This window comes from Stegostoma tigrinum, chromosome 13 (assembly GCF_030684315.1).
Source record: "Stegostoma tigrinum isolate sSteTig4 chromosome 13, sSteTig4.hap1, whole genome shotgun sequence".
Classification (NCBI taxonomy): domain Eukaryota; kingdom Metazoa; phylum Chordata; class Chondrichthyes; order Orectolobiformes; family Stegostomatidae; genus Stegostoma; species Stegostoma tigrinum.
The window spans coordinates 7,927,406-7,999,494 of NC_081366.1; the positions used below are offsets into that span (position 1 = coordinate 7,927,406).

The 72,089-nt window shown below is 44.6% G+C and overlaps 1 protein-coding gene across 3 annotated transcripts; it reads right to left on the bottom strand.

Annotated features, from left to right (window-relative positions):
* Window positions 1-16,967: 16,967 nt before the first annotated feature.
* On the bottom strand, window positions 16,968-48,657 carry LOC125458079 (protocadherin-10-like). 3 transcript variants are annotated; one of them, XM_048542951.2, is made up of 4 exons: window positions 45,808-48,657; window positions 42,622-42,680; window positions 42,303-42,388; window positions 16,968-17,621 (listed from the first exon to the last, which is right to left on the bottom strand). In XM_048542951.2, exons 1-4 carry the CDS (start codon window positions 48,229-48,231, stop codon window positions 17,362-17,364), a joined length of 2,829 nt encoding a protein of 942 aa, XP_048398908.2. In that variant the 5' UTR covers window positions 48,232-48,657; the 3' UTR covers window positions 16,968-17,361. The 3 variants fall into 3 exon arrangements, with proteins under 3 accessions (XP_048398908.2, XP_048398909.2, XP_048398910.2); XM_048542952.2 differs by lacking the exon at window positions 42,303-42,388 and having other exon boundaries at window positions 17,460-17,621; XM_048542953.2 differs by lacking the exons at window positions 42,303-42,388; window positions 42,622-42,680 and having other exon boundaries at window positions 17,482-17,621.
* Window positions 48,658-72,089: the final 23,432 nt, after the last annotated feature.

A 72,089-nucleotide genomic window follows, 5' to 3' on the forward strand; every position in this document is an offset into this window, starting at 1 on the left:
GCTTATCTATGTCTCTCTGCAACCTACAGCATCCTTCGTCACTATTCACAACTCCACCAACCTTAGTGTCATCTGCAAATTTACTAACCCATCCTTCTACGCCCTCATTCAGGTCATTTATAAAAATTATAAACAGCAGTGGACCCAACACCGACCCTTGCGGTACGCCACTAGTAACTGGTCTCCAGGATGAACATTTCCCATCAACTACCACCCTCTGTCTTCTTTCAGCAAGCCAATTTCCGATCCAAACTGCTATATCTCCCACAATCCCATTCCTCCGCATTTTGTTCAATAGCCTACTGTGGGGAACCTTATCGAACGCCTTGCTGAAATCCATATACACCACATCAACCGGTTTACTCTCATCTACCTGTTTGGTCACCTTCTCAAAGAACTCAATAGGGTTTGTGAGGCACGACCTTCCCTTCACAAAACCGTGCTGACTATCCCTAATCAATTTATTCTTTTCTAGATGATTATAAATCCTATCCCTGATAACCTTTTCCAACACTTTACCAACAACTGAGGCAAGGCTCACTGGTCTATAATTAGCAGTATTGTCTCTACTCCCCTTCTTGAACAGGGGAACCACATTTGCTATCCTTCAGTCGCCTGGCACTATTCCTATAGACAATGACAAGTTAAAGATCAATGCCAAAGGCTCGGCAATCTCCTCCCTGGCTTCCCAGAGGATCCTAGGATAAATCCCATCCGGCCCAAGGGACTTATCTATCTTCACCCTCTGTAGGATTTCTAATACCTCTTCCTTGTGAACCTCAATCCCACCTAGTCTAGTAGCCTGTATCTCAGTATTCTCCTTGACAACATTGTCATTTTCGAGAGAGAATACAGTTCAAAAATATTCATTTAGTGCTTCCCCTATCTCCTCTGACTCCACACACAACTTCCCACTACTATCCTTGATTGGCCCTAATCTTACTTTCGTCATTCTTTTTTTCCTTAAATACCTGTAGAAAGCCTTAGGGTTTACCCTGATCCTATCCGCCAACAACTTCTCATGTCTCCTCCTGGCTCTTCTGAGCTCTCTCTTTAGGTCTTTCCTGGCTACCTCGTAGCCCTCAAGCGCCCGAACTGAGCCTTCACATTTCGTCCTAATATAAGCCTTCTTCTTCCTCTTGATCAGAGATTCCACCTCCTTCGTAACCACGGCTCCTGCGCTCTACAGCTTCCTCCCTGCCTGACCGGTACATACTTATCGAGGGCACACAGGAGCTTTTCCTTGAATAAGCTCCACATTTCTAATGTGCCCATCCCCTGCAGTTTCTTTCCCCCTCCTAAGCTCCCTAAATCTTGCCTAATCTCATCGTAATTGCCTTTCCCCGAGATATAACTCTTGCCCAGTGGTATACAGCTATCCCAGATTGAGGTTTTGGATGTGAGTTTGCTCGCTGAGCTGGAAGGTTAGTTTTCAGACTTTTTGTCACCATTCTAGGTAACATCATCAGTGAGCCTCCGATGAAGCGCTGGTGTTACGTCCCACTTTCTATTTATCTGGTTAGGTTTCCTTGGGTTGGTGATGTCATTTCTTGCGTTGGTGATGTCATTTCCTGTTCTTTTTCTCAGAGGATGGTAGATTGGCTCCAAATCAATGTGTTTGTTGATGGAGTTCCGGTTGGAATGCCATGCTTCTAGGAATTCTCGTGAATGTCTCTGTTTGGCTTGTCCTGGAATGGATGTGTTGTCCCAATCAAAGTGGTGTCCTTCCTCATCTGTATGTAAGGATACGAGTGATAGTGGGTCATGTCATTTTGTGGCTAGTTGATGTTCATGTATCCTGGTGGCTAGCTTTCTGCCTGTTTGTCCAATGTAGTGTTTGTCACAGTTCTTGCAAGGTATTTTGTAGATGACGTTCATTTTGCTTGTTGTCTGTATAGGGTCTTTTAAGTTCATTAGCTGCTGTTTCAGTGTGTTGGTGGGTTTGTGGGCTACCCTGATGCCAAGAGGTCCGAGTAGTCTGGCAGTCATTTCGGAAATGTCTTTGATGTAGGGGAGCGTGGTTATGGTTTCTGGGCACGTTTTGTCTGTTTGTTTGAGTTTGTGGCTGAGAAATCGGCGGACTGTGTTCATTGGGTACCTGTTCTTTTTGAATACGCTGTATAGGTGATTTTTTTCTGCTCTTCATAGTTCCTCTGTGCTGCAGTGTGTGGTGGCTCATTGAAATAATGTTCTAATGCAGCTTCGTTTGTGGGTCCGCAATGTGGATGACACCTTTGTGATCACTAAACAAAACAAATTAGAGGAAACCTTCAAGACCATCAATAATACCCTTACTGGCATAACATTCACAAAAGAGGAGGAAGTCAACAACAAACTGCCATTCCTAGATGTCACAGTAGAGCGAACAGCCAATGGGGAACTTCAAACCAGCGTCTACAGGAAAACAACACATACGGACCAAATACTGAACTACAGGAACAACCATCCCAACACCCACAAACAAAGCTGCATTAGAACATTATTCCAACGAGCCACCACACACTGCAGCACAGAGGAACTACGCAGAGCAGAAGAAAATCACCTATACAGCGTATTCAAAAAGAATGGGTACCCTATGAACACAGTCCACCGATTCCTCAGCAACAAACCCAAACAAACAGACAAAACGGGCCCAGAAACCACAACCACGCTCCCCTACATCAAAGACATTTCCGAAATGACTGCCAGACTACTCGGACCTCTTGGCATCAGGGTAGCCCACAAACCCACCAACACACTAAAACAGCAGCTAATGAACTTAAAAGACCCTATACAGGCAACAAGCAAAATGAACGTCATCTACAAAATACCTTGCAAGAACTGTGACAAACACTACATTGGACAAACAGGCAAAAAGCTAGCTACCAGGATACTTGAACATCAACTAGCCACAAAACGAAATGACCCACTATCACTCGTATCCTTACATACAGATAAGGAAGGACACCACTTTGATTGGGACAACACATCCATCCTAGGACAAGCCAAACAGAGAAATGCACGAGAATTCCTAGAAGCATGGCATTCCAACCGGAATTCCATCAACAAACACATAGATTTGGAGTCAATCTGCCATCCTCTGAGAAAAAGAACAGGAAATGACATCACCAACACAAGAAATGACATCACCAACCCAAGGAAACCTAACCAGATAAATAGAAAGTGGGACATAACACCAGCGCTTCATCGGAGGCTCACTGATGATGTTACCTAGAATGGTGACAAAAAGTCTGAAAACTAACCTTCCAGCTCAGCGAGCAAACTGACATCCACACCTATCCCTTTCCATCACTAAAGTAAACATAACAGAATTGTGATCGCTATCACCAATAAACCTAATCCAACTAATGCAATTCAAGTCAGATAAAGGGGAACACCACCACCTGCAGGTTCGACTCAAAGCCACTCACAATCCTGAATTGGAAATACATTGTTGTTCAGTGTCAGTGCGTCAAAATGCTGGAATCCCCTCCATTATGGCATTGTGGGTCTACCTGTAGCTCATGGACTGCAGTGGTTCAAGAAGGAAGCTCACCACCACCTCCTCAAGGGGCAACTAGGGATAGGCAATAAATGCTGGCCCAGCTCATGATGCCCATGTCCCATGCGTGAATGAGAAAAAGATAAAATTTTGTTATCTCCCCTATTCCATGATGAGGGAAATACTGAAATAAACAGCAATTTGCATATGCAAGTGTTTTACACCAAATATCAATAGTCAATACATTAGAATCACTGTCATCAGCTGACCCATGATTTGATGCCTATCCCAGGGTGACAGGCTTTTGAACTGGGTTTAACATTTGCGACATCATTTGTGAAGAAGGATCTGGAGAAGGGTCCCACCCCAAAACATCAGCTTCCCTGCCCCTCTGTTGCGGCCCGGCCTGCTATGTTCCTCCAGCTCACACTGTGTTACCTTGACTACACTCGATGCTTTCACATCAATTACTTCCTGTGGTAATGAATACCATAGGCTCACTCATCTTTGGGTGAAGAAATGTTTCATCTCCGTCCTAAATGGTCTACCGTAAACCCTCACACTGTGTGCCTGGTTCTGAACACACCCACCATCGGGAACATCTTCCCTGCATCTACCCTGTCTAGTCCTGTTAGAATTTTATCAGCCTCTATGAGATCCTCACTCATTCATCTGAACTCCAGTGAAAAAAAATCCTAGCCAGTCAATCTCCAATTCCTTTTTCAAACATACTCTTCAATCCACTTCCCATGCCTTTTTCCACTGCATGCTCCAACTCACAACAATTGGCTGCACAGTTTGTTTTCAATGACTACCCTCCTGGTTTTTGCTGATCTTTTTAAATGTGTCTCCTCAGTGTAACAATCCATTTGCCACTGGAAGCAGTCTCTACTTAATAACAGTCTAAAAATGCTTCATGATTTTGAACCGTCCTGTCCAATCCGCTCCTCATCTTAAACAAAAGCAGACATTCCTGGAGAAACTCAGAAGGTCTGAAGCATCTGTGGCGAGAGAAACATAGTTAACATTTTGAGTCCAGTGACCCGACTTCAGAACTCCTGTTCTTCGCCTTTTCTGCTCCCAGGAGTAAACCCACAGTCTTTCCAATCAGTCCTCAAATCTGAGCTTCCTCATCTTGACGCTATTCCAAAATATCTCTTTCACACTATCACTCAGGCCTTGATTTCATTCTGAAAGTATTGTGCCCAGAACTGAACACAAAATGACAGCTGAGATCAAACCAGTGTTTAATTTGATTTGTGATCAGAGATAATGGGGACTGCAGATGCTGGAGAATCCAAGATAACAAAGTGTGGAGCTGGGTGAACACAGCAGGCCAAGCAGCATCTTAGGAGCACAAAAGCTGACGTTTCAGGCCTAGACCCTTCATCCTTGGACTTAGTGTGACTTCCAGGCTTATTTTCTCAATGAAGATCAATAAGCTGGATGGCTGATTTGTGATGCAAAGTGATACGCACAGTATGGGTTCAATTCCCACACCAGCCAAAGTCATCATGAAGTTAAGATAACAAAGTGTGAAGCTGGATGAACACAGCAGGCCAAGCAGCATCTCAGGAGCACAAAAGCTGACATTTCGGGCCTAGACCCTTCATCAGTGCCTCTGATGAAGGGTCTAGGTCCGAAACGTCAGCTTTTGTGCTCCTGAGATGCTGCTTGGCCTGCTGTGTTCATCCAGCTCCACACTTTGTTATTTTGGATTCTCCAGCATCCGCAGTTCCCATTATCTCTCTTCATGAAGTTACCTTTCTTCTCAACCTCTTCCCTTGCCTGAGGCACCTTGTTCCTCAGGTTGAACCACCAGCAGTCATCTCCCTCTACTGAGAGAGCAACCTTATGGTCTGATAGTACTATGCTGACTGTATCTTTACATTTGTACTCAATGCCTCTTATAATAAAGGTGCATAGAAATTAGAATAACTGCTTTCAGTAAATTAGTAAATAGTTTTATTCACAAATCATGGTCGAGATTTGGAACTCCCTTATTCTAGATTATTTGTTATTATGAAGCTGGGAGTGATAACCTTCTGTTACTCAAAGGTATTAGGGCAGAATGGGAAAAATTCAGGTGTATGTCATTATTCAATTATCAATTCTGATTTCATTTACTGACAATCCAGTTGAAGAAGCCTACTCCTGTTCAGATATTGTTACTATCTTATAACAGTGAGTTCTATACTGTCCAGGCTGGAAGATCTTCTAAAGAAGATCTGTGTTATCTTAGACTCCAGCATTGGCAATTCCTACTATCTTTGGGTATATCTGAAGTTGCCCAAGCAATCAGTTCTGAGGGGGATTTCATCAGTAATGAAAAAAAGTGTCAAAAACTGTGATTTCTAAATATCTAGGCTCATATCGCAAACAGGACAACCTAACAAAATATCATAATCGGAAATGCTGGCTTTGCCCAGAGCCAGCAGGAACCAGGGCTGTAATTTGATCACTTCTCAGCCAATTGGATGCTGTGATGGGGAAACTGGGTCATTTTCAGATGGATGAGAGGAGATGTGGAGTTGAATGGCGTGCCTTGCCAGTCAATAATTTGTGATTACAAAGCAGATACGACACTTGTTTATATATTCCTGTTACTGTTTCAAGTGAGGGAGGCATGTACAGTTTGAATGAAAGCCTTTCAGCCTGTCTCCTCTGCATTGTCTTTGTTTAATGAAAGAGAACGTGCAACATGACTGTAGAAGGAAAGGTCCAAATAGCATGGGAGAATATCAGGTCAAAGGTTGATATCAGGGAGATGTTGCTTTAGGAATTGTGGCATTCAGGTGCCATGGGAGTGGTCCTGAGTCATGAAGGCTACCTGAGTACGAAGAGGTGTTAAGATGCTAAGAGATGGGGGTGGGTTGGGCTATGTTTGGGAGGTGTACTGATTGTATTTTCCACAGAAAGAGCTGTCATGGTCTTGATGGGCCAAATAATTTCTATTCTTGCTGTAAATGAGTCTATACCATTGACCAAGAGCATATTTCTGTGAAGTTTCTAAGCAACCTCTCAACTAAATTATAAGAAAAACTATGGGAGCTGGTGAGTCCTGGTCTGCAGTGCTATGTACAGTTTGAAAAGATATACATGCCTGGGGAGTAGGGAAGGGGAAAGGTAGGACAAACATTCATTCATTCATTTGCTTCCTAGGATGAAGTGGGTGTCATAAGAGGAGAGTTTGAGATGGATGGAATGACAATTTCCACACTTCAGAAGGATGAGTGGGGATCTCAGTTAAAGATTCTGAGAGGGCTTCACAGAAAGCAATAAAGAAGATCTCTCAGAGATAGTAAGAACAGCCGATGCTGGAGTCAGAGATAAAGCAGTGTGGAGCTGGAGGAACACAGCAGGCCAGGCAGCATCAGAGGTGCAGGAAAGCTGACATTTCAGATCTGGGCCCTTCTTCAGAAATGCAAAAGATATACCCATTTCACTGGGGACCTGGGCTTTACATATGGCAGCAAGGCTTTGTGCTTTACACTGAGGGTACAGAAAGATAAGGATTTGTGGAGGACTCTCTTAGATACTCAATCTCACATGCCAAGGGTGAAGATATTTTCTAAGCAACCTGTTCAGAGATATTATGACACAACTCTGGAACAGATGGGACTTGAACCTGGGATTACCGACCCAGAGGTAAAAGGTGAAATCATCTTAGTCCCACTCTTCCATTCGGTAGAGATGAACGGTAAACTTAAGATGAAGGTCACCACACCTCAAACGAGAAGTGCGATTGAGAATGTGGAGCCTTCGTGTGGCCTCAGCCAGTCATGCCTACCAGAGGTAGGAACACCATTACTGGGCCACAAGATCCTATGTCAAAATAATGAGTTCGGGGGGACATCGGGGATAGCTGTGGGGTGAAATTAACCATCAATTCAAAATGCGGGGCCGGGTAGGGAAATTAATATTCAGCTAAAATTTACAGGAAATTTGATTGATTAAGTCATGCAGCGCAATATGTGCATGAAAGAACTGTAAAATATTGCTAGCGTTTACCAGGGCCAGCAATAAAAGGTTCAGTTCAATTTCTGTACATGTGCACTGAGAAAGCTGAGAGAGACAGCACCAAAGAATTTGTATTCGCCAACGATGCTGCTTTCAAATGGGATGTCATTAAGTCAAGGAGTGTGTTGCTTGGTGCAGTCGTTGCGTCTGATTGGGATCAGAGAATGTGAGACTTTACATGTGCAGGGAATTTCATAACCAGAGCATTGCCGTCGGTGATGTTTATAATTAACAAAAACTCTTGCTAGCAGCAAAATGTATGAATAAAACAGGTGCCGGATTACACAAGAGATAATGGGAACTGCAGATGCTGGAGAATCCGAGATAACAAAGTGTGAAGCTGGATGAACACAGCAGGCCAAGCAGCATCTCAGGAGCACAAAAGCTGACGTTTCGGGCCTAGACTCTTCATCCGAAAAGGGGGATAGGGAGAGGGTTCTGAAATAAATAAGGAGAAAGGGGGAGGCGGATCAAAGGTGGATAGAGGAGAAGATAGGTGGAAAGGAGACAGACAAGTGAAAGGGGCAGGGATGGAGCCTGTAGAGACATGTGTAAGTAGGGAGGAAGGGAGAGGGTCAGTCCAGGGAGGATGGACAGGTCAAAGAGGTGGGATGAGGTTAGTAGTCGGGAATGGAGGTGTGGCTTGAGGTGGGAGGAGGGGATAGGTGAGAGGAAGAACAGGTTAGGGAGGTGGGGACGAGCTGGGCTGGTTTTGGGATGCAGTGGGGGCAGGGGAGATTTTGAAGCTGGTGGAATCCACATTGATACCATTGGGCTGCAGGGTTCCCAAGCAGAATATGAGTTGCTGTTCCTGCAACCTTCGGGTGTATCATTGTGACACTGCAGGAGGTCCAGGATGGACATGTCGTCTGAGGAATGGGAGGGGGAGTTGAAATGGTTTGCCACTGGGAGGTGCAGTTGTTTATTGCGAACCGAGCGGAGGTGTTCTGCAAAGCGGTCCCCAAGACTCCGCTTAGTTTCCCCAATGTAGAGGAAGCCACAACAGGTACAGCGGATGCAATACACCACATTGGCAGATGTGCAGGTGAATATCTGCTTGACATGGAAGGTCATTTTGGGGCCTGGGATGGGGGTGAGAGAGGAGGTGTGGGGGCAAGTGAAGCACTTCCTGCAGTTGCAAGGGAAGGTGCCGGGTGTGGTGGGGATGGAGGAGAGTGTGGATCAGACAAGGGAGTCCTGGAGAGAGTGGTCTCTCCGGAAGACAGACATGGGTGGGGAGGGAAAAATGTCTTTGGTGGTAGTGTCGGATTGTAGATGGCGGAAGTGTCGAAGGATGATGCGTTGTATATGAAGGTTGGTGGGGTGGTACGTGAGGACGAGGGGGATTCTTTTTTGGCGGTTATTGCGGGGACGGGGTATGAGGGATGAGTTAGGGAAATACGGGAGACACGGTTGAGGGTATTCTCGACCACTGCAGTGGGGGACATTGCGGTCCTTGTAGAACGAGGACTTCTGGGATGTGTGGGAGTGGAATGCCTATTCCTGGGAGCAGGTGTGGCGGATGCAAAGGAATTGGGAATAAGGGATGGTATTTTTGCAGGAAGGTGGGTGAGAGGAGGTGTCTTCCAGGTAGCTATGGGAGTTGGTGGGCTGGAAATGGATATCGGTTGCTAAGTGGTTGGCTGAGATAGAGACCAAGTCCAGGAAGGTGAGGGATGTGTTGGAGATGGCCCAGGTGAACTTGAGGTTGGGGTGGAAGGTGTTGGTGAAGTGGATGAACTGTTCGAGCTCCTCTTGGGAGCATGAGGTGGCGCCGATACAGTCATCAGCAGGCATAGCTTGGGCCCATGCGGGTACCCATAGCCACCAACCTCATTGTTCTCCAACCCCACACCGGTCGCTTCTATCTCCTTCCCAAAATCCACAAACCCGCCTCCTCTGGTCGACCTATTGTCTCGGCCAGCTCCTGCCCCACCGAACCCATCTCCACCTATCTTGACTCCATTTTCTCTCCCTTGGTCCAGGAACTCCCTACCTACATCTGTGACACCACCCACGCCCTCCACCTCCTCAAGAACTTCCAATTCCCCAGTCCCCAACACCTCATTTTCAGCATGGACGTCCAGTCCCTATACATCTGCATTCCCCATGCAGATGGCCTAAAGGCCCTCTGCTTCTTCCTGTCCCGCAGGCCCGACCAGTCCCCCTCCACTGACACCCTCATCCAGTTAGCCGAACTCGTCCTCACCCTCAACGACTTCACTTTCGATTCCTCCCACTTCCTACAGACAAAGGGGGTGGCCATGGGCACCCACATGGGACCATGCTATGCCTGCCTCTTTGTAGGTTACGTGGAACAGTCCCTCTTCTGCACCTAGACAGGCCCCAAACCCCACCTCTTCCTCCATTACATTGATGACTGTATTGGCGCTGCCTCTTGTTCCCCAGAGGAGCTCGAACAGTTCATCCACTTCACCAACACCTTCCACTCCAACCTTCAGTTCACCTGGGCCATCTCCAGCACATGCCTCACTTTCCTGGACCTCTCAGCCTCCATCCCAGGTAACCAGCTAGAAACTGATGTCCATTTCAAGCCCACCAACTCCCACCACTACCTGGAGTACACCTCCTCCCACCCACCTTCCTGCAAAAATACCATCCCCTATTCCCAATTCCTCCGCCTCCGCCACATCTGCTCCCAGGATGAGGCATTCCACTCCCACACATCGCAGATGTCCTCATTCTTCAAGGACCACAACTTCCACCCCGCAGTGGTCAAGGAAGCCCTCGACCGTGTCTCCCGCATTTCCCGCAACTCATCCCTTATACCCCAACCCCGCCAAAAGAGAATCCCCCTCGTCCTCACGTACCACCCCACCAACCTTCATATACAACGCATCATCCTCCGACACTTCCGCCATCTACAATCCGACCCTACCACCAAAGACATTTTTCCCTCCCCACCCTTGTCTGTCTTCTGGAAAGACCACTCTCTCCAGGACTCCCTTGTCTGATCCACACTCCCCTCCAACCCCACCACACCCAGCACTTTCCTCTCCAACCACAGGAAGTGCTACACTTGCCCCCACACCTCCTCCCTCACCTCCATCCCAGGCCCCAAGATGACTTTCCACATCAAGCAGATGTTCACCTGCACATCCACCAATGTGGTATATTGCATCCGCTGTACCTGTTGTGGCTTCCTCTACATTGGGGAAACCAAATGGAGGCTTGGGGACCGCTTTGCAGATCACCTATGCTCGGTTCGCAATAAACAACTGCACCTCCCAGTGGCAAACCATTTCAACTCGCGCCCGCCCCCCATTCCTTAGACGACATGTCCATCCTGGGCCTCCTGCAGTGCCACAATGATGGCACCCAAAGTTTGCAGGAACGGCAACTCATATTCCGCTTGGGAACCCTGCAGCCCAATGGTATCAACGTGGATTTCACAAGCTTCAAAATCTCCCTCCCCCCACCGCATCCCAAAACCAGCCCAGCTCGTCCCCGCCTCCCTAACCTGTTCTTCCTCTCACCTATCCCCTCCTCCCACCTCAAGCCGCACCTCCATTCCCTACCTACTAACCTCATCCGCCCCCTTGACCTGTCCGTCCTCCCTGGACTGGCCTATCCTCTCCCTACCTCCCCATCTATACCCATCACTACAGGCTCCATCCCCGCCCCTTTAACTTGTCTGTCTCCTCTCCACCCTATCTTCTCCTCTATCCACCTTCGATCCGCCTCCCCCTCTCTCCCTATTTATTCCAGTTCCCTCTCCCCACCCTCCTTTTCTAATGAAGGGTCTAGGTCTGAAACGTCAGCTTTTGTGCTCCTGAGATGCTGCTTGGCCTGCTGTGTTCATCCAGCTTCACACTTTGTTCTCTCGGATTCTCCAGCATCTGCAGTCCCCATTATCTCTGATACAGCATTACAATGGGCCTCTGAATTACTAAATCCATGACATTCCCTTCATGCCACACTCTGGTTTACTTCCCTTTCCTTTTTTCTCACGCAGTGTCCATTTATTCATTACTGTGAAACATTTCAGTCTGCATTCCTCTATATAATGTCTTCTAGATATGCCAACTTATTGCTACAGTTTCCATGGTGACCCTTACATTTACTCTTCTTCCTTTACTGATGAAGCAATCTTCTGCCTGAAACTCTAAGTTCATCATTGCCCCAAATGTTTCCAACCCCTCCCCGGAAGTGCTGACTGTAGTTTGCAAACAACTCTGTATACAATTTGGCATCTTTTATCAGTGCCCGCTCTTCATTTCATGATCCTGGATAGGAATTGCATGCAGACTCCAACAGAAGCGCCTCAGCCAAACTTAATCCGATGTCTGCCGGGGGCCCCTGATGCCTGGTGATATTATGTTTCCTATCTAGGCCCAGGTTGTAATTGTAAATACGGCGACCAAATGGACCTCATAGAATATGAGTTGCCTGCTTGGGGCTGTCAATCTGCTCCAATCAGGGAGCCTTGGCTGACAGATATAAACAGGAGTGTCAGAGGTTCTGTTCGCTCTCGGGGCTGGCTCTGATGAAGCCACATCAGTCTTAAGCACCAAGCACATGTAAACAACGGGTGAGTTGATGATGGGATACCGGCCTCTGTGCAGTTATTTCAGTCCAGAGGCAAGAAACCGAATTAGAGCAGCTCAAAAACAGCTGATGTAAACAATTGGGAGTAGCCTAGGATAAAGAGAGAGTGGGTAAGGGGGTGATGGCATAAAGTTATTGTGGCTAAGCCATTAATCCAGGTAATGGCCTGAGAATGCAGGTTAAAATACTGCTGTGGCAGACGGTGGAATTAAGAATCGAGCAATGACACTGAAGACATTGCCAATTGTCTGGAAAATCTTTCTGCTTCAGGGAATGAAATAGATATCCTGGCCTACATGTGACTACAGACCCACAACAATGCGTTTGACTCTTAATTGCCCTTTGTGTAATTAGGAATGGGCAATAAATGGTTGCCTAGCCTACAAAACCCAAATCGTTTTGAATGATTAAAAACTATGCATTCAGCAGATTTGAGAGGTACATGTACTAAGAGCTGGTTGGTGTCACACCTGATACATAGGAAGATGGTTGTGGTTGTGGGAGGTCAATCATTTTAGCTCCAGGACATCTCTGCAGGAGATCTTCAGCATAAGTGTCTTTGGCCCAATCATTTTCAGTTGCTCTATCATTGACGTTCCGTCCATCATAAGGTCAGAGGTGGGGATGTTCGCCAATGATTACACAATGTTCAGCACTATTCATGACTCCTCAGATACTGAAGCAGTCCACATTCAAATGCAACAAGATCGGGACAATATCCAGGCTTGGTCTGACAAGTGGCAAGTGACTTTCGCGCCACACAAATGCCAGGCTATGACCATCATGAAGCGACACCCCAACCACTGCCCTTTTGTATTCAACGGTGTTACCCATCACTGAGCCCCCGCTATCAACATCCTGGGTATTACCATTGACAAGAAGCTCAGCTGGACTCCCCACATCAACAGAGTGGCTACAACAGCAGGTCAGAAGCTGGGAGTACTGTGGGAAGTAACTCACCTCCTAACTCCCCATAGCCTGTCCACTATCTATAAGGCACCAGTCAGGAGTGTGATGGAATACTCCCCACTCTCCTGGATGAGTGCAGCTCCAACAAAACTCAAGAGGTTTGACACCATTCAGAACAAAGCAGCCGGCTAATGATCTGGATGAAGGGACTGGGGGCATTCTGGCGAAGTTTGCTGATGATACGAAGATAGGTGGACAGGCAGGTAGTACCAGGAGGTGGGGAAGCTGCAGAAAGATTTAGACAGTTTAGGAGAGTGGTCCAGGAAATGGCTGATGAAATTCAATGTGAGTAAATGTGAGGTTTTGCACTTTGGAAAAAAGAATACAGGCATGGACTATTTTCTAAACTGTGAGAAAATTCGCAAATCAGAAGTGCAAAGGGATCTGGGATTGTTGGTCCAGGATTCTCTAAAGGTTAACTTGCAGGTAGAGTCCGTGATTAAGGAAGCGAATGTAATGTTGTCGTTTATCTCAAGAGGTTTGGAATACAAAAGCAGCAATGTACTTCTGAGGCTTTATAAAGCTCTAGTTAGGCCCCATTTAGAATACTGTGTCCAATTTTGGGCCCCACGCCTCAGGAAGGACATACTAGCCCTGGACCATGTCCAGCGGAGATTCACACAGATGATCACTGGAATGGTAGATTTAGCGTATGATGAACGGCTAAGGATCCTGGGATTGTACTCATTAGAGTTTAGAAGGTTGAGGGGAGATCTAATAGAAACTTACAAGATAATGTATGGTTTAGAAGGGGTGGACGCTAGGAAGTTGTTTCCGTTAGGCGGGGAGACTAGGACCCATGGACACAGCCTTAAAATTAGAGGGGGTAAATTTAAAACGGAAATGAGACGATATTTCTTCAGCCAGAGAGCAGTGGGCTTGTGGAATTCATTGCCGCAGAGTGCAGTGGAGGCCGGGACATTGGATGCCTTCAAGGCAGAGATCGACAAATTCTTGATCTCAGAAGGAATCAAGGGCTACGGGGAGAGTGCAGGGAAGTGGAGTTGAAATGCCCATCAGCCATGATTTAAATGGCGGAGTGGACTTGATGGGCCGAATGGCCTTACTTCTACTCCTATGTCTTATGGTCTTATGGATTTATGGCTTGATTGTCACCACATCCACAAGCATCCCCTCCCTCCACCACTGACGCTCAATAGCAGCAGTGTGTAATATGCACGGCAGAAATTCACCAAAGATCCTCAGACAGCACCTTCCAAACCCACAAGCTCTTCCATCTAGAAGGACAAGGGCAGCAGATACATAGGAACACCACCACCTTCAAGTTCCCCTCCAAGTTACCATCCTGACTTGGGAATATATTGCAGTTCCTTCTCTGTCACTGGGTAAAAATCCTGGAATTCCTTTCCAAATGTCATTGTAGGCCAACCCACAGCAGATGGGTTGGAGCTATTCAGGAAGGCAGCTTACCACCAACTTCTCAAGGGCAATTAGGGACAGGCAATAAATGCTGACCCAGCCAGTGACACCCACATCCCACAAATGAATAAAAAATGAATTTAAAATGTTTGAAAAAGCCACAACTCTTCTCTGAGAGAGGGAAAATAGAGCAGAGATTTAATAAAGATTTTTCACTTTATGAAAGGGTTTGCAAACCAGAATAAATATCAGATAGTCATTAATTAGTGTAACAGGAAGTTCAAGAGAAACATCTTCAGTCAGTGAGTGGTAAGAATGTGTTACATACTCCCACACCAGTAGCTGGGGTGAATAGTATAGGTGCATCTAAGAGGAAGCTGAGAAAGTGTGTGAAAAAGAAGGAAGAGGAGGAAATGGTGATGGGATGGGACGCAGAAGTTTCTTTTTCTATTCATCCACGAGATGAGGACATCGCTGGCCAGGTAGCATTTATTGCCCATTCCTAATTGCCCCAGAGGGCAGTTAAGAGTCAACCACATTGCTGTGGGCCTGGAGTCACAAGTAGGCCAGGCCAGGGAAGGAGGGCAGTTTCCTTCTCTAAAGGACATTAGTGAAACAGATGGGATTTCCCAACAATCAACTTGTGGTCACCATTAGACTCTTTAATTTAAGATGTTTGTTTAAGTTAAATTCCACATCTGCTGTGGCAGGATCTGAATCTGGTCATTACCTGGGCTAACAGTCCAGTGATAATACCACTAGGCACTGCCTTTCAAAGTGGCCTTGGAAAGATTAACATTGGTAAGGACATTGCACTGACCAGCCTGTTGCGGGGCACTTATTGAACGAACTGCAAGAGTTGATGACGGGAATTTTAACTCTCAGATACGAGTGGTGTCGAATAAGGTCAGATGTTGCAGTGTTTTACATTTTGTAACCAACTTCAAACCCACCCCAATCCCTGGCTCACACTCTCGGTCTAATGAAGGAGTACAAGATTCATACAGAAATCCAGGAGGTGTGTTTGTATTTTAAATATTTTCAAAAGGTTCACCTTCCTCAGAGCTGTAACTCTGGCTGAACTTGGAAACCCGAACCCCACGAGGCAGGCAGCTGGACAGCACAGTGTGATCTCAGCTTCAAGGAGAAATCTTTACAACACCCTATCCTCCCAAGAACACCTCACTGTCACAGACCCCCATCTGATGGGTAGGAGGAGGGTGGAGATAAGGCTTCAGAACCTTGATAGGGGCAGGAATCAACAAAACGTGGCAAATGTGTACCATCTCCCCACTCCTGTAATTTGTTCAGGGACAACAGAGGCTGGATGCACTGCCTGGCGGGGTTCTGTGTAAACATCCAATGTAATTCTCTGCACTATTGCTCAGCTTCACACTGGCCAATACCATTCTCCATTGAAAATTATTTCACACCGTGCGGTACGAACCCAGTCTAAATAAGACAGTGTCTATTAAGAAGATCTCTCCAAGATCAAAGGAAAAGATGAGCTGACACTTCCTGCTATAGCATTGCTGTACAAGCAGATTTCTAAAAGGCTTAACAATTACATATTGTTAATATTTATCTATTTTAATCAAAAAAAGCCAGCCCGGCGCATTCTTCCACAGTTGAGGTCAAAAAAGCCCACAGTAAGGGTACAAACCCATGGCATTGCTTATTTTTAAATCAACTTTAGGCACACATCTGGCTCAGGGGGACTTGAATCCTTCTTGCCCAAAATTTCTGGAAGATGAGTGTAGCTATTTTAATGAAACAGTTCAAACATTCTACACTGTATGTGTACAACAAGTGGGATTTGAACCTAGACCTGCTGGCCCAGAGGTAGGGGCACATCCACTGTACAACTTTCTTCAATGTCCTTCACTCAAACCCCACACCCTAAGCCCTGTCTCACGTGGGATGCTTCCAGCTCAGCCAATCACTTTCTCTGACTTCTGGTCCCCATTAGCAGCTTTTCTATCTTCTCAGTTGACTAATATCCATCCCTTTGTCTGGCCAACTGCTGTTTTCCCTCTTCCTTGGCTCCATTTCCATTTAAATTGCCCATAGCATCTCGTGATGTGCAGGTCGATGGATCAGCTGTGAGAAATGCAGGTTACAGGGATGGGGTAGGCCTAGCTGGGATATTCTATGAAGGTTTGGTGTGGACACAATGGGCCAAATGGCCTTATTCCACAATATAGGGATTCTATGAATCTATTGCTTACTCCTTTACCCACCAACACCCACACCCCCATGTCTTCAGATTATATACCATCTTTTCTGAGCAACTATCAGCTCTGATGCAGGGTCACTGGAATTGAGATGTTAACTCTGTTTTTCTCTCCACGGGTGCTGCCAGACCTGCTGAGTTTCTCCAGCAATTTCTGTTTGTCTTTCATTCAGCATTTGATGAAGGTACAGTCCCTCAGTCCGAACTGTCTTCCTTAAAAAAAAGAACTGGCAACAGTGGTGTGTGTGGAAGATTATTCATTTTCACACAACATTCAGAAGCTATGAGAAATTATCCTTGCGACAAAACACAATGGAAGATAAAACATCACAATCTGATTTAATCTGAAACATGCTTCAAACATATTCTTCAAATGACAGGTCATTGAATTGTACAGCAGAGAAGGGAGCATTTTAAAGCTCAGCACACCTTGCTGTCCCCTCTCCACTGTTCCTTCCCGATAGTCTTGGTGATTGTTCCTCGCTAATTAGTGGTTGAACTTCTTTTCAAATATTATGGCTGAATCCGTATCCACCACCATTCCAAATCACAACTTGCTGCGTTCAGAAAGAGGTACCTGCACTCCCTCATTGCTTTTTCTGTTGCCAATTATTGGTGAATTATCTCTTGTTAAAATGAGTAAAATGACTTGTTGGTTTTGGAACTGAAAGCTTGGAACCACCTGGAAGATGCCACTAAGTTGAGATCTTTAAGTCAAAGTTCTATCCGGCTCAACACCACATGGTGAAATCAGTTTTGATTTTTTTCCAAAGGTTGAGAAAGTGTTGTTCTTGTCCACGTCGCCAGCTGTGAAGGACTGGAGTTGACTCAGCTTCAGTGGGGCACTACCAGGTATGTAGATATTCAGCTTGTATCCAGTGGGCTGGTCAGGGTAAGGGTACTGAGGTCCATACCTTGGTATCCATCCGTGATCATCAACTCCTGGAGCTAGCCAACTGGCTTCTGCATCTAAGAGAGAAAATATATCAATTAAAAGAGTCCCACAAAGTACAGTCAACGTATGTGTGAATATTGGAAAAGGCCTGATTCGCTTCACCTCGGCATATCCCCGAGTGCTTTACAGCCAATGGAAGATTGATGATGTGCGGTCATTGGCGTAATGTGAGACAACCAAGTTCACAGACAGAATGAGGCACTCATCAGATAATCCATTGTAGTGGTGTCGGCTGAGGAATTCCCATTGGCCAAGACATCAGGGAATACATCGCCCATTCTTCTTCAAAACAGTACCTCGAGATCCTCTTCCCATCAAGTGGGTAGACAGGACCCTGGCCTAACATCTCAACAGAAACCTGATATCTCCAATGGCACAGCACTACCACCGACACTGGGCTGAAAGCAGATAGATTTTGCAGGGAATTACCCACGGGTAAAAACAATTAAAGACGTGAGCATATGAAAGCTTTAATATTTTTAATTAAACCAAACAAATTATGGAGTGTCATAATACAAGTTACAACATTTAAGAAATATTTATTTGGTCAGTTGATGATCCAGCTCATGTGCTGGGAAATGGGATTACAATAGATGGGTCTTCATGCACATCACAGACACAAGGGTCGTAGGGCCTTCTTCCTGCTCAAATAAACTATGACTAAATTATTGAATATGATCAAGGGACCACAGAAGGAGGCCAGAATGCCCATGCCAGCACCTTAAAAGAGTTACAGGGCAAACCAGAGCAGACTGTTTCCAATTGTTGATTGGTCTAAAATGACTATAGAGGCAAGATTCATTATAAGTGCTTCAGACAATGACCATCTCCAATTAGAGACAATCTAACAGTCTCCTCTAAATATTCAGTGGTGTTACCATAACTGAGCCCCTGCTATTGATATCTTGGGGGCTACCATTGACCAGAAGCTCAACTGGACAATCCAAATAAACACAGTAGCTACCAGTGTATGTCAGAGGCTAGGAATACTGCAGTGAGTAACTCAACTCCTAACTCCCCAAAACCTGTTCACAAGGGGCGGCACGGTGGCTCAGTGGTTAACACTGTTGCCTCACAGCACCAGGGACCTGGGTTTGATTCCACCCTCAGGTGACTGTCTGTGTGGAGTTTGCACATTCTCCCTGTGTCTATGTGGGTTTCCTCCAGGTGCTCTAGTTTCCTCCCACAGTCCAAAGATGTGCAGGTTATGATGGATTGGCCATGTTAAATTGTCCACAGTGTTCAGGGATGCGTAGGTTAGGGGAATGGGTCTGGGTGGGATGTTCCAGGAGTCAGTGTGGACTTGTTGGGCTGAAGGGCCTGTTTCCACACTGTAGGGATTCTATGATTCTGTGATAAACTCCAAGACACAAGTCAGGAACATGATGAAATACTCCCCACTTGCCTGGATGGGTGTAGCTCCAACAACACTGAAGAAGATTGATACCACCGAGGGCAAAGCAGCCTGCTTAATTGATACCACATCCATTTCCTCCACCACCGATGCTTAGTGGCAGCAGTGCAGGATGCACTATGAACAAGATGGAGTGTAGAATTTCACCAAATATCCCTAGATAGCACTTTCCAAACCCACAGCCACTTACATCTGGAAGGTCAAGGGCAGCAGATATGTAGAAACATGCAAGTTAACCTCCAAACCACTCACCATCCTGATCTGAAAATGTATTGCCATTCCTTATCTGTCGCTGGGTCAAAATCCTAGAAAGCGCTCCCTGACGGCCTTGCAGGTCAACCTACAGCACATGGGCTGCAGCAGTTCAAGAAGGCTGCTCACCACCACCTCCTCAAGGGCAAATTAGGATAGGTAACAAATGCTGGCACAGCTAGCAATAACATGTCACTCAAGTAAGTAATGATAAAAGGCAGGAAAAGCTTCTTCTCACTGAGATAACGAGGTGTGGAGCTGGATGAACGCAGCAGGCCAAGCAGCATCAGAGAAGCCGGGGAGCTGACGTTTCAGGTCTGGACCCTTCTTCAAAAATGCTTCAGAATTTCTGAAGAAGTGTCCAGACCTGAAATGTCGAGCTTTCCTGCTCCTCTGATGCTGCTTGGCCTGCTGTGTTCATCCAGCTCCACACCTCGTTATCTCAGATTCTCCAGCATCGTCAGTTCCTACTACCCCTTCTTCTCATTAAGTTGTGCGGTCACGTCCAGATTTTGTGCTTGATAAGAAACTGTGCCAAAAGATGAAATTAGCTAAAGGAAAAGAATTTGAAAAGATATGGCAACAGGGATGAGAACTATTCGCTTGTTTAATGGATAAACAGCGATGCCAATTGGTTGCATCACAAAGCCTCTTACTGTGAAACCTGTTCAATTTTCCACATTAAGACAACAAAGTGTGAAGCTGGATGAACACAGCAGGCCAAGCAGCATCTCAGGAGCACAAAAGCTGACGTTTCCGGCCTAGACCCTTCATCAGAGCTGCTTGGCCTGCTGTGTTCATCCAGCCCCACACTTTTGTTATCTTGGATTCTCCAGCATCTGCAGTCCCCATTATCTCTGATACAATTTTCCACATTACACGTTTTATATGTAGTACTCAATGGAGTCCACGGTGCGGCACTGGTGAGCAGGTCAGGACATGTAACATCAAGTACTGGCCTCTTGGTGGTGCTGTTGGATCATTTGAGCGACTCAAAAAAATCTGATATTTCTCTGGCACCAGCTATTTGTCTGCAAAGTTTTCACCTGCCACCGGGGCAAGGTTTGTACTATTTTCCAGGGACACTTTACTGGGTGAGTCAAGTTAAGAGAAGTCTAATCTGAATGTAGAAAAGTAGAAATGCAGAAAATGGGCAAAACTTCACCGAAAAGAATGATTCAAAATGCATCTAAAAATGTTGGACGAGAGATATTTCAGTCCTTTTCAGATCAAATGTTCCAGCAACCATCGCAGTGATGAAGCTGAGTCCAGCGTCCTCCACGAAAGATTCAGGCGGTTGGCTTTGTGAGTATTATGTCTCATTTTTGTGGGAAATGCAGAGAAAAGAACCAACCCCTGTTACATCACCTTCTTCGACCTTACAAAAGCCTTTGACACCATCAATCAGAAAGCATTATGAAGGGTCCTTCTCCACTTTGGCTGCACGACAAAGTTTGACACTTTTCTTCACCTACTCCATGGCAATGACAAATGGCTCCACCATTCCCCATTCAGGCTGGGGGAATGTATCCCCCATAATGTATCAGCCATAACTCAGCGTTATGTCATCGCCACAGCACAGTTCTCAATCTGCCTCACTGCAATGCTTCACCCCACCATTGACAAGCTTCCCATTGGAGTGGAGCAAACTTACAGAACCAGCAGGAAATTATTTAACCTCCACCATTTTCAAACCACGACCAAAGTCGCCCCAACCTGTTTCATCGAGCTGCAGTATGCAGGAGATGCTTCTGTGTGAGCAATCTCAGAGGATGGACCCCAGACTATCATCAGCACCGTTACAGGAGTAAATGAGAGCAAGAGACTCACGCTTAACATCCACAGGATGATGGTCCTGGCCCGGCATTGTGGAGTGTACTCCCAGTCATCAAGATCCACAAGAAGAACATTGGCCACTTCCAATACCTTGTGGGTTTCCTGTAGACCAAAGCAGATGTTGATGAAGAGATCCAGCACCACCTCTGCTTGCTAGCCTTTGGCCACCTGAGGACAAGGGTGTTCAAGGAGTGGGCATGTTTGGGGTAGGTAATGGCCTAGTGGTATTATTGCTAGCCTATTACTCCAGGAAGCTCAGCTAAAATTCTGAGAGCGCAGGTTTGAATCCAGCCATGGCGAAGGGTGGAATTTGAGTTCAATTTTTTTTTTAAATCTGCAATTCAAAATTTACTGATGACCATGAAATCATTGTCAATTGTCAGGAAAAACCCATCTGGTTCACTAATGTCCTGGAGGGAAGGAAATCTGCCATCCTCACCTGGTCTGGCCTACATGTGACTGCAGATGCAAAGCAATGAGGTTGAATCTTCACTGCCCTGTAGGCAATTAGGGAAGGGCAATAAATATTGACCTAGCCAGCAATGCCCTTGACACTTGAATGTATTTTTAAAAAATCCCACGCCAAGATCTTCGTTAACAGAGCTGTGGTGGTTTCGTACCCTCCTGTATGGTTCTGAGACATGGACTGTCTGCAACAGAAACCTCAAGGTACTGGAGCAGTACTGTTAGTGCTGCCTGCACAAAATGCTGTGAATCCGCTGTGAAGAAAGACACACTGACACCACTTTCCTCAACCAGGCCAACACTGAGGCACTGACCATCCTTGATTGGCTGTGTGGAGCTGGGCATGTCGTCCATGTGGCCGACACAAAACTCCCAGGCAGGTGTTGTACTCCCAGCTCCAAAACAGCAGGGGAGCCCCAGGTGGACGGAGGAAGTGCTTCACTGATACCCTCAGGGCCTCACTGGCAAAGCGCAGCATTCTCACTGACACCTGGGCACCACTGGCCCAAGACTGTCCAAAGTGGAGGAGGAGCATCGAGGAAGGCGTCGAGCGCCACGAGACTTTTCATCTGGAAGAAGCAGAAGCCAGGAGAAAACAGCGAAAAGAACGCCTTGCTGTACCAATACCTCACCCACCCCTTCCCAGGACCACTGTCAGCCCCAAGTGTAACAGAGCCTGTGGTAGCCAAATTGGTCTGTACCACCACATACAGACTCAGCCTGAGAATGGAAGAGAGTCATCCTGATCTACAAGGAGCCGCTGACGATGATGATAATCTGTTTGTCGCTGATGTTGTAGATTCAAAGATGTAACATTTATATGTAATGTATTAGCCCTTAATGACTGATGTGCCAAACTGCATTGTGACTCGGACAGAGACAAAAGAAAACTGCAGATGCTGGAATCTAAGGTAGACAAACAGGAGGCTGGAGGAGCACAGCAGGCCACGCAGCATCTGGAAGAAAGGAGGAGTTAACATTTCAGGTATTATCCTTCCTCAGGACATGGTGATTCTGTCTGGAATCAGGTCTCCGTGCACTCACTTCCCTCCATTTCGGGTGGTCTTGACCGTCTCTGGCTGGGCCCTGCATTTCACAATTCTTTCTTTCAAATTTTCTTTTCACCACCTACTTTGAGAGCAGGCCCACAACAAAGTGGTTAACACGATCTGGGGAATTAATGATGGTTAAAAATGCTGGCTTAGCCAGTGATGCCCACGTCCCAAGAATAAAAAGAAATTTCTCTTGCTCAGAGAATGGATCCAAATTCAATAAAGCACTTGAGTAATAAACTGTCAAAGGTATTGTCATCTGAAATAAAGTAAAAAATCACCATAGTCTTACCAGATTAGAAGGATGCTTTCTCTTTGGGGAGAGGCAGAGGACTGATTGTGGCTTTACTTGAGGGTGACCTCGCCTCAGGTGGAGGGAGACGTTGAGAAGGAAAGTCCTTCATAGTAACCTCAGCTGGTACAGGAATTAAAACCAGACGTCCAACCAACTCAACTAACCAAGTCGGTTGGGGTGGCATTGTGGCTCAGTGGTTAGCACTGTTGCCTCACAGCTCCAGAGTCCCAGGTTTGATCCCACCCTCGGGCGACTGTCTGTGTGGAGTTTGCACATCCTCTCTGTGTCTGTGTGGGTTTCCTTCGGGTGCTCCGGTTTCCTCCCGCAGTCCAAAGATGTGCAGGCTAGCTGGATTGGCCGTGCTCAATTGCCAATAGTGTTCAGGAATGTGTAGATTCGGTGGGTTACAGGGGGATGGGTCTGGGTGGGTGCTCTGAGATTCTCTGTGGACTTGTTGGGCCGAAGGGCCTGTTTCCGCACTGTAGCAATTCTGTGATCTATGATCTATGAGCTCTGTCCACAGATCAGTGGATAATTATTCTCAGGAGCACATTAGGTTGTGTGAAATTTCAAGTATACTGCAGGTACGCAAATGCTACAGTTTTGTAACGGTTAATCAGTTAAAATCCTGCAGTGACAAGGTGTTACAAACTAAATGCAATGAACTTCTAGGCTGGCACCAGTAGCTAAAGGAACAGGATGGTTGCTGTTGTGTTAAGAAACCACAAATGGTTCTGAGTTGTCCTTCAGGGACAGGAGTCTGCAAACCTTTCAAACACAATTTTCAGCAAGTGTCCCCATTGCAGGGTTCATTCCTAATGAGCTTGGCAGATGAACAGACTTGCCACTAGTGCATGCTTCCCAGAACAAATTTAAAAATCAGCCTGGAGGACAAGGTATTTACAGCCCAAAAACACAATGTTTCGCCTGGTTGTTCCGTGCTGGTGTTTATGTTCCTCATTAAGCTCCTCACACCCCTTTTCATCGCACCGCTTTGTGGGCCCACCCCAGGCAGTGATGGAGGTGGGGGTTGGGGCCTGGCTTAAGCCTCATGGTGACAGCAGTAGCGAGGATAAACGAGACATTGTCTTTGTGATAATGGGAACTGCAGATGCTGGAGAATCCAAGATAAGAAAGTGTGGAGCTGGATGAACACAGCAGGCCAAGCAGCATCTCAGGAGCACAAAAGCTGACGTTTCGGGCCTAGACCCTTCATCAGAGAGCTCCTGAGATGCTGCTTGGCCTGCTGTGTTCATCCAGCTCCACACTTTGCTATCTTAGACATTGTCTTTTCCTCTTATTTCTGTTTCTTTAATTTCAGCTCTTGTTTTTAATTCTACCTGGTCTATTTTAAGATGGTGCTGGAGAGTGGTGACACTGTAAAACTTTCACTGTACTCTTGAACTCAGGTACAAGTGACAAGGCAGCCTGTTGGCTCAGTGCTTCACGGCACCAGGGACCTGGGTTTGATACCACGCCTGGGCAACTGTCTGTGTGGAGTTTGCACGTTCTCCCCGTGTCTGTGTGGGTTTCCTCTGGGTGCTCTGGTTTCCTCCCACAGTCCAAAGATGTGCAGGCTGGGTGGATTGGTCATGCTAAACTGACTGTAGTGTTCAGGGGTGTGTAGAGTAGGTGGGTTATTGGGGCTTGGGCCTGGGTAGAATGCTCTGAGGGTCAGCGTGGACTTTTTGGACTGAAGGGCCTGTTCCCACACTGTAGGGATTCAATGAATGATTGATAAAATCTAATCTAATATTCTCTGATGCTTGCTTCCTTATGTTTATCTTACCTCCCTTTAAATTCCCCTCAACCATTCCTCTTGATACCGGTTTCACATTCTTACCACTCTCTGGCTAAAGACATTTCTTCTACTAGAAAAATTTGCAACTGGATTTATCAGCGATTATTTCATATCTCACCTCTACAACAGGCTGGTTTACCAACTGTATTCAACCAGGCCATGCTTCCAAAACTCAGACATTAGGGCCAGCACTAGATGTGATTCTGCTACTGGATATCACTTACTAAATAATCTTGACTGTGCTAAGAATTACAGCAGAAATTCACAAAAAGCTAACGACCAGGCTCAGGTGCATTGCAATTGCATGTGCTGGTAGCTATTTATATTCATACACAGAACCCTGCTCAGTGTAGGCAAAAGGAGTTTGAGAACACATTGCACTTTTTTCATTGAGGAAAGAATATTAAAACATACAAATCCATACTGCATGCAGATAGAAACATAGAAATTTGGAGCAACAAGAGGCCATTCAGCCCACCAGACCACCGTGCTAGTCCATATGATCATCCACCTCAGAAGCCTGTTCCTGCTTTCATCCCATCGATCCCTTTATGCCTAAGAGCTTTACCTACACTCTCTTAGTGAAGAAATTTCTCCTCTTTGCTGATTTAAAGGCCTACCATTATTCTTAAACTGAGATATAATGTCACTGGGTAAGTAGTCCAGATCCTCATGGGCTCAACTCCCACCATGGCACATAAAAAAAATTTGAATTCAATAAAAATTTAATCTAATATGTGCGCCGTGTAAATACTGTTATTGTTGTGGGGGGGAAAAACCACCTGGTTCATTAATGCCCTTCAGGGAAGTAAATCTGCCACCCATATTTCTGACTCCTGCATGTGACTCCAGACTTACAGCAGTGTTGTTGACTCCTAACTTTCCCCTGCTGGCCTGGTCAGGTTCTAGTCAATGGTAACTTCCAGTGTGTTGAGATTCAGGGATTCAGAGATGGTAACACCATTGAATGTCAAAGGATGATGGTTAGATTCTCTCTTCTTGGAGATAAGCATTGCCTGGCACTTGTGTGTACAAGCATTTCCTATCACCCATCACCCAAACCTGAACGGTGTCTGGGTTTGATGTATAAGTCCACGTACTCCTGAATCTGAGGAATGGTGAATCATGCTGAATATTGTGAAATAATCGGCAAACACCCTCATGTCTGGAGGAAAAGGTCATTGATGAAGCAGTTGAGGATGGTTGAGCTAAGGACACTACCCTGAGGAACCCATGTAGACATGTTCTGAGGCTGAGACTATCAAACTCCAACTACAACCATCTTTCTATGTGCCGGGTATGACTCCAGCCAGTGGAGCGTTCTTCCTCAGATTCCCATTGACTCCAGCTCTGCTAGGGCTCCTCACTGTCACAGGCAATCAAATGCAATCTTAATGTCAAGGAAAATCACTCTCACCTCACTTCTGGAGATCAGCTTTTTTTAACCAGGTTAGTAAAGTCAGAATGCAGGTTTGAATAGCAGAAGCCAAACAGAGCAATGGTGACCAGGTCCATTGTTGAGTTAGTGCTGTTTGCAGTAACTAGAGCAGTAATTAGATTGGATTTGTCTCCTGAGCTTTGTAAATAGGACACACCTAAGCAATTTTTTTTATTTGTCAGTGGAATGTGGGCATCGTTGGCTGGGCCCAGCATTTATTGCCCAACCCTAGTTGCCCTTGAGAAGGTGGTAATGAGTTACTTTCTTGAACCACTACAGTCCACTTGACCCACAATTCCATTAGGGAGGAAATTCCAGGATTTTGACCCAGTGACAGGGAAGAAACAGTGATATATTTCCTAATCAGGATGGTGAGTGGCTTGTAGGGAAATCTGAAGGTTCTGGTGTTCCCACATTGTCTGGTAAATGCCAGTGTTGCAGGCATACTGGAACAGCTTGGATAGGTGTTCGACAAGTTCTGGAGCACAACTCTTCTGTACTATTGCCAAATATTGTCACGGCTGTTGGCCTTTGTAGCATCCGGTGTCTTAGCCATTTCTCGATATCACATGGAATTGTTTATTTTTTATTAGATTCCCTACGGTGTGGAAACAGGCCCTTCGGCCCAACAAGTCCACACCACCCCTTGAAGCATCCCACCCAGACACATCCCCCTATAACCCACACACCCCTGAATACTATGGGCAATCTAGCATGGCCAATCCACCTAGCCTGTACATCTTTGGACTGTGGGAGGGCACCCAGAGGAAACCCACGCAGACACGGGGAGAATGTGCATACTCCACACAGACAGTCGCCCGAGGGTGGGAATCGAACCCAAGTCCCTGGCACTGTGAGGCTGCAGTGCTAACCACTGAGCCACCGTGCCACCCCTGTTGTTTTAGGACCATTTGATTGATGAAAAATACTGAAGCAGACAGTAGGAAAATTCCATGATCATCTTCAAACAGAGCCATGGAATCTTCAACATCAATCCAAACCATTGTGCACATGGATGGAAAGTGTAATGCAATCTCACACAAAGCTGCAAAGAAGGAGCCCGAACTTATCTTGCATCTTTCTTAACCTCAGAATGCTCAAGAGTCATAGTCACAGAGATATCCAGCACAGAAACAGACCCTTTGGTCCGACTTGTCTATACCAACCAGATATCCGAAATCAATCTTGTCCCATTTGCCAGCAATTGGCCTATATCCCTCTCAACTCTTCCTATTTGTATACCCATCGAAATACCTTTTAAATTTAACTGTACCAACCTCCCTCACTTCCTCCAGCAGCTCATTCCATACACGCACCACCCTCTGTGTAAAAAAGTTGCCCTTTAGGCCCCTTTCAAATCTTTCCTCTCCCGCCTTAAACCTATATCCTCTCGTTTTGGACTCCTCCATCCCAGAGAAAAGACTTTATCCATCTACCCTATCCACGACACTCGTGATTTTATAAACCTCTATAAGGTCACCCCTCAGCCTCCGATGCTCCGGGGAGAATAGCAGCAGTCTGTTCAGCCCCTCCCTGCAGCGCAAACCCTCCAAACCTGGTAACATCCTTGTAAATTTTTTTCTGAACCTTTTCAAGTTTCACAACATCCCTCCTGTGGCAGGGAGACCAGAACTGCACGCAGTATTCCAAAAGTGACCCTAACCAACGTCCTGTACGGCCACAACATGATCTCCCAACTCCTATACTTAATGCACTGACCAATAAAGACAAGCGTAACAAGAGCACTTACCTGAGACTACATTTCAAAAGTCTCTATATTAATGTAAAAGCTGCAACAAACAATTTCCACGCAGCAAGCTCTCATAAACATCAATGTGGTAATGAACAGGTATCTTGATTTTGTGATATTGGTTCAGGGGTGAATGTTGAACAGGATACTGCCCTGATTTCATTCAGACTCTGTCATGGGATCTTTTACATTGGTTTGAGGCCTTTGATTAAAATTTTCATCTGTGGTACCATACCTCTCGCACTCTGTCAGTACCACACTACTGTATCACTCGCAAAAGTGTAAATTAAATTGATTTTATTCAAAAAGTATTGGTCTTGCTCGTCCAGTCTTTAGTCGTCAGAGACTGTATATATGACCCAAAATGGTCAAGAGGTCCCTGCAGAAGGACTGACTCCATAGAAATTGTCCAGGAAGTTTGGACTTCCATCACACAATTCCTCTGCTCCCAGGGATCCTTCCAAAAGATCTTTGACTCTCAGTTTGAGATTTCAGACAACTCCACTTTACTTACCTGGATAGTTACCCAGAAAAATCCTATTCTAGTTTGTGGCTGACTGTACAATCGACTGTTCTGCCAACTCATCAACTCTCCCCCTTCACATTGCCCAACACAAAACCCATGATGCCCTTCCAATCTCCCCTCCTGAATCCCCAACTCCACCCTGCCTCAACGTGCCCTAACTAATCCCAATTGGATAACTCCTCCCAGCATCAGCCACCCTACCACCACACCCACTAGTCTCATGGCCAACTCACCCACTTTTTACAGATACCCTATCCAATTCACACCTACACATTCACTGAGAAGCTGCATTCACTGAGCAGCATTGACAGTTAAACATTCATTTACCAATTCAGCTTCTGTAGTAATTCTGCGTTTTAGATTTCACTTAAGACTTTGGTAATTGGTAGATTTAGAGATAAGAGAAGAGCACATTATTATCTGTATGAATCCAATATCTTTAGAGCATGGAACATAGAACATTACAGCGCAGTACAGGCCCTTCAGCCCTTTATGTTGCACCGACCTGTAAACCAGTCTGAAGCCCATCTAACCTACACTATTCCATTATCATCCATATGTCTATCCAATAACCAGTTAATTGCCCTTAAATTTGGCTAATCTACTACTGTTGCAGGCAGGGCATTCCATACCCTTACTACTCTCTAAGGAAAGAACCTATGACTGACTTCTGTCCTTTATCTATCACCCCTCAATTTACAGCTATGTCCCCTCGTGCTAGTCATCTCCATCTGAGGAAAAAGGCTCTCACTGTCCACCCTATCTAATCCGCTGATCATCTCGCATGTCTCCTAATCCTCTGATCATCTTGTATATCTTTGTGAGAACGATTTTGTGCAAACACACAGCCACACTTATCAATCCCTGAACTCTGACAAACTGAATTTTGAAGATTAAATACATCTCAATTTTACTTTCATAATGAGTTATTAATAATCATGAGCAAATAAAGGCAACGATGCCACCCAAAGGTTGCAGGAACAGCACCTCATATTTCACTTGGGAACTCTGCAGCCCAATGGTATCAATTTGGATTTCACAAGCTTCAAAATCTCGCCTCCTCCCACTGCATCCCAAAACCAGCCCAGCTTGTCCCTGCCTCCCTTACCTGTCCCTAACTACAATGCATTGCAGAAATTCACCAAGGCTCCTTAGACAGCGAACCCAAGATCACTATCGTCTAGGAGGACAAAGGCAGCATATAAATGGGAAGACCTCCACAGAAGTTCCCATTCAACCCACTCACTATGTTGCTTTGGAAGTATAAATGTAATAAGAACGTAAGAACTAGGAGCAGGAGTCTGATCCACCATTTAATAAGATGATGGCTGATCTTCTTGAGAGGCAGGGAATTCCACAGATTCACAACCCTTCGGGTGAAGAAGTTCCTTCTGACCTCAGTCCTACATCTGCTTCCCTTTATTTTGAGGCGATGTCCTCTAGTCCTAGCTTCATCTGCCAGCAGAAACAAACTCCCTGCCTCCACTTTATCTATTCCCTTCATAATCTTATATGTTTCTATAAGAACTCAGCATTCATATTCATATATCAGCATATATTAACATTCCTTCTCTTTAGCTGGGTCAAAGTCCTGGAACTTCTTCCATAACCACATTGTGGGTCCTCCTACAGCACATTGATTATAGCTGCTCAAGAAGGCAGATCACCACTACCTTCTCAAGGGCAACTGGGGTTGAGCAATAAACGCTGGTCGAGCCAGCAACACCCACATCCCAAGAATGAATATAAAAAGGATTGAAAAATTACCCTTCCTTATCTTCTGTAATCTCGTCTGACACACCACTTCACGCTCTCATTATCGCACTGACCTCCTGACTCAAATCCATTCCTTCAACCACAGAGACTCGATTTCAGCCATCTAAGACTCATAGTTTGGAATTCCCTACCTCCACTCTTTCCCTTCACCCTCCCATAGTCTTTAAGCTTTCTTAAGTACCCTCTTTTCAGCCTAGGCTTTGATCATTCTACTTAATAATTCCTTCTCCATCTGTATCATGTTTTCCTTACTCTTCAGTAATGTACTCTGAAAGTATTAAAGACATGTATATTATAGTGAGCTGCTATTCTGGCAATTATTTAACCATCTTTTTTTCCTTTGGGACCACACTGTTGACAACAGAGTTGTCTCTAGATAGAGGGAGATGTATGAAGCTAAGGAAACTATAGCAAAACCTTGACACTAATGAGTAAGTTGAAAGGTATAATTTATTTGCACAAACGCTTCATACTGTTGGTTTATTGAATTCAAATACTCAGATGGTCTAAATAGGTAGATTTGAATGTTGTTCTGCATCGTTGACAAATCAGAATAAATTATTATGCTTGACTGTAGACTGTACAATTTCTGAAATGGGTTTGCGAGACAAGCTATGTTAAATTGATTCTCGAAAGTACATTACAAATGAAAGCTGCTTGCAGTGATGTTCCACAGGTTTCAGTGTCAGGTTCCTTGCTGTTTGTGGTATGTATTAATGATTTAGACTTAAATGTGGGAGGCATGATGGAGAAATTTGCAGATGATATAGAAGTTAGCTGGATAGATGACAGTGAAGAGGATGGTTGTTGACAGTAGGAAGGTGTCACTGGTTAGTTGAGTGGGCAGAAAAGTGACAAATGGAATTCAAACTGGAGAAGCGTGAGATTTAGCACTTAGGGAAAGAACAAAACAAAAGAACACACGACAAATGGTAGGGTGTTGAGAGATGTAAAGGAAATGAGAGACCTTGGAGTGACCTCTAAAGGGCCCTTATCACACCAGGGCAGGTAGATAAAGTGGTAAAGAGGACACGTGGGATGCTTTCCCTGATTGGGTGAGTTATTGAATATAAGAGAAGGGTTCATCGTCCACAAACAAAGTGGATGTAGGATGGATTGTTCATTTTAAATATGAGATAGATAAATTTTTGTCAAGAATGGTTTTAAGGATATGGGCCAAAGGCAAACACAAGGAGTTGGGCCACAGCTCAGCTTTGATCTCATTGAATGGTGAAACAGGCTGGAAGGGCTGAAAGGCCCACTTCTGTTCCTATGTTCTGATAGGATGCTGGAACTATTAACATTAAAGGTTCTGATTATGTACCGTTCTAATCACCTCATTCTAAGAAGGATATAGTTTCTCTTGGAGAGTACAGGTTAGATTTTCAAAACTGTTGCCAAACCTTGAAAATTGCAGCTATGGAAAAATTGGATAGGTTAGGGCATTTTTCCCCAGAATTGAGGGAGTTCAGGGGTGTCTTAATTCAATTGTACAAAATAATAAGGAGCGTGGGTAGAGTAGACAGAGAAATTACCAGAGAAAATGGAGGTGATTTATAAAAGGATTAGAGGAGACATGAGGAAAGCCCTTCCGTCCTGTGGGTGGTGGGCGTCTGTAAAATACTGCCCAGTTCGGTATTTGAAGTGCAAACCTTCAAATGAATCAATAGAGATCATAATCTGAAGTGCTATAAACTCCAAGGCAATGGACCACATGCTGGAGAAGTAATATTCAAATGATCGGCCAGTTTATTCAGCTGGATGGACTGAATGGCCTCTTCCTCTGCTGTAGTTTTTGTCTGGTTCTATGGTTATAATGAAGAAATGGTGCCCCAGAGTTGAAATTGCTGGAAAAAAGAGACATTTCACCAAAGCTTTACATCTTAGACTCATCTGGACAAATGCAAGAATGACAAATTCCAAACTGTCACAACAATTTATACTGCAGGGGGCAAAGGGTGCAGATTGATTGGCTGAGGTGATTTGCCAATGAATCATCTTGAAATATAGCATTCTTGCATTTGTCATGATCTAGGAATGGCGCAAACCTTTGACAAACCATCTCTCCCAACAATGATCAAGTTCTGTACAATCATGTGCGGAAAGGTGGAGGAACGAGAAATAAATGATATTAGCTGAATTTTTGATAGGCAAGGGAATCGAGGGTTATGGGAAGCAGACTAGAAAGTTGAGTTGAGAGCACAACCAGATTAGCCAAGAATTTTTTATGGGGTAGAGCAGGCTTGAAGGGCCAAATAGCCTACTCCTCCTGTGTTGAAATTGCACTGCACAGTACTACAGTCACCACAGCTTCATTCAGGTATGTTCATGCAAAGATAATTTACCTACTACAGACAATGGTCAATATTAATGTAGGAGCTTGTTTTCTACATAGGGATCCCACAGACTGCACACAAAGTCATTTTACAGCAGAGTGCATGTTACACGACGACCCTAAGGATACATTTCTCCAAACAGGAGACTTCATTCCGGGTACCCTAATTTCATTATATATATAAACCGGCTTGACTATTTTTACCTAATGGTTGCTCTATCAATGTAGCTGTGCTTCACCATATGAGGTTTGCACCTGCCTTAATTCTTTGTCCAGTGTTCTGACTGCAGACGTGCTACTCGAGTTTTAACAAAACTTTCTCTTTAGCTACTTGCTAAATGAAGAAAATGCGTGAAATAGATTTTGTCACTGTTGTAAATACAATTGCAAATGCTGGATTACTGCCATAATCTCCCCACAAAGCACTGTAAAATAATGATCTGTCTTATATTTTTAATGTAAAGTAAATGAAATGTGTTGACTGTTGTTTAAGCACAGCTGGCTGCAAACTCTGTAATGTTTCTCACTCATCAAAGCTGCCCTAGCCGAAGGGAAGTGAAGTCTGTCTCAATAAAATGCTATTTTATCACATGCAGTGCACCTTAACAAGTTGTTATTTACTTATATTAAAAATGGTGGAAATCGTCTGAAGCTTGCAGTTCTTGATAATGCGGCCGTGTTGTGCTTGCTCCTGTATCCCGTGCACCTTAATGAAATGTGAGCTGGTCAGTGAACAGACTCAGCTCAAAATTGTTAGCAGACCTTACAGTGTTGGTGGAGAGGGTAACAGAGTTACCATTTCAGGCCAAGGCTCTCTGCAGATGTGGTCTGACCTGCTGAGAACATCCAGAATTTTCTGGTTTTCTTTTAAACACCCAGCATCTGCAGAACCTTGCTTTTGTATTAGTAAATAACACAGCAATTTCTGTCTGAAATTAGCGGCATGGCTAAGACATCTTAAGCAGCCTCTTTGCCATTAATGTAAATAGGTAAGGGTTTTGGCCTTTCCAGTTTCAATTGTCCGTAATAAGAAAGGACGATTCAAGTGGAGGGAATGTGATAAAAAAAGGAACAATTATCCAGGAATGCAATCCCTGTATACATTAATACATCAATGCTACTGATCCATTTTAAATAAATCAGTTAATCTTTTCATATATTTACTTCTGAAATGGATTTAAAATTGATTAAAGCAAATGAAACAGTGAATATTTATAAATGAAGCTGATTTGGCCTGACACCAATGGGTCAGTGGTGCTGTAGGAGTCATGTTGAGGTTACTTGAAGATGGGATCAAAAATGAAACTGTAGATAATAGATAAATTGCAGGGAGAAATCACACTCTAGAGACAAACCAAACACAAAAGGGGTCTTGATGGTTTATGAAGGCAGCTGATGTGTGGCAAATAGGATGTGTCATGGATAAACACTAAGAAACAGCAATAGCAAAGAAAGGTGAACAGTAGCTACATCAACTAAATTTCTCTAGGGTACTGTATTCAATGCAGGAGGAATCACAAATACTGGTGGATTGTGCTCTGGGAAACAATAACACAGTGTGCAGAATTAGTAAGGGCAAAGATATGTATATGGGATGTGTATAGCCAGAGACAACCAAATGAAAAGTCTGTGAGTTAATAAGCAGTCAGTAAAAGGCACTAATACAGATCCATTTGGAATACAATATGTGAAATTGATCACTGTGCTGCAGAAAGAATACGCTAACCCTGGAGGCAATGCAGAAAGATAGATCTCAGCTATAATAAAAAAATTGTAGAACATAGTATTATTTATTCTGATGAAGAGATATCGCCAAAATCTGTAAAATTATTTATCCACTGTCTTTCATATGGTAAAAGTGTCAAGGTGCTTCTCAGGAAAATAATCAGACAAATATTGGCACTATGCAAAAGGAGGGGTTAGTAGGTTAGGAGTTTAAGGACATACTCAAAGAGTTTTGAGGGTCATCCTAAAGAGGGAGTGAGAGGCATAAGTACGGAGGGGTTTAAAGGGACGACATCAAAGTTCAGGGCCCATTCATGATTCAGAGTGGGCAGCTGGGTCTAGTTTAGTTTGCGATTATGTTCAGCATGGACTGGTTGGACGGAAGGGTCTGTTTCTACGCTGTATAACTCTCTAACTCTATGACTGATTGTCACTCTTCTTCATTCCCTTACCCAGGGTGTGGGAAGTCTGTGGGTTGATACACAGGACCAGAATTGGAAGGACAATGAAATCTTCGACAACAACTGCAAATATGTATATCATGCTTTATTTAATGGACTAAGGTGTCTCACAGGAGCAATCTTCCCTCTAAGCTATGTGCCCATTTGGAAATTTGAAGAATCACAGCACAGGAGGATTATAAAGCAAATTTGGACAGGGAGCCGCATATGGACGCCAATCCATTGGTGAAATTCTTGGTCAAAATGGTGGATTTTGAGGAACGTCTTAAAAGACAAGAAGGGGAGGTGTTCCAGAGGATGGGGCCTAGAAAACTGGAAGAATGGCTCTATCAGAGCAGCTATTAAAATCTGGGCTGCTCAAGAGCTCCAAATTAGAGGAGGATATACATTGCAGACCAGAGTAGTTTGTTTTATTCCTTTATGGGATGTGGGTATCACAGGCCAGGCCAATATTTATTACCCACCTCTAGATTGCTGCAGTGAATTCCCTTCCTGAGCTTTTACAGTCCATCAGGTGTAGGGAAATGCACAATGCTGTTAGGAGGGGATTTTGGAGATTTTGACCCAGCAATGGAGAAGAAATGGTCATGAAGTCCCATAGAGTTTTGCCGATAATTTCCATACTGGTGGTGAAGCACCTATCTCTCTAATGCTACTCTTCAGCACTTGGCCACAAATTTGTAAGCTGTGACACATCACATGCTCATCTAATAACTTCTTAAATATTATGAGGGTTCCTACCTCTACCACCCTTTCAGGCAGTGAGTTCCAGATTGCCACCACCTTCTAGGTGAGAAATGTTTTTTTCTGAATCACCTCTAAACCTCCTGCCCATTACCTTAGATCTATTTCCTCTGGCTATTGGCCCATCTACTAAAGGGAAAGGTTGCCTCCTATCAACCTTCGCTACACCCCTTGTAACGTTGGACCCCTCTGTCAGGTCCCCCCTCAGCCTTCACTGTATGAAGGAAAACAACCCCAGCCCATCTACTCTCTCTTCGTAGCTGAAATACTTCAGCCCAGGCAACACCCTGATGAATCTCCTCTGCGTTATCTCTTGTCCAATCACATCCTCCCTGTACCAGAACTCCACGCACTATTCCAGTTGTATTCTAACTAAGGTTTTATACAGCTACATCATAACCTCCCTGTTCATGTATTCAATGCCTCAACTAATAAAGGCAAGTATCCAATTTGCCTGCATAACAACATTATCTACCTATCCCATTGCCTTCATGGGTCTATGAAAGTGCAAATCGGATTCACGTGGACGCACCATAAAAATACAGTGGCTACAAGAGCAGGTCGGAGGCTTAGAACTTTAAGTAACTCACCTCCCGACTCCCCAAAAAGCCTGTCTACCATCTACAAGGCACAAGTCAAGAGTATGATAGAATGCTCTACACTTGCCTGGATGGGTGCAGCTCCAATAACACTTAAGAAGCTTGACATGAACCAGGACAAAGCAGCCCGCTTGATCGGTATCACATCCACAAGCATCGGTGCCCTCCATCATCTACAGAAGCATTGCAGAAATTCACTAAATCCTCGGACAGCTTCTGCAAACCCATGATCACTTCCATCTAGGAGGACAAGGGCAGCAGATATACCACCACCTGAAATTTACCCTCCAAGTCACTCACCATCATGACTTGGAAATATTTCGCTGTTCCTTCACTATAGCTGGGCTAAAATCCTGGAACTCTCCCCTAACATTGGCATATGAAAACGAGATGGCGGCAGAGTGGGTGGGTCTCTTGAGTATGGGCCCCATGCATTGCACCCACCTTTCTTTTCTTTTATTCTCATTTATTTCTTCTCTTTTTTAGTTCTTTAGGTTTTTTTTAACTTACCTTCTGGACAGAGCTCAGTTGTGGAGGCAGCAGCAGTGATAGAGCATGGCAGCATCTGGGGCCCAATGCGAGCCCAGATAGTGGTCAGCAGTGAAAGAATGGCATAGCGGCTGGTGAACCCAGGTTGGACTTTGCCCAATGTGTAGGTGAAAGTGTGCTGAGAGTGAAAAAGAGCAAGTCCTGGCAGGGAAAGCCCAGCATAGAATGTCTTCAGGCCCACAGCTTAATAAAGGATGGTAATGTTTAACTTTCAACATTTGTTTTTATTTTGCTACTTTATACTAAAAAGAACTGTAGTGTTGAACTTTTTAACTTATTTCTTTATTTTTCTATTTTTGTACTTAAGGTTTTATACCTAGGTACCGTACAACCTAAGATGACACCAGGAATGGCGACACTGTATACTTTTCACTGTGCTCTTGTACCCCTGTAATTGAGTGACACGTAGTAATGAAACCTAAAGCCAAATCTAAAACCTAAATCTAACGTCATTGAGGGTCAACCTACAGCACATAGACTGCAGCAGTTCCAGACCACCACACTCAACACCACACTCTCAAGGGCAATGAGGGAAGGGCAATAAATGCTGGCCAGCCAGCGATGCCCACATCTGATGAGTGAATATAATTAAAGCATGATTCCATCCAAAGGAGAGGTTTACCTGATTCCCATTGACTCCAGTTGTACTCAGTCTCCTCACTACCACACTCAGTCAAATGTAGCTTTCATATCAGTGCAGTTGCTCTCATTCACCTCGAGAGTTCAGCTCTTTTGTCCATGTTTGAGCCAAAGCAGCAATGCGGTCAGCAGCTGAGTGGTCCTGGCGGAACACAAGCTGGCAGTGAACTGGGTATTGCTTTGCAAATGTTGCTTGATAACACTGGCAATGATCCCTTCCATCCACTTTGCTGATGAATGAGAGGGGACAGATGGTGGTATTTGGCTGGATTCGATTTGTCCTGCTCAGACTGTACCCAGGCTATTTTCCACATTGTCAGGTCAATACAGTGTTGCAGCTTTACTGGTAAAGCTCGTCTAGCTGCATAGCTAGTTCTGGAGCACAAGTCTTCAGTGCTATTTACCAGAATGTTGTCAGGGCCCACCGTCTTTGCAATATCCATTGTCTTCATCCATTTCTTGATGTCACAAGGAATTAATAGATTTGATTGAAGACTGGTGGCAGTGATGCTGGGACTTCCATGGAAGCTGAGCTGGATTATCCAATTGGTACTTATGGTTGTGCATTGTTAAAAATGCTACAGCCTTGTCTTTTGCACTTATGTGCTGGCTGGGCCCTTCCATCACTGAGGATTGGAATATTTGTGGTGCATCCAGCTCCCTTGTCTGATCCACACTCCCCTCCAACCCAACCATACCCGGCACTTTCCCCTGCAACCGCAGGAAGTGCTACACCTGTCCCCACACCTGCACCATCACTCACATTCCAGGCCACAACAAGACTTTCCACATCCAGTAGACGTTCAGCTGCACATCTGCCAATGTGGTATACTGCATCCGCTGTACCTGTTGTGGCCACCTCTACACTGGTGAAATCAAGCGGAGGCTTGGGGACCACATTGCAGAACACCTACACTCGTAAACAACTGCACCTCCCAGTCGCGAACCATTTCAACTCCCCCTCCCATTCCTTAGATGACATCCTGGGCTTCCTGCAGTGCCACAGCAATGCCACACAAAGGTTGCAGAAACAGCAACTCATATTCTGCTTGGGAACCCTGCAGCCCAATGGTAATAATGTGGATTTCACAAGTTTCAAAATCTCCCCTCCCCCTACTGCATTGCAAATCCAGCCCAGCTTGTCCCTACCTCCCTAACCTGTTCTTCCTCTCACCTATCCTCTCCTCCCACCTCAAGCCCCACCCCATTTTCTTCCTGCTAACCTCATCCCATCCCTTGACCTGTCCGTCCTCCCCAGACTGATCTATCCCTTCCCTACCTCCCCACCGACACTCACCTCTACTGGTTCCATCCCCGCCTCTTTAACTTGTCTGTCTCCTCTCTACCTATGTTCTCCTCTATCCATCTTCTATCTGACTCCCCCTCTCTCCCCATTTATTTCAGAACCCTCTCCCCCTGCCCTTTTTCTGATGAGGGATCTAGGCCTGAAACGTCAGCTTTTGTGCTCCTAAGATGCAGCTTGGCCTGCTGTGTTCATCCAGCTTCACACTTTGTTATCTTAGCTCCTTTTAGCTGCATAATTTTTCAACATCATTCATAACTAGATCTGTCAAGTCTGCAGAACTGATCAAATGTGCAATTCTGAGGAAGGGTCACACAACCCGAAATGTGACCACTGCTTTCTCTCCACAGATGCTGCCAGACCTGCTGAGCTTTTCCAGCAATTTCTGTTTTAGTTGCTTAGCAAACATAAGCTCTGCAGACTTGCAGCATTTAGTTTGATATGGGATTGGTTTGCCCTGTCTATTGCACAATGTGACCTGATAGCATGAGACCTCAAAGGGTTCACAGGCAATATTGAGGGAAACTTCTACCCAACTGCATACCACTGCGCTGCCACCTCCAGTGAGTCTCCTGGGTGGGGGTAGCCAGCGATGGTGATTGCGCTGTCTGGGATGTTGTCTTAAATGTATGTTTCAAACCTTATAGAGATAGAAAGGTGTGAGGCAATGGAGGGATTTGAAACAAGGAGTGTAATTTATAATCGAGATGCTGCCTCGTTAGAATAAACCAAGTTCAACAACTGCAGGGGAGATGGATTAATTGATTCGCTATGAGTAAGGACATCAACAACAGATCCTAGGAGGGACACAAGGTTATGAATGGCTAAACGTGAAAGGTCAGCCAGGATTGCATGGGAATAATCAAGACAATGGAAAGCAAAAGCATGAATAAGGATTTCAGCAGCAACAGAATTGGCAGAGTTCAGCAATATTCGAGATGAAAATGACTGAGCTTAATGGTGGTTGTGGGGATGACAGTAACAGAATTTGGGAATTGGAGTTGTGAGATATTCAAAAACGCACTTGTGAATTGGTGGACCAGAACCCAAACACAGCGTAAAGGGTCAGCAAACTTAGGGTTAAGAGTGAGCAAGACTTGATATGGGATAAGCTACAGAGTTGAGGATGATCTCAGGGTTATGAGGGAGCAAAGTTGGACACCAGCGAGAGAGTCTTGAACAAGTCAATATTTAACAAAACAGTAGTGGATTATGTTAGCAGCAGCTAGGGCAGGATAGGGCAAGGATAGGAAGCAGTTGCCAGACTGTAAAACAGATTGAACCACATGATCTTAGCAATGAAGATAACATGGTATAAGAAGCTAATCGCTGGGTCAAAACAATGTCAATGTTACAGAGGGTGTGGTACAATCTCAGACAATAGGAGTGGATGGTGTTTCAATCAGTGCTGAGGGGACAAGTTTATGGCAAGGTCCATTGTGTCAATTTTTGCCTAAGTTGGACTGGAGGAAATAGCAGCTGCCCCACAGATGTGTGGCAGATGTTCAGATAATTGAAAGGTAATGCAGTAGTCAAGAGAGGTTGTGTTGAAGCAAAGCCAATTATTGCCTTTGAACATTTGAAACAGGGTTCTTGTGGGGTAGCAGCAGTGTCTCTACCTCTGAACAAGAAGGTCTAGGTTCAAGTCTCACATTGGGTTTGTAATAACATATCAGAACTGGTTAATTAAAATAACTACACTTGAAGTTGTGTTGTTGGATGCTGTCACCCAGACTTAACACCCAGCTGATGAAAGTGTCAAATAAATAGAGGAGAGATGATAAGGTGTGGAGCTGGGTGAGCACAGCAGGCCAGGCAGCATCAGAGGCGCAGGAAAGCTGACATTTTGGGTCTGGACCCTTCTTCAGAAAAACTTTCCTGCTCCTCTGATGCTGCCTGGCCTGCTGTGTTCATCCAGCTCTACACCGTGTTATCTCAGATTCTCCAGCATCGGCAGTTCCTACTATCGCAAATAGAGGAGTTCCTTCAGGAATTTCAGAGGTAAATGGTGTCTCCCAAATTCCTGTCTTGCACCCCCTTGGGAATGCCAAGGCGCTTGGTTTTAGTTTTGTTGCTGGGCGGATTATTGTTAATCATTCATGACATCATTCCCTTGTCAGAGCACTATTGATGTCCCCATGCCCTCCTGGGCCCCATAAAAGAATTGTTTATGGAACTTCCACTGTCGATAACCTGACCTTTTCAGCTTCCTTCCCGCAGAAAATAAATGCACGGATTTCAAAATCTCATCGCATTAATTTCACTCGACTTCTGATTTCGTTATTTTAATGAACACTGCTGACATTAACATAATCAGGGTGGTCATGCAGATTTAATTGGTTTAGAAGAGACTAATGCATTAGTTACTAATTCCTGTTGGATTGAGTTAGCGTGAGTGTGACTGAGACATGGTGAAACATAAAAGAGTCACTCATGGGCAAAGTGAGGACAATAGAGGCACCGAGAACCAGGCAGAGAAACAGAGGGGACGCAGCAGGAAATAGAGGCAAAGAGCGAATGGGGAGCATGAGAATAAGAGAGATAAAGACAGAGGGAGAGAGGAAGTGTTATTGGGAGACAGAAAATGGACGAGGGGAGCAAAGGGAGCTTGAAGAGGTTGAGAGAGAAAGAGACACTCGTCGAGGATGAGACAGGGGCATGGACACACGGGTCTCTGAGGGAGTGAGGCAGAGACACATAAAAAGGAGCTTGAAGAGGTTGAGAGAGAAAGAGGCACGAGTCGAGGATGAGACAGAGACATGCACACACGCGGCTCTATAGCAGAGTGAGACAAAGACACAAGGAGAGGCTGACAGACAGAGAGAGGCTAAAACAGAGAGACGACCTGGGGTCTCAGGGAGACAGAGAGGCTGCTGAGTTGGGTAGACTTGCTCTACTGGTCTCCTGATTTATAACTGGGGTGATTAGCAACAATGTTTTTAAATCGCGGCCGATATTATTCGATTACAACAATGCGGGGCGGGAGATGCGCAGATCTTGCTTCACCCATTGTAGAGACTTTAATATGAGACTTGTATATGAGGACTGGAAACGCGGAGCTGGTAAAGCAAACCTGTACTTGGACAAGAAAATAAACTGTCATAGTTACAACAACTCTCGGTTGGATACACCTAAAGATCGGGCCAATACAACAATGTAGCTCCTGGAATTAAATAATTTCTAAAATCCTGACAAGTCTGCGTTGTCATTAGAGTTTTCTGATTCGGGTTTTGTAGACACACCGATTAATCTGATCATCAGGTCTGGGAGACTGAGACATCGATCGACAATAGCATCAAAGATTGTGAGCTAGTAGAACAAATCCTTAATCGAAAAATACAAATGGACTGCTCCGAATTATATATGTAACGACGGGTAAACTGTATTGAAATTGGAAAAGTGCGAAAACAAGTCAAAATTATTATAGAAATGCCAGTAATTTAATTGACTCCCCCCTCCCACACTGATTTGAGCGGGATACTTGAAACAAGTTATAAAATGATACGAAAAGCCAGAAGTAGAGATGGTGGCAATGTGAACGCAGCTTTATTTGGGGCGATTTCATTCCCATCGGCCCCAAATAAGGCAATCTGTTGTAACCAACAGTCACGTCAAGGTGTGTCAAAATGTTTACAGAAATAAACGATATTGGTAATAGCAGAAACGCCGGTCAGTGCTGATGTTTTTTATCAGGGCTGTGTCCCTCCGTCACCCCACCCTCCCCGGAGTATTCACCGGTCAGTGTTGTGACTGCTAACGGCACTTTGCCTGATTCCATCTCCCCATCGTATCGGTCTCCCGTCTCCTCCGGGTCCCATGAGCTGTCAATGGACAGAAGTAAAAAAGAAAACCGCAGCATGAGACAGGGAATGAGAGAAAGGGGGGGAAGAGATCTAATGTGTAAAACAACTTCAAAGCAAAGGAGCGAGGACAACGTGAAGTAACATGAAGTAAAACCAAATGAATAACATGAAGTAAATCCAGACTGAGACAGAGGGTGACAACGAAAGAGGAGCGAAAATGCACGAAATGAGTTGAGGAAAGGTTTTACTACCTGCTGCCCGTAAATCTCTGCAATGGCGGGTTATGGTACTCAGTGTTTTGTTGTTTAACCTGGAAAACACAAGATGGCCCGTTTGTTTTGAATTTACTCGCCAATGCAGACAAAACACGAAGCTTTGAGACTGGCTTGAATGTGTGTGTTTCTGGAAGAAAGGGCTCTGTGTTGTCTAACACTCGCCACTGTCATTCTCCAAATCCCTGCCCAGGTTAAAAGTTAGCAACACAGCTGTCTAACACGCCCAAACCAAAGAGAGCGGCGTTAGAGCCAGATACACAAGGTTCCTGAGCATCACAATACCTTAAAGAGGGCCAGCTGTTTGTCTTGGCCCATTCATTCTACGTAGAACCATCAAAGGGTTAAACGTTAATTAAACGGTGTCAATAAAGGCAGCATGAACTAATGTTTCTGGGAGCTGGCGGTAAGAACAGTTCAAGGTCAGAACACAAACAGAATCTATAAACGAGATCATTTGTATTTGTGATTTGCAGGCTGCAGTTTTGAAGCCAATAATTTTGATGGAACCGCATTTGACATTAATTAAATGCGTGTTTGCGGGTTTATTCAGCCTTCCCAGGCGCTGTATTAGCTGTCGGAATCCTTTCTCCTCATACATATTAAAAGAAAACCCTCTTTACGCATGGTTCCAGACAATTTCCACTTGAAATCCACATTTACATAGAGTATTTGCTTATACAACTGACACGGGACAATCATTAGCAATCACCGAGATATTTTCTCACACACACACATCTCTGCCCGAGGGACACCATTCCCCGCACATCAATATTAATTGAGGCTATCAATTTGAGAATACGGAAACATAAATGTTCCAGGCAGAGGTTTGTTATAAGGCTCACGAGCGTTACTGAATATGCATTCAGTCACCATAGAGCTTTCTGATACATGCCGGCCACTCCATTGATTAACATATGACCGTGATATCGATGAAAGGACGGGTCATCTTGAATCAATTCTCCCAGTGCTATTAGCAATGTCCATCTCCCATCAGCTTGTATGTCATCATCTACAACATGCCTACCCGCAACTTAGTTTAATGAGACTGAACTAATTAGACATTAATTACAGTGGGATTCTATGTTATGACTTTTTTTGCACAGCCTTGAATCTCTCAACTTGGCAAAACAGAAGGAAACAAAGCGAGCTTGAAAATAGTTGATTGTGGTGTATCAGGGTGGAATGTTTTTATTCCTCTCTGTTCATATATCGCTGGCTGACCAGCATTTCTTGCCCATCCCTAGCTGCCCTGGGACACGGCCTGAAAAGGTGCTGTGAGGCAGGTTAGTGACTTTCAAACGGGGAAGTGCAAAATTGTTTGAAAGGGATCAACAGTGTAAGGATACACTGGCACTCACTAGCACAGGTGCGATGTCCGGAATGGCCTCCTTTTGGGATTTCGCGGTTCTGTCTTACAATGTGTTAGCTCCATCAGGGCACAGTAGGACCATACTCTATAATTCAACCCGAGTTAATTGCCAGTCACAGACCACAGACATAACACTGTAAAGCTCCCAATTTTTCAAATCCCACCCCTCCCTCCCCCGCCGTGTCTCTCGCTGATAGTTACCTCCCAACTATCCAGATTGTTCAAGATCAACTGTCTCTCTCTCTCAAACAATAAACAGAAATATTTCAACAACAAAAGGTTACATAAAATGTTGTACCTGATCACGGACGTGATGAAATGTCTCGTTCGGAACCTGGGATATCGGGGTCGGATCTAATTCACAGGCACGAGTCCATGTGCCGTGCCCAATGCCCCTGCTCACTATATCTGCAAAGGGGTCTTAAGTGCATCTATAACCTCTAACATCTATCTGCTGCTCAGCGCGGCAATTACAGCGTTGATCCGGCTCCCTGTTAATACGAATATTCCAATCCGACTCCAACTCCATTTCTTGTCACACTAGAACATGTTCAAAAAGCACGAATAACTGGGACAATTGCGCGAAATCGTAAAGCGATTTGAGGCGGACACGGTTTCGCTTCATTTGGGCGGAGAACAGATCTACGCCAGTCCAGCTGACCTAGAGTGGCGACTAATTTAGGAGTTTAGACCAGTGCGTCAAGATAACTAGTGGGGTTGTATATTTTAAATCAGCAGGTGATTGTGGTAGACCGGGACAATTTTTTTAAAACTAGTAATGCTAACAAACTCGAGTGAAGCTAGCGGAAGACTTCCAAAGAACGTGTTCAGATTAAACCAGAAAGGGATACGAACGAATCTGAGAATCCTCACAAGTAGCACTGAGCTAGTCCGAAGGTGAAAGGAGGAGGAGGGGTGCAGTGGGAGTTAATGTTCTTGTTATCCCACTGAGGGAGCGATCACCTGGGACATAGACTCTCCAGGGGGCTCGCTCCCCATAACCCGCCAAAAAGTCTTTTGCCTTTTTAACTATATATCCAGAGATTCATTTACATATATTTTGTTAACTCGGTCTCCACACGAGACACCTGTCCAAGGAAAGGGGCTGGTGCAAATTTATCCAAGCGGTTGCAAGGAATATTTGCAGTGGAGTGGAAGACGCTTAAAGATTTGGGCTCGGTCTCATTTCCCCTCCCGGGGGTATTTAACGTGTACGAAAGAGGTGATTAAAATAATTGTGATGAAACCAAGTACTGGGAATGTATATTCGTGGAAGACCAGCTTAATATGCATGAAGTTTTATAGATGGATATATCTCCATGTGTGTGTGCGCGGCGGACAGCAGGAATTCCTCGTTCCACGCGGAATGACCATCGGGCAAGCTCGCCCGAGCGTAACAAAACTTGGAAGTTAGGACGTAGTAGGGTGGAGAAGTGGGGTTTATAACATCCAGCATGGGGAAAATTGGCTGAATGGGCTGCCGGATCCTACGTAATTAGCACCCCCATTTCAGAGGGGAATTTCACCAAGCGGGGAAAGATAATGATAAGGGTTACAGGAAACCGGACGCTCAGAGTAGAGCTGCACTCTGGATCTGAAACAAGTGCTGAGGGAATAGGGCAGGTCAGGAGAATTCACACCGAAGTCGAAACGTCAACTGTTTCTCTGTCCACAGATGCTGCCAGACCAGCTGAGTTTCTCCAGCACTTTCTGGGATTGTTAAGGAGGCAAAATAACGCTTGGGTTCAATTTCTTCGACTCGCAAACGTTTAGTAAACGGGACACAGTCTTACCACACTTGGTTCTTCGGCCCCCACGCCGACCAGCAGACCATTCAGCCCACCGCCTGCCTGCCCGCCGCCGGCTCTCAGGAACATGAAGTCGCTACTGGCCGATCCCGGGCTCCGGCGCTCGGTGTAACTGTAAATCTGCGAAGGGAAGCGGCCGGCGGTCACTTCGGCACCGGCCACCGGCAACTGGCGGCGCGCCTCGAGCTTGGCGGAGCGTCTTCTCCGGGGGAGGCAGCAAGCGGCGGCGGGGCAAAGCCCTCGACCGGACACGGCGTACCGTTGGCACCGGAGCAGAGCCAAGACCAGGATAGCGACCAGGAACAAGAAGGAGACCGAGCCTAGGGACACGATCAGGTAGAGGGTAAGGTCGGCGCTGAGCTCTGGCTCTCCGGTAGAATCAGACCGGGGATCCGGTAACGGAGCGTCCACCGCCGTTAACAGGATAGTGACGGTGGCGGAGAGAGGGGGCAACCCGTTGTCTTTGGCCTGGACGATGAGAGTTTGCTGGGAAGGGTCTTCAGCACCGAAGCGGCGGGCTAGGCGGATCTCTCCGGTCTGCCGCTCCAGGTGGAATAGCTCTCGGTTGGTAGCCTGCAACAAACGGTACGAGAGGTGGCCGTTCGGCCCCTCGTCCGCGTCTACCGCCGTCACCTTGACCGCCAGCCAGCCCGGCCCGGCCGAGCGAGGCACCGTCTCCACCGCCACCGAGCCGTCCCGCGCCAGCGGCGATACAATTACCGGGCCGTTATCGTTCCGGTCCACTATGAGGACGTGCACGGTGGTGTTGCTGCTAAGCGGCGTAAAGCCGGCGTCCTGCGCCTGAATTTGCACTCGGAAGCCTCGGAGCTGCTCGTAGTCGAAGGAGCGGAGGGCGTACAGCCTCCCGGTATCCGAGTTTACGGACACGTACGTGGAGATGGGCATCCCGCGGAGCGGCTCATTCACGATCGAGTAGGAGACGTACGAGTTCTGGTTCAGGTCGGGGTCGTCGGCACTGACCGAGCAGATCGAGGCTCCGGGGGCGTTATTCTCCGGGACTCGCACCGTGTATGTGGACCGGCTGAACCGGGGAGGGTTGTCATTGACGTCGGAAACCCGGACGGTGACGGTCCGGTTACTGGACAGCCGCGGGGATCCGCCGTCGCTCGCCTCCACCGTCACGTTGTACTCCGGTACGGTCTCCCGGTCGAGCCGGTGCTCGGTGACCAGGGTGTAATAGTGGCGGAAAGAGGGTAGCAGCTTGAACGGGAACTCCCCGGTATCAGCCCCGGTGCCGCTCAGGCGGCAACTGACCCGGCCGTTAACGCCGCTGTCCCGGTCGGTAACACTGATCAGGGCGATGACTGTTCCCGGAGACGCGTCCTCGGGCACCGGGCTGGACACCGAGGTGAGAGAGATCTCCGGTGGGTTGTCGTTCACGTCCAGTAGCTCCAGCAGGATGTGGCAATGGGCGGCAACCGAATTCGCTCCCAGGTCTTTGGCTTGGACGAAGATCTCATGGACCGGGCAGTCCTCGTAGTCTAACGGAGCGCGGACCCGGAGTTGGCCGGTCTGCACATCCAGTGAGAACAGCTCCCGTACCGTCCTGGCTGAGTGCTGCCCGAGCGAGTAGACTATTCGGCCATTGGAGCCCTCATCCGGATCGGTAGCGTTCAGCCGGAGGAGCAGGGTCCCGGCGGGAACGTTCTCCGCCAGTCTCACGGTGTACACCGGCTGCGGGAACACCGGGGAGTTATCGTTAGCGTCCAGCACCCGCACCGTGATGAGCACGCTCCCGGATTTCTTCGGGGAGCCTCCGTCCACCGCGGTCAGAACCAGCCGGTGAACGGACTGGGTCTCCCGGTCTAAGGGGCGGTCCAGCACTAACTCGGCGGATTGGCGGCGCTCACTCCGGCTTTGTACCTCCAGGACGAAGTGTTCGTTCGGGCTGAGCCGGTAACTGCGGAGGGAATTGGTTCCCACGTCCGGATCGTGGGCGCTCTCCAGCGGGAAGCGAGCTCCCGGTGCCGCCGATTCGGTGATTTCCAACCGGAGCTGAGCGTTCGGGAAACTGGGAGCGTTATCGTTCACATCCAGTATCTCGATCTCCGCCTGGTACAGCTCCAGGGGGTTCTCTATCACAATCTCCAGGTTCAGGAAGCACGATTCTCGCAGTCCGCACAGTTGCTCCCTGTCCACTTTCTCATTAACGAACAAGACCCCGTTCTCTAAATTCACCTCCAGGTACCGTTTCGGGGCCCCGGACACTATCCGGAACCTCCGCGCCGACAGCTCGGCCACATTCAAGCCCAGATCATCCGCGACATTCCCAACAAAAGCCCCGTGCTTCAACTCCTCGGGAATAGAGTAACGGATTTGCCCGCTCACTCCTTCCGAACAACTCAATAGAACACACAAGAGAAACTGGAATCCTCCCGTGCCAGCCATATCACTGCCAATCGGCCCGTCTGGACTGAGTCTAGCCCCTACCAGCTGCGCCCTATTTAAGGGGAGTTTGTGTGGAGTGAAATAAAAACTTCTTTTTCTTTTTATCAGATCTTCGAGCTGAGGCTCTGCGATGAGCCGGGACGTTCAGGAAGGTCTAGCCCCCACTGTAAGTCCTGACTCCGGTTCATTGTAGCTCGCCTCTCCGCCCAGCTCGATCTCGCTGCCAGCGTGGTGTATTTCACAGCCCCGGGAATGGCCGGAACACTGCTCCTTGTCTGCTGCTGTGCTGTGTTTACTGATGAGAATGGCAAGAACGGAGGGAGGACAGGGATCTCACCCCCTCCTCTCCAGCTCGCATTTCAGCACCGCAACAAGAGGAACAGCGCCATTCAGACTCTCCTTCCATCAACTGCTCCGGGTGCCTTCAGAAACACAACTGCGATTCGCGGGTCGCGTACTGAGCAAATAGACCGCGTGTCTGTCTCTCCGCCCTCCGCCCATTCATTCAACAACAGCTTCGAAAAATGCTTACCACGTCTCCCCGGGTACCCTCTCACATACTACTGAAGTACATCCAGGACAGTTAGAGTCAGAGAGCTGTCCAGCACGGAAACAGACCCTTTGGTCCAATTCGTCCCCGCCAAGATATCCTAACTTAATCTAATTCCGTTTGCCAGAATTTGGCCCATATCCCCCTAAACCCTTCCTTATACATATACCCATTGAGATACCTTTTAAATGTTGTAATTGTACCAGCCTCCAGCACTTCCTCTGGCAGTTCCTTGCATACACCATCATCCTCTTCATGAAGAAGTTGCTCCTTAGGTCCCTTTTAAATCTTTCCCCTCTCACTTTTAACCTATGCCCTCTAGTTTTGGACTCCCCCAACCTGGGGAAAAGGCCTATTCATCCAATCCATGATTTATGGACTTCTATAAGGTCACTCCTCAGCCTCCAACTCTCTGAGGAAAATAGTCCCGGTCTATTCAACCTCTTCCCAATGGTTCAAACCCTCCAAGTTATGCAGGAGGAATTCATTACCACAAAGCATACATCATTTTTTTAAATTTCACAATTAACCAGGTCAGAAATGCTTTTTTACAACTTCTGAAGCGAGTGTGACGTGGCTCAGAGAGGGACACTACTAGTTCACCACATGGGCCCTTATGCTGCCTTCTTGAACACATAGGTAAAGCCGAAGCATCGTAGTGATCATCAGCCTGATGTGCCAATTGGATAATCCATCTCAGCCTCTTCCAATGGTCCCCAGCATCACAGACACCAGTCGTCAGCCAATTCTACTCACTTGCTGTGATGTCAAGAAACAGTTGGAGTCACTGGATAGTGCAAAGCCTACAGGCCTTGTCAACATTCTGGGAATAATACTGACAACATTTGCTCCAGAATTTGCCACTTCCCTAGTACAGTTACAACACTGACATCTGCAAGACAATGTCGAAAATTAGCCAGGTGTGTCCTGTACACAACAAGCAAGGCAAATCCAACTCAGCCAAATACCACCCCATCCATTTACTCTCAATCGCCAGTAAAGTGATGGAAGGTGTCACCAACAGAGCTATCGAGCAGCACCTGCTCAGCAATAACCTGCTCAGTGACACCCAATTTGGGTTCCGCCAGGGCCCCTCGCCTCCTGACCTCATTACAGCCTTGGTTCAAACATGGGTAAAAGAGCTGAATGCTAGAGGTGAGGCGAGAGTGACAGCCCTTGACATCAAGGCTGTATTCGATCGGGTGTGGCATCAAGGAGCCCTAGCAAAACTGGAAACAATGAGTATCAGGGTCAAATTTCCCGCTGGTTAGAGTCATACCTGGCACATTGGAATTGGCTGTGGTTGTTAGAAATCATTCATCTCAGCTCCAAAACATTTTTGCAGGAGTTCCTCAGGTTAGTGCCCTCGGGCTAATCATGTTCAGCTGCTTCATCAATGACTGTCCCTCCATCATAAGGTCAGAAGTGGGGATGTTTGCCAATGATTGCACAATGTTCAGTACCATTTGCAAATCCTCAGATACGGAAGCAATCAATGTTCAAATGTAACAATCTCTGGACAATATTCAGGTTTAGACTGACAAGCGCAAGTAACATTCACACCACACAAATGCCAGGTAACAACCTTCTCCAAAAAGAGATGACTTAACCAATACTGCTTATACTCAAAGCTGTTACCATCATGAATCCCCCACTATCAATACCTTGGGGTTTACTGTTGACAAAAGAACTCACCTGGACTCATATAAATACTCGGGCTACAAGAGCACGTCAGAGGCTAGAAATATTGTGGCGAGTAATTCTCCTCCTGACTTCCAAAGCCTGTCCACCAACTACAAAGCACAAGTCAAAGTGTGACGGAGTATTCACCACGTGCCTGGATGAGTGCAGCAACAACATTCAAGAAGCTTGAAACTTTTCAAAGCAAAGCAACCTGCTTGATTGGCATCACATCCACAAGCAACCAATCACTTCACCACCAATGTTAAATAGCAGCAGTGTGTACTACCTACAAGATGCATTGCAGAAATTCACCAATTTAGACAGCATCCTCGAAGTGCACAATCACTTCCATCTAAAAAGACAAGGACAGGAATGCATGTTAACAACACCACCTGCAAGTTCCCCTCCAAGCCACTCACCATCCTGACTTGGAAAAAAACTGCTGTTCTTTCAATGTCACTGGGTCAAAATCCTGAGACACTCTTTCTAAGGCCATTGTGAGTCAACCTACAGAACATGGGCTGTAGCAGTTCAAGAAGGCAGGTCACCACCCCCTTCTCAATTAGATCTAGGCATGGTCTATTAATCCTGGCCAGTCAGTGACATCCATGTCCTATGAGTGAATGAAAAACCCAGGGAGATACCCTTTAATAATGAATTCTGGTTTCACCCAGCTCCCTTGTCTGTACTTTACATGACTACCATAGTTCAATTTGTAACAGTCTTGAATCTTTCTCACTTAGCAAGTTACTGATCACATACTAATCTTCCAATGCAATTTGAAGCGGTGCCACATTATCAGAGTTACCCTTTTTCCAGGGAAATATGAAATCAAGGGCTGGTTAGTCCTCTCAGAGATCTGCTTCAGAAGTTGTAGACATCAGTCATAGATACATAGAGATCTGCAGCACGGAAAAAGATTCTTTGGCCGATTGAGTCTGCACCAGTGAAAAGGAAAGCACCAACTATTCTAATCCCACTTTTCAGCAATTAGCATTGTGTATCTTGGCCTCACAAGTGCACATCCAAATACTTCTTAAATGTTATGAAGGTTTCTGCTTCTACCGGCATTACAGGCAGTGAGTTCCAGATTCCCACCATCCTCTGGGTGAGAAAAAAAATCCTCACATAACCTCTAAAACTCTTGCCCATTACCTTCAATCTATGGCCCTTGGTCATTGATTCCTCCATCAAGGGGAAACATTCTATCCTGTCTATGTCCCTTATAATTTGATGCATCTCAATCATGTACTCCCTCAGTCCCCTCTGCTCTAAGGAAAGCAACTCCAATCTGTCCAATCTCTCTTCATAACAAAAGTTCTCCAGCCCAGGCAACAGTCTGACAAATCTCCTCTGATTCCCTTCCATTGTGATCACATCCCTCCTATAATGTGGATTCCAGAACTGTATGTAATGCATACAACTATACACAACACTGCTTGCTGTTTCTCTCTAAATCAACACCTGCAAACATACTGATATTGTCTGTTTTAGTCTGTGGGATCTTGTACATAATCTGTGCTTTGGGTGAAATGAATATCCCTGAAAAGTGCACATTCAATGAAAATTACTTGGTAGCATCCTTGAGTTATTAAAAGCCTGATAAAGTGCAAGCATTCATTTCAACCTTGGTCCAATCCCATGCTGTGCCATATCTCAAAATCTTAAAGCTTCTATGAAAGTAAATTACATGTGTAATAACACCAAGGAATGTAATTCCAACTCTGGTACAGTAGAGTATAATTTTCACAGCTGAAGATGGTTACATTTACTGATACATATCTGGCTTGAATAGGTGAGGTCATAACAGCACGAGACTGAAGAGCAGAAGTAGGCTATTCAGACCGTCATGTCTGTGCTGCCATTCAATGAGATCATAGTTGATTTGATAACCTTTAACTCCACTTTCCTGTCTTTTCCCCAGAAACCTTGATTCCCTTACAGTTTAAAAATCTGTCTCAGCCTCAAATATACTTAATGACCCTCCATTAAAGTTATCTATACATTTGATATTTTTAAAGTTATTACCAGTGTGACAGGAAGTGACTGCATCTTTATCATTATTAATTAATCGTAACATGCATAAACTTTTAAAAACTACTTCTATGCAATCCCCATCCAACATGCTCACAATTCATTCCATCCACCACCAACACCCAGAAGCAGCAGCGTGGGTCATTTACAAGATGCATGTGAACAAACACCTCAGGCTCCTTAACATCACCTTCCAAACTCATAAGCTCTACCATACAGAAATACAAGAGCAACAGATACAGAGGAAGCCCCACCACCTGCAAGTCACTCACTGAGCCACTCATTACGCCAATTTGGAACACTGTAAGGAGTTCTGGTCTGTGTGCTCAGTGACCCTGCTGGAACTCTCAGGCGCTCTGGATCACCACCAGGTCCCTGATTCTGACACTGGCCTTAGGTTAGTGAATGTCATTAATCAGGGGGCAGGTGTTTCAGTGCAAAGCATTTCGGCATTTATTAAATACGAAAGGTGTGTATCTCACAAGAAATGAAAAGGCAAATGTAATAAATACGGAAATAATACGAAGGTGAATAAATCACGAGATTAAAGATTGCAGAACAGTGAAACCGACACTATCAGTTATTAACTAATAACACAGTCCAATTATTATTATAAACTAAAAAGTAGTCTAAATTAGACACTTTAATCAGACTTACTGAGCATTGGATGTGCTGGATTGTCACCAACCCACCTCCCCCTTTCCGGCTAGCTAGGCTCGATACTTTGGGTCTCGAGGAAAATAAACTCACTACCGGCAGTAAACGTGTTTTGAATTACAGCTGGCTGTTCCCACTTACTGTAGCTGGTGTTTTGCTGAAGACTTCAGACAGTGTAGGCCTTCAATCTTTTGTGCTCCTAAGATGCGGCTTGGCCTGCTGTGTTCATCCAGCTCCACATTTTGTTATCTCTTAATCTGGGTGGAGTCCACTGGTGCAGTAAGATGTGTTGTGGAGTATCAGAGATAGTCTAGGCCCGAAACGTCAGCTTTTGTGCTCCTGAGATGCTGCTTGGCCTGCTGTGTTCATCCAGCCTCACATTTTATTATCTTGTGTTGTGGAGTTCTTGGGTTTTCTGACTTTTTGTTGGGTTTTGCGAGCGGGTTTCACCTCAAGATGTGTCTGAGGCCTCGTGGTGTTGATCCAGTCGGTGGTTCTCAGAAGTCGCTTGTTGATTGGTCTGCAGGTCATAATCGGACATAGCCAGTGGTTGGAGATGGCTGTAGGAGTCTTTCTCGGTGCGGCAGCTCTCCTGAATCCTTCTCCTGTTGGTAGCTGCGGGGATCAGCTTTTGAGGCGGAATGTTCTTCTTTCTTCTCTCCTTCTGTCCCTGTCCTTCTCTCTCCTTCAGGAGAGATCGGGACCTGCAATTATACTAAATTGCAGGTCTCTCATCTTGGCGCCAAATCTGGCTTTAGCAATAGTAATACCGTTACCCTTCTGGAGGTGAATTAGCTTCCAGATCCTTAGAGTAGGTGTAAATATCTTTCAACCAGAGGTGAATAGATTTCCTGATTGTTTAGAGTGAGAGATGGGGTGGCATGGTGGCTCAGTGGTTAGCACTGCTGCCTCACAGTGCCAGGGACCTGGCTTTGATACCATCCTTAGGTGACTGTGTGGAGTTTGCACATTCGCCTCATGTCAACATGGGTTTCCTTCCACAGACCAAACATGTGCTGGTAGGTGGATTGGCCATGCTAAATTGCCTGCAAAGTTCAGGGATGTGTAAATTAGGTGGGCTATGAGGGATGGATCTGAGGAGTGTTGTGGACTGGTTAGACCAAAGGGCCTGTGTCCACACTGTAGGGATTCTAGAGCAAATTCAATTTCATGGAATGGCTGGTATTTCCTGTGAATGAATTTATTTGGAGTTGCATACCTTGGTATCACTGAAGGCTGCAAAATGTCTGAAGTTGTTGTCTTAAGTCTGGTTGATGTGATTGTGTATTCCAGAGCATAGTACAGCTGCCTTTTCTTTTAGTTTTACAACTTCTGTTAAAAGCCCAGGGGTTTTGGTCTCGTATTCTAAATGACAGGGATATTTGCTCACTCTTACAGCTATATCATTCTTCCTTCACAGTTGCCGGGTGAAAATTCAAGAACTCCTTTCGTATCAGCAATATCAGTGTCCCAAGGATTCCAGCAGTTCATGAAGGCAGCTCATTGTCATCTCCTCCAGGGTAATTAGGGATGGGCAACAAATGTTACCATAGCCAGTGACGACCTGACAATGAATTTTAAAAAGCAAAAGAAATCCTAAGGAGAACACAGCCTTGAGGAGAGAATATTAACAAAGATCAGCACTTTCCACTTAATTGGCAAGTAATGCAATTTCTCTTTGTCATATATTGCTCTGCCTTCAGAAAATGGTAGAAGCATACAACTCAGAAGGGGTTCAACAGACCCATCAGGCCTGTGTCAGCTCTTTGAAAGTGCTAGTCAATTCGTCCACTCTCCTCTTTTTTTCCCATAGCCACATAAATTTTACTTTCAAGTTTATTTCTAATTCCTTTTCAAAAGTTACTAATGAACCTACTTTCATCATCCTTTCAGGCACTGCATTCCTGATCATAACAGCTCACCACATTAAAGATAAAATCTGCATCTCCCTTGTCCTGTTGCCAATTATCTTAAAAGTTGTAGGTTCCAGCTCACTCCGGGGATTTCACCACACAATTTAGGCTGGGACACGAGGGAATTCTGCACTGTTAAACTACAAAATATATTGTGCTCTCAGATCCTCAAACATTCCTGTGACACTGTTTTCAAAGAAAAGAAATGTTTTCCCCAGTCTTCTGACACCAATATTTTCCCTCAACCAACATCATTAAAATAATATTATTTTGTTTATGGGAGATTGCTGTATACAAATTACCAGTACAGTTTTCCACACTTTTTAATTGATTCCTGGGATTTGAGCGTCTTTGTCAAAGTTAAAATTTAATGTTCATCCCTGATTGTCCTTAAGAAGTTGGTGGTCAATCACCTTTGTGAACAAATGTTGTTGATGTGGCAAAGGGACACCTAAGTTGCTGTTGGAAGGGGACTTGCAGGATTTTGGCCCAGCAACAGTAAATGAACACTAGAATAGTGATATAGTTCCAAGTCAGGATAATGTGTGACTTGGAAGGGAACCTGTAGGTGTTGCTGTTGTTAATTCATGCCTGCCCCTGTTCACCTGGGTGGTAGTGGCCAAGGGTTTATGTATTGCTGTCAAAGCCACCTTGAAACATGAAATAATGACCAAAATTACTTCATTCATTGTATGATGCATTGGGACATTCCAGGGTTATGTAAGGCTCTATATGAATGGAAGTGCTTTTTTCTCGTATGTGAAGACAGTCCTGTCTTTGAGCTGATGTCCAAAGTATCCAAACATTCCTCCATGAATTACTCACTAGACATAAGGAGCAGGAATTTTAATGATTATCCTCCTCACTGACACCAGGGAAACTGAATTACACCCATGCCCTCATTCCCCAACTGCTATCTCAGCAGAGCTCAGCTAAATGAGTGCTGTCAGAAGATTGCATATGGGATCTGCTCTGAATGCTTCAATTACTTGGTGGATAATCTGGTTCATTCATTACGAGAACACAATTGCACTGTACAATGCAAATAATCAACATCCCCTCATAGACTTGGTTACAATGCATTCTAACATAATTCAAAATAAACAAACCAAAACTACATCTTCAACAGTTACCTGCAGGAAATAACTTTTCCTTTGTTTATTTCCAACAACCGCAACCAAACATTTTATGAAACCAGCTCATCTGTTCACAAAGCAATACTTATCTATTTCCCAAATGGATTTGTTCACCAATCTCAGATCCAGACCATCATTTGAAAATGAGCCAGTCAGTTAACTCCCTAATTGAAGTTAGTGTTGAGAAATCACATATACCCTACTCTGCAGCAATAAAACAAAACAGAAAATTCTGGAAATACTCGCCAGGTCAGGCACCATCTGTGAACAGAAACAGAATTACTATTTCAAATGAATGACTTCTTGTGACAACAGATGATACAACATCATAAACTCAAGGGATGAGACTTGGCCTGGACAAGATTTCCAGCATTTTCTGTTTCTTTTTCGGATGTCCAGCAACTGTAGTATTTTGCTGTCATACTAATGTGCATTTTCAAACAAAAGAAATAAATAATCAAAGAGAAACATCTATAACCATGAACTGTACACAATGCATTATTTACTGTTGTGATCTGCTGGAGTGATCCAACCACTGTTAAAACTTTATATTGAGAAGCAGAATACTGTAGATGCTAGCATTCTGAAATTAAACCAGAAAATGCTGGAAATGCATCTGAAAAAAAGAGCAATATTAGTATTTTAAGTTGATTACCTTTCAGCTGAACTTTATATATTTGCCTCAAACTCCAATAGGAAACTGTACTTGAAAGTATTGTTTCAACAGTCCAGACCTAGCAACTTAATAGTCACTTGGGAAAGACAGGAGCACAGAATCTCCATCGGTCTCTGAAAAATAATCTTCAGCTATTTTTAAACACAACTCATTACCATCTATATTCTTCATTGATAGCTTTTAGTTATCAAAGGAAAAAAGGTGAACATTGGAACAATCCAGTGTTGCTGAATGACAGCACCAGTTAAATTATGTAATCCAATCGACAGGAAAAGCCTCAACTATTACTTTAATCAGAAACATGTTCCACACAATAATATTACAATTTGACCTGGGATAAAGATATGGTTTTCATCTGCATTTATAACTGCTTTCCAATGTTAGCAGATGCTTCTCAGTAATTGTAACTTTTGATTACAATCCACCATGGGATCTGTGTTTCATTTTAAATCTTTGATTTGTCTTCAAGTAAGTTATTACCAGCCTTAGCCTCGGTATGCATCTGCTGGCTGATTAAGAAACATTTATGTTGCTGTGGGAGGCAATTCAATACACCTGACAGTCTTACAGAAATATTATGTTTTTCACAATGATTTCAGAACTACAAGTTTATCCTTATTTATTTATTTCTGGCCTTTGGAAAATGTGTATTACTCCAATCAGGGTAAATAAAAACCTCCATCAGATTAACTGTGTTTGGATGAAAGGATTTATCATAAATCCTGTGAATTAATGGCTATCAGAAACACACTGTGCTACCAATGGACTAATATAGAGGGCGTCTGGAATATAAGTGACCCAAAACACAAAATGATCAGGCTGTTACTTACAGATTAGAAACCTTCTCACGATGAAAACCTTCCTTCACCTTGTCAACAGTGAGCACCTGTAGAGCATTTTGTAACTTCTGCAAATGTACATCATTAGCAGGAGAAACAAGAACCAATCTAGACAGAGTTGAGAAATAATGGGAACTGCAGACGCTGGAGAATCCAAGATAACAAAGTGTGAAGCTGGATGAACACAGCAGGCCAAGCAGCATCTCAGGAGCACAAAAGCTGACGTTTCGGGCCTAGACCCTTCATCAAAGGAAGGGTCTAGGCCCGAAACGTCAGCTTTTGTGCTCCTGAGATGCTGCTTGGCCTGCTGTATTCATCCAGCTACACACTTTGTTATCCTAGACAGAGTTGAGCTGTGACTCAGATGGCAGCACTCTTGCCTCTAAGTCATGCACACCATGGAGCACATTCCTTAGGCTGACGTTATCAATGCAATGCGGAGAGATAACTGACCTGTCAGAAGTAGGTATTCTTTCTAAGTTAAACTTGGGCTGTACTTTCACCTGGGTGGAACAGGTCAAATGGTTTCAATAAAAGAAGTGCAGGGAAGCTCTCCCAGCCAATACTTATCCCTCAACCAATACCATTAAAGCACACTATTTGGTCATTATCATATTTCTACTTGTGGGCGTTTTAGTGTGTACCATCTACAAATACTCTGCAACAACTGACCCTACATCTTTGAGAGTAATTTCCAAACCCGCGTCCTCTACCATCTAGAAGGACAAAAGATACATTGGAGCGCACACACACACACACACACACACACACACACACACACACACACACACAAGCCCCGACACATAACATATGACCGTGGATCCTCCTAGTTTCTTAAAATTAACCATATGCAAAGATACAGTGGTAAATCTGATTTTCTCTTACAATCATAAGGCCATGAAATGCTTCGGCACGTTATGAGGTTGTGAGAAGGGCTATAGAAATGCAATTGTTTTCATATTCTTCTCTCTTCCACTTCTCTCCGGAAATCGAAAAGAACCTTCCCACACAATGGATTGTCTGCCTCTTCTGTAGCCTCCATTGAATAAGCTTTGTTCTATTTATTGAGCAATTTTGGAGTTCTTCAAAGCAAAGTGTTAAGCTGCCAATAATATCTCATATATCATTTGGACTGAATGTAGTTAATTAGCTAACAACTGCATGACTATCCTATTTAATCAAGAATTGATCAAAATACATGCTTTCGTTCAAACATAGTGTACTGCCAATGTAATCACATGTGAAGGATGCAATTCCTGAGAATACTATTCTGTTACGTGTAAAGAATAAATACAGGCAATCGCCATACACCTGCAGTAAGAATCCTCTGATGTTTCATAAACAGCTAATGAGCCACTTAAATGTCAGAAGATGCGTTAAGCCAACCATAGACTGTGCAATTAATGTGAGAAATTAATCAAGAACAATTGAAAATAAATCAGATTTTACTGATGAATCTTTGCATATTCTAAATTGCAAAATCTAGGTGGGAACTCATTCATATCACAACATCTGTGCATTAGCACAGTAATGTGATTTTGCAAATTATCAAGGTAATGTACATCTCACATATTTCTCCTAGTAATCTAAGACCTACCTCTCACATATTCTCACTAGACTGCATAAATCCTTCAGACGTTTTCAGTGCAAAATCCCTCATGCATTCTCAGTGTAATCTGAACACAAACACGAGAATATTCCAGGCAGTAACAGACCAGGCTGTCCTCTCATCTTACCCCACACCACAACGCCTACAGGACAACAACCAGGCACTTCCTATCCCTTCCCCACACAGTCATTAAAATGCAGTAAGTGTCCTTTCTGACCACCCCACAACCCTTTCAGATATCTGAAAACAGCCTAGCAGACCACACTAACCTGATATCCAACTGCTGGGTGCCATTTAGCTCAAGTAGCTGGACAGCTGGTTTGCGATGCACAGTGATGTCAATAGTATGGGTTCAGTTCCTGTAGCAGCTAAGACTACCATGAAGGATTCTCCTTCTCAACCTTTCCCCTTGCTTGCGGTGTGGTGACCCTCTGATTAAACTGACACCAGTTGCCTCTTCCTGATGAGAGAGCAGCCTTGTGGATTCACTAGGCTATGGTGGCTTAACGTTCCGCATGGTTTGATCTTTACTGGAGCTGAGACATCGTCCACCAGAGAGTCTAACACAATGATGCCGCTAACAACGCTTTGCAGGAGCTCATTAATCGCTGAGAAAAAGAGAATTGCTTAATATCCAGTCTATTCTTGCTTCTGGTTTACATACAGCACCTCAGCAGCACCAGCAGCAACAGACACTTGAAGATGGAGACACCAGCAAGGTGACAGCTGCAACCAAAGTGAGACTTGTGGCCTGGCAGCACAGCCATTGACACTCGGTTCCTGGATGAGTGCGGGTTCAGCAGCATCAGCAAGGGGGGCCCACCAAAAGTGGGGCAACTCCCACCCTGTGCACGTAATCCCACATTCATCATAGTTAACCCACCAAACCCACACACATACAGGTCAATTTAGCATGGCCAATCCACCCAGCCCACACATCTTTGGACTGTGAGAAGAAATCACAGCCTGGGAGAGTGTGCAGACTCCACACAGGCAGTCACCCAAGGCTGGGATTGAACCTGGGTTACTGGTACTGTAAGGCAGTAGTGCTAACCAGTGAGCCACCCACCACATGCTTGCAATCCAGCCAGGGTGAGGTTGGATTTCATTCAATATGTCTTTAGCAGATGTAGAATTATTTATTTCTCACTTCCCCATTCACAGCTTCAATTACCAGAGACCTGCATGAGCTCTATGACCTCAACCAAACTCACATTTCAATGTGGCAGTGAACATTCAGATATTGGGCTTTGAAAGAATGAGCCAAACTTGATTCTGTCCTCATCCAAAAGACACACTTCCAGCTAGATTGCAGTTATAGAGTCAAACCCCTCGTGATGCCCTGCTCCCAGCTTCTGAACTCAGGTTCTAACTAAGTGAAGGACCAGCTACCACACCCGCTTTGATCAGCCAGCACAGACTTGGGAATTAACCAGCACATTCCTCCTCTGTCTGCCTCAGCTACTGCACAAGTCAAGCATTGTCACAGTTTCAGGCAGAACAGAGCCCATTTAGACCAGCCAACTACACAATACCTTGGTACCTTACTGCTAGCTCTGAACGCCAATTATTAACTGAAAGGATCCGTATAATTCCATCTTAGAACTGAATCAGGTAGTTTGTTCTGCCATCCCCACTGAGAACCAGTTCTATGTACTGATCACGGTTTTGGTTTTAAAAAGCCTCTTGCTTTTACAGCTCCCACATTGGATTAATTTGTAAATACAACCTCCCAGAGATATTTTGTAACTTAAAATGATGGGAACTCAGTAATTCATTGTACATTTCCTCCCCTATTTCGAATTTCTAAAAGAGAAGGGAAAACCAATTCATGGATTACTTTCAGAAATGGATTTGTGTCAGTCCTTGAAGACAAACAATTTTCAGGACTATGGGGGTAAGTGGGACGAACTGAATAGTTCTACCAAAGACCTAGCACAAGTATGATGGACCAAATGGCCTTCTTTCATGTTGCACCAGCTTGTGGTTTCATAATTCTTGACTTGGATGGAATTATAAATCAGAAGAGATGCAAAGCAGACTTCTTAATGACTATCACCCATTTAATATCTAATACAAAAACACAAGACCCACCTTGTTGTGTTCATAACAGGAGTGCTAACGGATTCTTAAACTATAAAATAGCACCATTTAAAAAAGCTAAAACCTACCAACTGTCCCCCTCAAATTATTCTCAGGGAGGGGTGGTGTGGAAATCAACATTTTTGAAGCATTTATCTTGGAAACAATTCCTTTGAGAACTTTGCACATTTGAGACATGAAGTATATCGCAATGGGCTACTTTCTGAATTGAGTAATCCATTGTTCCACACTCTTGCAGTTTGTATTAATCCATTACATCGGATCTGCAGACTATCCTGGGATTAAATTTTTCCATTTTCTTCAAAGTGCTGTGCATCCAGAGAGGCTCCACTTATCTCTACTCTGCAAGCCCCCTGCCGTGTGATTATTGTAGTCGATTGACAGTCTTTGACTTTCATTCTACACATTTTAAATTTCCCTGTCGCATGCCTGATCATTTTAATTAGAAAAGAAATTATTTGATCTCTCATTTACTAAATTAATCGTACCATTTTCCAGTTCAGTTCTTTTTTCACCCCACTCTTGCCAACTTTTCTCACCTTCTCTCCTGACGCCAGTACCACTCCAAGAATTAGCCATGACTCAGTCGGCTTGAGTCCCACTGCAGAGACTTAAGAATGTAATTCAGTCTGATACTCCAGTGCAGTACTGAAGGAATGTTGCAGTGCCAGGCATGTGTCATCTTTCAGTGGAGATGTTAAACAAAGCCCCTGTTGGTACTTTAGGGTAAACTAAGAATCTTATTGAACAGGAGTTGTACCTTGAAGAAAAACGTAAAGTCTTGGAAAATCTCAGTAAATGCGGCAGCATCTGTGGAGAGAGAGCAGGGTTAATGGTTCCAAGTAGGGCTCTTCTTTGACATGTGGCTTTTACATGACTTATACTTGGAGTCTTGAGTAATGTTTATTACCTATGTGCAAGTCAGACTGCTATGACACCCTACACTACAACAATAGCTATAAAACACTTTGGTCATGACGGTCACTATAAAAATACAATTCAATCCTCTTTATTCCAAAACCCAGAGCCAAGCCCACAATTTTTTTTTATTAAACTTGCAGTGATTTCATAGCTAAAGGACAGATTTCCATGTAGTTTAAGCATATTGAGACGAATGGACAACCTTGAATGTGCAAGGTGTTGGAAAACTTATAAATTTCATTTTGTCTATATAACAGAGGAACCGAACATGGCATTTTAAACATGTTACAACTTCTCTGGAAACAGAGTTGCCATTGAAACTGAGTACCAAGATCCAAGTAGCATCATGTAGCATGAAGGTGACTGGAGAAACCCAATAACAGCTGATGATGAACCTGGAAGTGATGAATTGAGAGAGCTGCAGAGTTAGAGCTTGATGAAGGGACCAGCTGGGTAGCTAATTAGGGAGCTAGTACAAACACGATAGGATGAATGTCCTCCTTCTGTACTGTACACTTCTATGATTCTATGACTATGAAGTCCAAAATGTTGTTACCTCCAACAGTGAAATGTTTGAAAGGCCAGTGTTGAATCATTAATGGCTTAATTAGTAAATAATACTGGCCCAATATGATACTCAGCTTCACATAAAATAACATATTTTCATAACATCTAACATAACCATACCAGCAATTAAAAGCAAAATGTGACATTGAGCCACAAAAGAAGACACTAGGTTAGATAACAAAACACCTGGCCAAAGATGTTTTAAGAATGCCTTAAAGGAGGAAAGCAACATTGACAGGCAGAGTGGTATGGAAATGGAATTCCAGAGACTGGGGCCTGGACAACTGAAGTCCTGGTCATTAAGGGTGATGTGATTAAAACTGAGGATGCTTAAGAGCCAGAATTTGATGAGTGCGGGTATTCAGAGTGGCTGGAGGACATTACAAAGATGGGGAGGTGCAACACCATTGTGAGATTTGAAAACGAGGATGAGAATTTTTAAATCAATGCTGCACTTAGCTGGAGCCAGTTTAAGCCAGCAAACAGGGTGAGTGATAAGAAAATGGAATCTTGTATGAGTTAAAGCAGCAGAATTTTCAATTATGTCAAGTTTCTGGAAGATGGAATGTGAGAGACCAGTGCATTGCAAGAGTCAAGACTAAAGGTAACAAAAGGATGAATGAGAGTTTCCGCAGCAGATAGGCTGAGACAAAGTCAATGTTGGAAAATATTACAGAGATGGAAATACACACTTTAGCGATCTTGCGAATCTGTGTCAGCACTTAACTTGCAGTTAACTGTGACATCAATTTGGCAAATAGGCTGGTTCAGTCTCAGACTGTTGAAAAGAAAAGGAATAAAATTCGGAGTGGGGATCAAAAGCAATAGGTCCAGTCTTCCCAAAATTTAATTCACATTAGGAAATATTTAAAATCTACTACTGTCTCATTAGCAGTGCCATGAAAGAAAAGGTTATAACTTGGCTTAGACAGCCCTGATTGATATATACTGGATCACAAGTAAATGGACACATGTAGCTACCGGCTGAGAATTTGAGCAGGGTTGGCTTGGAAGAACTCTTAACTCTGCTTGGAGTTATACCAGGAAGTTTAATCAAATTGAGAAGCAAGTGGGATGTTTCATTACAATGAAGTTATTATATAAATATAAAGGAGGTCTTGTGGTGAAGTGATTGGCATCTTCAACTTTGGAACAGAAACTCTGGATTCAAGGCCAATGTCTGGACGTGTTGGACGTGAAATCTGCATTTGTAACCTGGCCAAACAAGTTGATTTGTAAATCCTCCCAAAATGCCTGATTGGGAGCAGGTACATTTCCTGGTCAGATACCCTGCAGTAGCAGCAACAAATCACTGCAGCACCTTACCCATAACCCTGGCGTGATTGAATGAAAGTTCATGCCCTCATCCTGACGAACGAGGGCTGGAGAACAGGCAGACATGTACATTGTTATATGACCTCCTATCAGTCATGGTGATCTGATACATCCAGCCACACAACCAAGTGGAAAGTGGACAGGCTCTTAATGGATGGCCACCAACCTGAAATTACTCTGCTGGTCTCTCTATACCTGCTGAATACTCCCAGTATTTTTTGTTTTTTTTATCATTCCAGTTAACGTTTATTCCTGGAGATTCCAGGAATTGTAGAATACTGAATGGCCTGCACAGAGCGAATGTTGGGAAGATGTTTTCATTAGCAGGAGAGACTAAGACCCGAGGGCACACGCTTGGAGTAAAGGGAAGACCTATTAGAACGGAGATAAGGAGAAACTTCTTCAGCCAGAGAATGGTGAATCTATGGAATTCACTGCCACAGAAGGCTATGGAGGCCGGGTCATTGAGTATATTTAAGACTGAGATAGACAGGTCTTTCTTTAACAAAATTGCTCTCGCCCAGCTTCCACCTCGGTACATCACAAGGGACTCTGGTAGAGGTGGGGACTTGATTATCAAGGGGATCAAGGGTTACTGGGAGAAAGCAGAAGAATAGGGTTGAGGAACTTATTAGTCGTGGTTGAATGGTGGAGCAGACTCGATGGGCTGAATGGCCTAATTTCTGCTCCTATGTCTTATGGTCTTATGGACAGTCCAGGAGTTTGGCAATTCGGTAAGATCCTCTCCCAGGCAGAAAGCTGACTGTTTTTTTGAAGATAACAAAGTGTGAAGCTGGATGAACACAGCAGGCCAAGCAGCATCTCAGGAGCACAAAAGCTGATGTTTCGGGCCTAGACCCTAGAGAGCTCTGATGAAGGGTTTAGGCCCGAAACATCAGCTTTTGTGCTCCTGAGATGCTGCTCGGCCTGCTGTGTTCATCCAGCTTCACACTTTGTTATCTTGGATTCTCCAGCATCTTCAGTTCCCGTTATCTGTGTTTTTTTTTTGAAGAGTTGAGGCACAGACCAAAGCTATGAAGACACCAAGGGAAATTGTAGATCCATGCCTTGGAACCAATCCACAAGAATCAGCAAAGTGCATGAAGGTGGAATTCTGAACTTCTCTATCCCCTTCACAATTTGTCCCAGGTTTCCTGAATCTGTAGTTTTGCTATTTGATAAGCTGATTTAAGTAGCAAGAACTATTTCATTTTATAAAATCTAGCTCTTGAGAATTGTGTCTAATTCCTGGCAAAGACATCAAGACCTGAGAAAGCATGTCAAAAACATAGGCTAAAAATTATGATGTGGCAAAATTAGAGAAGTTGAAGCTTTTAGAGAGAGTTCAAGGGAGATTTCATAAAGCTTTTCAAAAACATTGCAAACAGCTATAACCAGGGATTTAAAGTAACTTTCAAACTAAACATAGAGGAATGGAGGACAAAATAACTTACACAGTTAGACCAGAAGCAAACTAAAACAAAGAACTGCAGATGCTGAATATCTGAAATAGAATCATAAATTGCTGGAGAAACTAGGTAGATCAGAGTTTTGATGAAGAGTGACTGGATTCAAAATATCAACTTTGCTCTCTCTCCTCTCTGCCAGACCTGCTGCGTTTCTCCAGCAATTTCTGTTTGTGTTTAGGATCTAGAGAATGCTGTCTGGAAGAGTGTTGGAAGCAGATTACTTTCAAAAGAGAAGTGGATAAAAATGTGTAAAGATAAAAGAGGCCTATCAGGAAAAGTAACATCATTGGATTAAGTGGATAATTCTTTTGAGGAGCCGGCACAAAAAAAATGGGCCAAATAGCCTCTGTTTTGAAATTCAATAATTTCATCCGTACATTAATGGTTAAATCAGTTTATTGTTTCAAGCTACTGTACACAATTATACATTGATAGAAATATTGTTTACCAATTCCTTAAAATAAATTTAACAGTTACTGTCAGGATGAACAAGTGAACTTAAAATTCTACAAAGATAGTATAAGCGCTCCTGAGATACTGCTTGGCCTGCTGTGTTCATCCAGCCTCACATTTTATTATCTTGGAATTCTCCAGCATCTGCAGTTCCCATTATCTCTAGTATGAACTGCTGATGCTGGAGAATCTGAGATGACAAGGTGTGGAGCTGGATGAACACAGCAGGCCAAGCACATCAGAGGAGCAGGAAGGCTGATGTTTCGGGCCTAGAACCTTCTTTCTGAAGGCCCAGAACGTCAGCCTTCCTGCTTCTCTAATGCTGCTTGGCCTGCTGTGTTCATCGAGCTCTACACCTTGTTATCTTAAAATTCTGCAGGTTGGTGTCACAACACTGCCACCTTGTGAAACAATATGGTAAGATAGAACTGGAAAAAGACAAAACTGAAACATCTGCAAAATATCAATGAGAAAACAATGTTCCATGTTGGGTTGGGCTTTACATTTGTCCATCAATCACTTCCTTACCTCACATTTGCAGAAGAGATAATATTTCCATCACTGCAGCACTTAATCATTGATTGGATCAAATAACAAATTTTAAATAATATGCATGAAGCTCTGAGATAACAAAGTGTGAAGCTGGATGAACACAACAGGCCAAGCAGCATCTCAGGAGCAGGAAAGCTGACGTTTTGGGCCTAGACCCTTCATCAGAAGCTCTGTTATTTTATTGACATTTTACCTTACTTTGATATAATTTTTGATCTCGACTTTACTTTTCATTTGGTCCTGAGATTCATTTCACCCTCTAAGAACGTCCAATCCTCTTGAAGAAACAGCAATTGTGTTGAAAGCTGCCTGGTTCAAGAAGCTGCATGAGAAGACTCCCATCTTTACAATAGATTTATGCTAAAAGGTTTTAAATTCAATTGACTGAACAGGCACTTTATTTTTTAAAAGTTGTGGAGTGATTGAGAATGCAGCATTTTAATGTTAACATCTGCACTGTCCATGGAAGAATTGGACTGCAGCCTACTCAATGGATAGGGCAGGATGAGAAATGGAAGGCATCTTTTGGATGATTATAAATGACCTCAAAGAAACAGTAACCACAAAAACAGCAGCTCCAGCCTAAACATTCAGGAAATTATGGAGACCATGATGGCCTAAACAACAGAAGGAAATAATGTACTGTATGCTCACTTGGTACCAAGGACTTTTGTTCATCAATCTAAGCATTAGAAAATCACTGAAGGTTACCTTCTTCTCCTTCCTTTGGCAGTCTCTTGAGATCAAGGATGATACGCTTCCTCTCCAGTTCGATAGACTCTGAGATGTCAGTGAAATCAAATGCATGAACTGGACACTCTGCCACATGCAGGGCAGCTGTAGCGAGATGGTTGGGCAGACCGGTGTATGCATTCCTTCCAAAGCCCTGACGTCACCTCTGCACATTCTAAATGAAGTCTTTCACTGTGCTTGGTGCATTGGCCTGCCTCATTTCGGACAATCACAGGCTGAAAGACTCCCATGAATTGACAGAAATGTTTGATCTCCTCACAGGTGTTTCAAGGGCATCATACAACATAGCAGATAGAACATTACAGCACAGTACAGGCCCTTCGGCCTTCAATGTTGTGCCGACCTGTCATACCAATCTGAAGGCTGTAAAACCTACACTATTCCATGTACATCCATATGCTTGTCCAATGACGACTTAAATGTACTTAAAGTTGGCGAATCTACTACCGTTGCAGGCAAAGCGTTCCATTCCTTTACTACTCACTCCCTTACTATCCTCCAGGGAGCCTTGTGCAAGGCCTGACTCATGAGTAGAGTGTATTGCTGTGAGCCTGATGTCAGGAAGGCAATGGCCGATAAGTGTCACCACTGGACTGTTAATCCAGCAACGCAGGTAATGTTCTATTCAATAAATATATATAACATAAATTAGGAGTCTAATGATGACAATGAATTCATTGTCAACTGTCAGAAAACCCTACCTGGCTCACTAATGTGCTTTAAGGAAGGAAGCTGCCTCCCTGACCCAATCTGGCCTACATGTGACGCCAGGCCCATAGCAATGCAGTTGACTCTTGGCCACACTCTGGGCAAGTAGGAATGGGCAACAAATGGTGTACTAGCCAATGATGCCCACATACTGTGAATGAGTTTTTTTAAATGGCAAGACATCTCTCCAGTGGAGCTGTTTTGAGGGAATAGAAATATAAAATTGGTGCACAAAAAGGCCATTCAGCCCTTTCAGGCTGTTCTACCATTCAATCTGGTCACAGTTAATCCTCTCTCTCAACACCATGCTTCCACTCTCTCCCAATGCCCCTGTTTGGTGCTTAGAAATCTACTTCTTCCTTTAAAATATTCAACAGTTTGACTTCAACTATTGCACAGTCAATTTACCTACTTTATTGAGAATGCTCCAGACAGTTAGATTCAGCACCTTTAGATTTTCTTTTTACACCTTTTTGTACAATGACCCTATTTGCTGCTGGCTCTTGTTTCTTCTGCCTTTCACTTTTGCTTTCTACTTCACTTCCATTTCTATCTCTGTTTTCCTCTCTTGTGTTTTCCCAATCAGTTCCCGTTCCCCTGCCTACTTTCTTTAAAATGTCTCCACTACTTTGCTGCACTGTGTTTCTGTCCCAGGGTCTTTTGAAGACACTATGGATAGTACTTTTCCAGTTGAGGTCCCTGCTGTAGGTTATTCAAGACTCCAAAAGCTACAGGGGGTAAAGATATAGACTTAGGTTTTATTGTTGTGTGAAGATGAAGGTAAAACGTGACATTAGTCGTGTGTAGAATCCTGATCCTCAAGTTTACAAGAATGGTTTCAGGAATGAGAAGCCTCAGTTATGAAGATAGATTGAAGAAGCTGGGGCTGTTCTCCTTGGAAGAAGAAAGCTGAGAGATGATTTAACAGAAGCTTTCAAAATCTTAAGCAGGCTGGATAGATTAGATAGGGAGAAGCTACTCTGGCTCGTTAAAGGAACAAGAGAGGGCATACATTTAAAATGATGTGCAAAAGAAGCAAGAGTGATCTGAGAAAATATTCTTTTAAAAAGGGAGTGGTTAGCATCTGGAATGCATTCCTGGCAGTGTGGTGGAGGCAGGTTTATTTGAAACATTCAAGAGGATATTGGATGTTTATTTGGATAGAAATAGTAAGCAATGGTATGGAGAGAAAGCAGGAAATTGGTACAAGGTAATGATGGCTCAATTGAAGAGCCAGTGCATTGAAGGTGTCCTGTGTGGCAAGGACACACCCCTCAGAGAGAAGGAATTTCTCGTATTAATTTGAAGCCCCATTATTCTGAGACTGATAATTCTGTGATTTACTTTTGACTTCAGTTGGAGAAAGAGTAAGTCTGTACTTTTGGAGGTGATGATGAAATCATGAAATAGTGTAACACACAGAACGAGGCCCGACCACATTGTGGGGTAACATCAATGGAAGAAGCTTCTCTTGGAGAAAAGAGAAGGCTCAGGGGAAATGTGACAGAAATTTTCATAATCACAGGGGTTCTGGATAGAATAGACAGATAAAATCTACCAGAGGACACAGTTTTAAACTGTTCTGCAAAAGGAAGTGAGAATAAAACCTTTGTTACACAGCAACCAAAAGAACTGCGGATGTTGTAAATCCGGAACAAAAACAGAGATTGCTGGAAAAGCTCAGCAGGTCTGGCAGCATCTGCGGAGAGAAGTCGGAGCTCATGTTTAGTGTGGAGTGACCCTTCCTCAGAACCTGATTTCTCTCCAGAAATGCTGCCAGACCTGCTGAGCTTTTCCTGCAATTTCTGTTTTTGTTTCTTTGGTTGCACAGTGAGTTATCCGAGTTTGGAACACACGGCCTAAATGTGTGGCGGACGCAGGTTCAAGTGAGGCATTCGAGAGGGAGTTTATTCAAATAGCAGCAGCGAGGAGGCTGATGGCAGAAAGACAGGGCTTGGGCTCTCACTCAAAATACTCAGACAGCAGAGGGCCAAAAGACTCCTGTCATTAATTATTATTATTATCTGTTTTTTTTTACTTCCGCTTACCAATTCACATTTGTAGCTTGTCTTTGAGCTGTCAAAAACCAGATCATGACTATGTCCCTGTAATGGAAAGATGAATGACCCCAATGAGACGGAGACAACCTTCAGACGGGAGAGGGAGGAGGCAGCGCCCCCTCCTGGCAACTCACATGAAATGTAACAAGGTGATTCCAGGTTTAAAAGGCGGACAAGGAAATTTCACACGATCCGGCGTGGTGTAATTCACGCAAACAGGATTATTCAAACAAAAAAAATTACCTTTGCTGGAAGTGTAGCTAGATACAATTCGGACGGAGATCAAAGACACTGAGGGGTGATCTTCCCTAAATATATCAGTGCCATATCAGGAGGCATAGAGTTCCTGTTTAATCCTCAGTTTGTGCTGGTCGCGTTTTTCTATATATAATATATACATATAGTCGTCTTGTATCGTGATTTCTTTAAATGTTACGTTTGGTGCTAGTTTTCCCTTAAACCAAAAATCCTCGTCCCAATTGTCAACAGTCTCTTTATGCTGGGCAGTTCGGCTCGAAAACACTGGTTGCAACAGGAAAAAAAAAGTAACGCAATAGATGTTGTTTGGAAGGAGTGTACATTTCCCCCAGTGGGATTTTAAAAAAAGGACAACGTAAAACGGAATAAAACGCTGGGCAGCGCCCGTAGTTCACTAGACGCGAACTCGCGACTAGAACGTCTTTGCAAATAAGTCGAAGTAACTACTGAGCTAAAGCCAGCGGCAGGAATCAGCGGCCTGTTAAAGCTACTTAATTGGTGACATCAGGAGTATGGTATTTGTGTGTGAGGTGTGTAAAGTACAGGGCTCTCACAAAGAAAAAGCCACAAAGTGTTGCAGACACTGGAAATCAGAAACAACATTGAAATTGCTGAAAAAAAAATCTCAGCAGGTCTGGCAGCTTCTGCAGAGAAAAAACAGAACCCATATGGGGGTGGGACAGGCCATTCGGCCCACACCAACCCTCTGTAAAGCATCCTAACCGATCCCCGTATTCCGAGCCCACACGCCTTTGAACGGTGAGAGACAACTTACAAACAGTCACAGAGGGTAGAATCAAATGCAGGTCCCCACTGCTGTGAGGTAGCAGGGCTAATCAGTTGCTTTCTGTCCACACGTGGTGCCGGACCTGCTGGGTTTTTCCAGCAATTTCTATTATTTTAATAATTGTCTCCTCTGCTTTCCTGTCCTTACCTCTAACCACTGGTTGCTAGTGATTGCTCTCTCTGCCTGCACATTCAGCTCACATTCACATTGTTCACCATCTTCTCCAGACAAAACCACCCACTTTCCACTCAGATCCCACACCTTTCAGCAGGCACAGTGTGCCCTATTCATTAAATCCTCTCTCCAATGTACCCCGGATCAGGATGACCACCTCACTCGCTCACTCACTCACTTCTCTTCTCCACACACATTTACATAAGGAGGCCATTCAGCCTGGTTTCAGACAGTTCTTCCTTCCTTTTGTCCCAACTTCATTGTTATTTACTTCCTCATTTCTACAATTAAAGACCAAAGAACAAAACAGCACAGGAAGCGCCCCTCTGGCCCTCCAATTCTGCGCTGCCACATTGTGCCCTTCCATTATCTCTCATACTAAAACTGTCTTCAATTACAGGATCCATATCCCTCTATTCCCTTCCTATTCATGTTTTCATCCAGGTACTTCTTGAATGCCCAACTCCTCTCAAACTAGCTTCCACCACCTGTTTCATTGTCATATTGACAATCCTGAGTGAAAACAAAATCATCTTGATTTCGTTTTAATCTCCGACATCTAAAGGATAAAAGTAAAGTCACCATAGTCTTACCAGACCAAAGGGCTGCCCTCTCATTAGA

Coding starts and splice junctions, on each gene's coding strand:
- LOC125458079 (XM_048542951.2), bottom strand. CDS start 48,231: ATGGCTGGCACGGGAGGATTCCAGTTTCTCTTGTGTGTTCTATTGAGT. Junction 42,681..45,807: donor GGGCCGAAGAACCAAGTGTG/GTAAGACTGTGT, acceptor TGTGTTTTCCAG/GTTAAACAACAAAACACTGA. Junction 42,389..42,621: donor CAGAGATTTACGGGCAGCAG/GTAGTAAAACCT, acceptor GTCCATTGACAG/CTCATGGGACCCGGAGGAGA.